This window comes from Toxoplasma gondii, chromosome X (genome assembly GCF_000006565.2).
Source record: "Toxoplasma gondii ME49 chromosome X, whole genome shotgun sequence".
Classification (NCBI taxonomy): Eukaryota; Apicomplexa; class Conoidasida; order Eucoccidiorida; family Sarcocystidae; genus Toxoplasma; species Toxoplasma gondii.
Window position 1 is genome coordinate 7,163,654 of NC_031478.1, and position 67,066 is coordinate 7,230,719.

At 51.2% G+C, this 67,066-nt stretch overlaps 11 protein-coding genes and 1 non-coding gene across 12 annotated transcripts in view; 4 read left to right on the forward strand and 8 right to left on the reverse strand.

Moving 5' to 3' along the window:
• Positions 1-1,629: 1,629 nt before the first annotated feature.
• On the reverse strand, positions 1,630-7,677 carry TGME49_275310 (hypothetical protein). The gene is made up of 4 exons (XM_002371886.2): positions 5,960-7,677; positions 5,299-5,513; positions 4,731-4,819; positions 1,630-4,455 (listed from the first exon to the last, which is right to left on the reverse strand). Exons 1-4 carry the CDS (start codon positions 6,827-6,829, stop codon positions 3,974-3,976), a joined length of 1,656 nt encoding a protein of 551 aa, XP_002371927.1. The 5' UTR covers positions 6,830-7,677; the 3' UTR covers positions 1,630-3,973.
• TGME49_275320 (penicillin amidase) lies at positions 7,670-21,044 on the forward strand. Its single transcript, XM_018781721.1, has 22 exons — positions 7,670-7,941; positions 9,152-9,267; positions 9,613-9,738; positions 10,087-10,159; positions 10,364-10,407; positions 10,620-10,744; positions 11,387-11,472; positions 11,804-11,997; positions 12,301-12,672; positions 13,051-13,144; positions 13,503-13,846; positions 14,317-14,443; positions 14,815-14,888; positions 15,335-15,490; positions 16,032-16,153; positions 16,306-16,387; positions 16,742-16,989; positions 17,404-17,549; positions 17,840-17,926; positions 18,251-18,499; positions 18,850-18,917; positions 19,414-21,044. The coding sequence occupies exons 2-22, from the start codon at positions 9,175-9,177 to the stop codon at positions 19,951-19,953; spliced, it is 3,450 nt and encodes a 1,149-aa protein (XP_018635681.1). The 5' UTR covers positions 7,670-7,941; positions 9,152-9,174; the 3' UTR covers positions 19,954-21,044.
• A 206-nt stretch (positions 21,045-21,250) lies between these two features.
• On the reverse strand, positions 21,251-27,611 carry RPL29 (ribosomal protein RPL29). Its single transcript, XM_018781722.1, has 2 exons — positions 25,157-27,611; positions 21,251-24,582 (listed from the first exon to the last, which is right to left on the reverse strand). Exons 1-2 carry the CDS (start codon positions 26,477-26,479, stop codon positions 23,272-23,274), a joined length of 2,634 nt encoding a protein of 877 aa, XP_018635680.1. The 5' UTR covers positions 26,480-27,611; the 3' UTR covers positions 21,251-23,271.
• A 147-nt stretch (positions 27,612-27,758) lies between these two features.
• TGME49_275350 (TBC domain-containing protein) lies at positions 27,759-35,845 on the forward strand. Its single transcript, XM_002371889.2, has 3 exons — positions 27,759-32,486; positions 32,955-33,077; positions 33,323-35,845. Exons 1-3 carry the CDS (start codon positions 30,454-30,456, stop codon positions 33,996-33,998), a joined length of 2,832 nt encoding a protein of 943 aa, XP_002371930.1. The 5' UTR covers positions 27,759-30,453; the 3' UTR covers positions 33,999-35,845.
• Positions 28,151-28,232, reverse strand: TGME49_275340. The gene has a single exon. It is a non-coding gene; the product is annotated as a tRNA-Ser (tRNA).
• Positions 35,846-36,577: 732 nt separating the features above from the next.
• Positions 36,578-38,207, reverse strand: SRS47A (SAG-related sequence SRS47A; the record flags this gene model as incomplete). Its single annotated transcript, XM_018781723.1, has 1 exon — positions 36,578-38,207. Exon 1 carries the CDS (start codon positions 37,133-37,135, stop codon positions 36,578-36,580), a length of 558 nt encoding a protein of 185 aa, XP_018635679.1. The 5' UTR covers positions 37,136-38,207.
• Positions 38,208-42,915: 4,708 nt separating this feature from the next.
• Positions 42,916-45,017, reverse strand: SRS47B (SAG-related sequence SRS47B; the record flags this gene model as incomplete). The annotated part of the gene is made up of 2 exons (XM_002371890.1): positions 44,168-45,017; positions 42,916-43,493 (listed from the first exon to the last, which is right to left on the reverse strand). Exons 1-2 carry the CDS (start codon positions 44,736-44,738, stop codon positions 42,916-42,918), a joined length of 1,149 nt encoding a protein of 382 aa, XP_002371931.1. The 5' UTR covers positions 44,739-45,017.
• Positions 45,018-46,625: 1,608 nt separating this feature from the next.
• On the reverse strand, positions 46,626-48,773 carry SRS47C (SAG-related sequence SRS47C). The gene is made up of 2 exons (XM_002371891.1): positions 48,024-48,773; positions 46,626-47,439 (listed from the first exon to the last, which is right to left on the reverse strand). Exons 1-2 carry the CDS (start codon positions 48,202-48,204, stop codon positions 46,925-46,927), a joined length of 696 nt encoding a protein of 231 aa, XP_002371932.1. The 5' UTR covers positions 48,205-48,773; the 3' UTR covers positions 46,626-46,924.
• A 1,751-nt stretch (positions 48,774-50,524) lies between these two features.
• Positions 50,525-52,200, reverse strand: SRS47D (SAG-related sequence SRS47D; the record flags this gene model as incomplete). Its single annotated transcript, XM_002371892.1, has 2 exons — positions 50,525-51,063; positions 51,609-52,200. 2 exons carry the CDS (start codon positions 52,198-52,200, stop codon positions 50,525-50,527), a joined length of 1,131 nt encoding a protein of 376 aa, XP_002371933.1.
• Positions 52,201-57,324: 5,124 nt separating this feature from the next.
• Positions 57,325-57,633, reverse strand: TGME49_275390 (hypothetical protein; the record flags this gene model as incomplete). The annotated part of the gene is made up of 1 exon (XM_002371893.1): positions 57,325-57,633. The coding sequence occupies one exon, from the start codon at positions 57,631-57,633 to the stop codon at positions 57,325-57,327; it is 309 nt and encodes a 102-aa protein (XP_002371934.1).
• A 195-nt stretch (positions 57,634-57,828) lies between these two features.
• Positions 57,829-61,509, forward strand: TGME49_275400 (hypothetical protein; the record flags this gene model as incomplete). The annotated part of the gene is made up of 2 exons (XM_002371894.2): positions 57,829-60,912; positions 61,489-61,509. 2 exons carry the CDS (start codon positions 57,829-57,831, stop codon positions 61,507-61,509), a joined length of 3,105 nt encoding a protein of 1,034 aa, XP_002371935.2.
• Positions 61,510-61,586: 77 nt separating this feature from the next.
• Positions 61,587-67,066, forward strand: part of TGME49_275410 (Proteasome/cyclosome repeat-containing protein) — a gene marked incomplete at both ends in the record, with an annotated part of 11,295 nt that continues 5,815 nt past the window's right edge. Inside the window, one exon of the mRNA XM_002371895.1 lies at positions 61,587-67,066. This exon is cut by the window's right edge and continues 174 nt beyond it. Coding sequence (XP_002371936.1) covers positions 61,587-67,066 — 5,480 coding nt within the window.

Here is a 67,066-nt window from a genome sequence, read left to right on the forward strand (position 1 = left end):
CCCTGTGATGCAACTACATGTAAACTAAGCCCAGCAAAGTGTGTGCTTCCACCAACAGAGAGACTGCCCCCTGAGAAGCTCCACACGCGTAAGACAATTTTCTCTTCACAGTTACTTTGAGAAGGCAGTATTTCTCAGCTGAGCTTATCCCCAGTGCGTTCCTGGTTTTTGAAGTCGCCTGATGAAGGACACTCGTAGCGCAGTGAAGAACCTGCAGACGAAGGTGTTCCGTCTTCACACCAGGGAGGTAGACTGGCTCGCTGAGCTCTCCGTAGCGTCTGTGCTGGATTTCCATGGCGCTATTGTGGAATCGACGAGAGACTTCATGGTTAACATGAGGGGCGCACTTCTCGTCCCCGTCGTCAAACCCATCTGTCTAATTTGCCGGTTCCAGTGTATTTCCACATTGAATCATAGAGGAGATTCTGCAGCGACGCTTGCTTCGTTGATGCCTGCTCCATTTGTGTAATCACGCCTGATTTCACGTCATTTCTTGTTCAGGTTGAGGCTGATTTTGTTCACTAGGCTTACCAGTGATTTGGTATTTTTTTCACTCTGTTACTACGGGCTCCGAAGGTTCCGCGCATCCACCAGGACTTCCTCGAATCGCTTCTGCGACCGCGCCTGTTGTAAAGTACTTTCTCCGCCTTGTTTAGGGATGCTCACCATGTACGTTTTGTTGTGCTGTCCCCTCCTGAACCAGTTCGGCCGTCGCAGAAGTGGTTGCTAGGGGTTCGTTCGTTTTTCTTCTTCGGTTCCACTCGTAAACTGATCACTAGCATTAGGCTTAGGCTTTCCTTCACCTCTCACCATATATGAACGTAGCGTGTTCACTGCTGGGTTCAAGCGGTATCTGAATTGGATTGCCATTGTCGGCCTCGCCACTTCGGGTGGCTGCTGTGGCGGCTTGGTTATATACAACTAAGCTCTGGGTTAATACGTCGACACATGCTGGCTCTGAGCCTAGAGAAGCGTCACCGCAGTGGCCGCAAGGCCACGAGAGGCCTACAGAGGAGGCAGGCAGAGCTTTGTTTTCAATGAGCGCCAGTTAACAGTGACAGAAACACCGACAGATAGTCGCCGCATCAGAAGAACCGAGCCATGATTCCTCAGCGTATCCCATTCACACGATCCAGCTGGACTGTGAAAACAGCGTTAAAGCCCTCACAGTTAGTCGAGAGTGATGGCAAGACACACACGACACGCGCACAACAGGAGAGCCTAAAAGAATGAAAACTGTAAACTGTTTCCTTTTCGTGAGTCGCCGCAAGAGGCATGCTTGTGGCAAATGGAACTAAGAAAGGAGTTTTAGTTTGACGCCGCTGCAGTAATAAGGTTGGCACCACGATACATCTACACATGGTGGGACGCTGAATTTCCTAGAATGATTCACTAGAGACTCCATAACGATCTTTTGGCATGAATTGCTATTTTGTTGTCTTTAACAAAGGCTTTCACGGCGAACTGAAGAGAAACTGACACAGAAAAGTTTAAAAGCCATGCTTCGTGTTACGAGGAAGTTTGTCCGTCTCATCGAACTCGGACCTAGGGGACACACGCCAGGTCGAGCGGACTTCGGACGGAGTAGTTGACCGGGTCACTCACTGAAGCGACGTGATTGCAGAAATTCCTCTTGCAACTGATGACGGTTTTTTTTCAACACGTTTCAGTCGATTGAAGAGACACCAACACCATCATCACCTTATCTTCTTCCAGAGACTCAGAGGACCGCATTATGCAACTATCTAGCATTTAATAGCCCCCTGAATTCTGTCGCACGATCCTTCCACTAATCGCGATTTTCCACGCTCTTGTGTTGGGTCCGATGTGACTGGGACTTGGTTCAGCATTTCCACCTAGGTAACACCACCGTCTTCCCGGACACGCAGCGGTTGAGGTACATACACGTCGTGCAGCTATAAAGTCTAAATTTTCCTCCTAGCTGCTTACAACAATTTTTTCCGGCTCGGAGCGTGTCCCGTATCACTGCAGGGGCCTGATGCTTACCTTTATCGCGCGTGTATCATTCGTATTCCCGTATTCCAGCAAGATGCGTCATCCTTGAGGCCCTAATCGTGCTTGAACTTCCGCCGAAAAAGTACAAATACGATAGTATAGTAGAGAAGGGAGGAAAAAAAAGCACGGCTGCAGTTGTTCAGACCGTACAAGGGTTGAGTATGTCCATCTGTACATCTACGTGAAGACTCGGCTACATATGGTTCACGCTTCCTATCCTATTCTTTTCCCTGGAAAAAACAATTTTCTTGCCTCAGGATTCGTGCAGCGATTGCGTCTTACCCTTTATGTTACGTTATTTCTTTCCATGTTCCTTCTCTACCCACCGCACCTTTTGCGTGCGATTCTGTCGATCGTCTGAGGCCAAAGTTCTTGACCGATGTGAACCGGTTTGATCCACGGTGTCAACGGAGCGCAGTGCCCCACACGGATTCTTACCGTGTAATGAAGAGACAAACTGGAAGTTCATCGTTTTGCTGTGTATTCTGTTTTAGTTTTTCGCTTCTTTCTCCCAAAAGCCTCGGATTTCGTGGGGTTCAGCTATCAATGAGCGCGGAATGTGTACCCGACTCCTTGGCCAGAGTACAGACAATTCTTCACCTACTTTGTTTTCAAATGACAAATCCGTCTCGCTCCCCTCTTATGCTCACGAGAAACAAACAGTTTTCCCCACTAACCACGGAGTGAACTCTGATCAGCGTCCAACAATGTCTGCATTTGTCACACGATGACACTAGGGATCCTGCACAGATGGACAGAGCCGCTCGCGTCATCGCCGTAGCGTCACAAAGAAAAAACGTGTGAGATGGTGGCGAGCAGAATTTTTGCCATTCGTTTGTTTCCAAGCAAGACGTCAAGCTCTCAGTGCTTATAACTATCCCGTCCCCGGCATTTTCACTCCTCGCTGAGAAATGGTGAGCCGTCTTTCCGTTTCACAACTACATCCGCAACAGCTCTAACATTTGTATCCACCCTTGGACCACGACGGAAAGTAACATGCAATTTCGTCTGAATCTCCTCTGATATCTCGCTGGACAGTGTCACATCCAGACGAGAAACAAGAATAAAACATCGAGTGCGCAACAAACCAGAAAGCAGAAGCCGACCGGGCTGACTCCTACACTGTGCACGTCAGGATCCACAGAGAAAAACCAGGAAGAGATGAGGAGAACCAGAGGCAGAGAATGAAACACTAGCGGTACGAGAGTCACGAGACAATACAGGCATCCGAAACACATAAAGCAGATGCGTGTGTAAGAAAAGAGGCAAAACATGCCGTCTGCTGCCCAGACAGTAGTGTCGAGGTCCACGTTTCCACTGACGGCTTGAGAAGTTTTCTAGGCGCGTGGCGTTTGCACAGAGCAGGACGTTCTTTGCTCTTTCTGCTCAACGATGTTTAACAAACAGAAGCTCATTCATCGAACAGAATGCCGACCGACTCTTGTGCAGAAATAGTGGCGTCTGCTTGCGCTACGCTGGAACGTGAGCACGACACGAATGCAGTAGACGGAAAACAGGTGACAGACACATTAGACTAACGACGTGAAAATTAGACAAGGGCAGCGGAGTAAGCAACACGCAAAAATGGAGGAAGCGTGACATGACGACACAGCGCTCGTGGCTGACGAGAAGGACTGGCACCCAACGTAAACCGCCCCATATGGTTGTCAGCAGCTTAATCTGAGACGCACACGGCAGACCGCCGGAGCGAAACACATCCGATCTCTGCATGGGCGAATCAGCCTCGAAAGACCGTAACTACGCGTTTGGAAAAGTTCACTCGAACACCAAACGTCAAAGCATATACATATAAATACCTATATCTCAAGTACGTCTACACGTATGTCGCTACGACAAATGCGTAAACACGTTTATAGCCGTCTCCCCAACCAGGACCACTCTGCGTTCCAGGAAACTCTCATTTCGCATGATTCCCTTTTTTCCGAAAAACAGGGGTTTAACTGCCCACGAATGACGACGGTAGGCCCATGGCCTTGAGCATTTTCTGTTCTTCGTCGTCCGATTCCTGATTAACACCTTCGGCTGGCGCAGCGCCACCTCCAGCTTCCCCGTTTTTCACTACAGATTTCTCCGCCTCCTCGCTGGCGCCCTTCTTTTTCTTCAACTTCTTCCGCATCTTCCTCTCCTCCTCCTGTTTCTGCAGTTCTTCGAGTCGTCTCTTGATCCTATCGATGTCGTCGTAGTTTTCCTCAATCCCTCCAGGTGCACAGCCAGCGCTAGCTGCAGCTGCGCGGGTAACCGAGCCTCGCTGAGCCGCGCCCGGGGCGTCAAAACTCTGCTGGCTTTTCACGTCTCCTGAAAGAGACCCCGCCTCGCCTTCGTCGTCTCCTCCCAACTCAAGTTGCGACTGCCGCTGCATTTCTCTCAGCCGACTGATCACGCTGCTCGGGGCGGCTCTCTCTACGCGCATCGTCATGCCTGGGGAAGGAAAAGGCGACGAAAAAAAGTTCATATATACGAACATACACGACCTTGGTTGCCATCTTATAACTAGATGTGAAACCAGTTGTCGACGACTGGGATGCATGCTCACATGGTGCCTGCTGTAGGTCACAGCAGTTTACATGCACTGTGCATGGAGAGTCCTCGGACAAAATAGTGCGAAACAAACGATGCGAAAATATCCAGAACGACGACATAGCAACCAGACAGCTTCACTTCCCAGGAAATGATGAGATGTTTCTCTCCCTCACCGAGCATCCGGTTGTGGTTGCGACCGTTGATGTGGTCCATGTAGGCAGCTGAGTCCTTGATGAGGCACTCGCAGACATCACACCAAAACCTAGAGAAGAAGATAACACAAACATTATTGAGGCGTTGTTTCCATGTCAGAAATGCAGAGTCCAAATGCCGTGCGGGGACGGAACACACAAAAAAGCGATCACTCAGAGTCTGAAGCGCGCCACCAAAACCACGAAGGACGTTCTCTCTCATGGGTCTCCAAAAACAGATACGAAACTGGATAAAAGTTCGGCGGCCTTCTTTTTGAAGGAATTCAGGCCTGCTTTCGTCTTCGACGCTACTGGAAGCACTTCATATCCTGCCGCTCTTCGCGCAGCCGGTGGCTATTCTGCAGGCACCATAGTACCGCAGACACTTCGTATATATATATATATATATATATATATATATATATATATATATATATATATTTACTTGGAAGCATACGGCTGTATAGATAAATCTTGTAGGTATACTGTTTTCGAATAGAATAAAAATCCAGCATACTGCTTCTGTGTTTTTCCATTTTACGGTTCTTACCCTCCTTGTTGCATGCGAGGTGTTTGAAGGGTGACGATCTTCGTTTTGCCTAGCTCCTTGGTCAAATCAATGGCAAAGTCTCTTCTCTGCAACGCCTTCCGATGCTCCACTGGCGGTGCGACTTTCTTTTGTCTCGGCTGAGGCAGGTAGGAAAGGAAATCGTCTTCCTCCTCCTTTGCCTGAGCAAGGGACTGGTAGTACGCTTTGTCCCAGACCTGAAACAACCAAAGAAAATTCCCAACAGTACGCAGGATAAGGCATAGGGAGCCGACCGTGGAAACCCAGCACAACATGAGACGAAAAACGGAGCGAAACCGTCTCTGCACCGTGTCACCCCCTCCTATCAACCTACACAGAACCTCCTTGGAGCTAGTTGTCCTACAGCTCTTTCCCTTCAGTTTTTCCCCAGCTCATGTCTTCTTTGCTGCAAATGATGTTGTCGCGTATCTCAGTAGTTTCCCTAGAAACGCAGATGACTTCGCTCTCCCATGATTTTCTCGTACAGCGCTGCTTGCCTCGTGTAGACTCTGCGCGGTGACCTCGACCGCTATGCACTATCACAAACGTGGAGTTCCAAATCTTCTCCTCAAGGCCCCTCTGGAGCATCTCCCAACCACTGATCAGTCGTTTTCCCCTGATGCATTTATCACACAGAGCTCACCTTTCGCCCGAGTTCGTCTGTGCTGTTCACGGGCTCCACGTTCACTTCGGCAGGCTCCTGACGCCTCGATGCTGCGGCCCCGGATGCCGTCTTTTCTCTCTTGGTGGGGGCTGCGGCCGAAAGAACTTTGGCGGCACTGGAGACGCTCGAAGATGTCTCAGGGCGCGAGATATCCCTCACCGCAGTTCTGGATCCCAACGCACCTGCGGCAATCGCAGCAATCGAGGCGTGAGCATCTTGAGCTGCTGCGGCGTTGCTGAGGCTGCTTCCTCCCACAGGGGGCCGTCCCTCCTTTGCTCTCTCGCGCTGTGCAGCTGCCGCCGCCGCAAACACACTCGCCTGAATCTCTTCTTCTTCAGCTTCTTGCTGTTTTGCAGCAGCAGGAGGTTCCGGCGCGGGAGACGGAAATACAGGAGGCGCCGGGGAGAAGTTGGAGGGATGTCCAGGAGAAAAGTTCGAGGTAGGCGCTGAAGAGAAGTTAGAGAGAGGTCCCGAGGAAAAGTTAGACACACGAGGCTTCGAAGAAAAGTTAGATGGAGGTGCCGGAGAGAACTTAGAGTCTGGAGGAGGCGGCGGGGAAAAGTTAGAGGCGGGAGGAGGTGCTGGAGGGAAGGCAGACGAAGAAATCGCTGCAGAGAAGTTAAACGAAGAAGCTGCTGGAGAAAAGTTAGATGAAGAAGGAGTTGCAGAGCAGTTCGACCTCGGAGTAGGTTGAGAGGTTAGCCCTCCGGCAGATCGTGACGCAGCGGCTGTTGCCAAGGCAGCTTGGACAGCTGCAACTGCATGCGCGGGCGCGCTCTTGTCTCCAGGAGTGTCTCCACTCGAGGACAAAGCACCTGGTGGAGGATTCGGAGATGAAGAAAATGCCATTGTGTGTTTCTCGAGACAAAGCAAACAGAAAGAGACCCGTTTATACGTCGGGTGGTGGCGCACCCGTCCTACAACTGGGGACTGTAGGTCGGACAAGCAGAGGCCAACGGCGGAGAGGCAGCAAGAGAAAAAGGGATGGTGCCTTCGAATAAGGAAGCAAATGTGAACAAACGTTAAAGCTTTACGATGGTGCAGCGTCGCAGAGGGCTGGACAGCCAAAAGGTTTCGAAGACGAACTTCCCCATCACCGCAACTCCTCCCTCTACACGGTCGGTCCTTTCAAGTTGGATGCACAGTGAACCCACACCTTCCCCAGGAGAGTTTGTCGGACAAACGCTAAATTAGAGGGACGAATCTGATAAAGAAGGCGGGAAACAACGAAAGGCAAAACAGTAATGCGAGGTCCACAATCCGCGTCCGCGTTTGAGCGGGGCAACCTACCGAAGGGAGAGCGGACGACGCGAGGTATGCTCTCGCATTATTTATGGTGGAAGAAAAACTTGCTATCTCAAAAGGCTTTCATTGGAAGAAGCAAATGCAGTAACGATAGGAGATTTTCCTGTTTTCTTGAGAAAATCTTCTTCTCCACCTCCAGGAAGACGGCCGGGCGCTCCCCTACGGGCTGCAACCGGAAAGATGCAGGAAAAAGAAGGGAGGTAACTGCGGAAGAAGAAGTGGCGGAGGGGCAGCTTTCACGGGGAGCTTGCTCCAGTAAAAAATGATTTACTTTCTGAAGGACATTGGAATTGTATCTGATCTCTATGTCTCGACCCTGCACAGTCGTTTGTATTCGCTTCTTTGCATGCGCTGTCTGTCTCGAGGCGTTTCGTAGATGGCAATGTGCTGGCGAACGATCCTGTAACTCCAATCGACAATCGTTGTCTGCCTTCTTCATGTCTTGTTGCAGAGACCAGTTTCATCTAGTGACACGTCCTTTCCCTACCGTGTTCCCTCTCCGTTTATGGCACCTTTTAGTCTGTTCAACAACCATTCCAATACACGGCTAGAGTACTACAGGTTTCACAGAAAGGCACCAGACAAAACCTGCTCATAGGCTGTCGCACGTACTGGGACACGCGGCGTGAGAACAACAACGAGGGACGGGGGTCAAGGTACGCTCTCTTCTCCCTTTCCACCTGGTTTTTAGTGGTTTCTCCCACGTTCACCCCCTTCAATTTTGAGTTCTAGGCCAGCTGTCTGGGCACTTTGTCGACAAGATCTTTCCTTGGCTTCTGGCTCATTGAGCCTGAGCCCTGGAGCCATGTCTCGCCCTCGCCCCCACTGGCGCCCTCACACCGGAAGCCACATCGGCACGGACTTTTCAGCGTCAAAATTCGAGAGCGTGACCCGCTAACAATGAATGGTGCTGTCTCTCTGTTCGTTCTCGTTGGATGGAACCGCTTGCATTCTTCTTCGATTGACCGGAAGAACCGTTTCTCGCTTTCCGGCCGGCTCGCGCTAGTCTCGGTTTGAGACTGGTTAAGGTTGTTTGGTCTGTGCGAGACTGGACAAGATCTTGTGCATACACACTGTCGGCAGGAACCCCGGTACGGGAACGCCGGACCGCACGCGCCCTCGTCTCATGGGGTCCAGGTTTTTTCAACCGTTTTATCATCCGGGCATTTTCCACACACCTTCCTGTTGCAGCAAAGTAGGAGCCTTTCATGTCCTAGCCGCTTGAGAAGTCTGTCTAGGGCTCAGTTCAGTGGATCTTTCCACGGGTGGGGCGAAAGAGCGCGTAGCCTGGGGGCAGCGAACAGGTGAGCTGCCTCTTTCATCTCTCTAATCTCTACGGGCTTGTCTGTGTGTTTGTGTCTTCCTGTAGATGAACCTACGACGGGTCGCTCGAAAGTGTGTGGGGCTTATAGAAAGAACCGAGAGGGGATGTAGGTGAGGAAAGGCAAGACGCGGGGCGGACTGTTGACGCCTTCGCGAAAAATGTAGCGGCGTCCAGTAACAACACGCAATTGTCAATTGCGGAGATATTCATGTGCTGCCTAGCTGGCATGTGTGTCCTTCGCTTCGGTTGGAAGGTATCGCAGTCCGGATCGTGCGAGTGGAGAGGTTAACGAGACCCCATTTTTAAACTTGAACAAGAAGTCGATCGCATTCCTTCATTCAGGACGTTTCGCGCTTTCGCTGCCCTTACCCACCAGGTGTGTGTGTGTGTGTTTATGCGTGTGTGTGTGTGTGTTCTCCACACATTCTCGAATGGCAGCCGTCTTGCAGGCAGTCCGACAACACGACTCTCGATTGACAGGAGCTTTCCAGGAAATTCGCTCACGGTGGCAGAGTGTGCCGTTTTTGCTGCTTCAGCTTCAGAACCTCTTAGAACCTCCGTCGCCATGGCTCGAAGTGGCGGGCACATGATCCTCGCGAGTAGCGCCTTGAGCATCTTGGTGTTCGCCGCCCTCGTGCAATATTACGTCCACACCCAAGTGAGGCGACGCCTTTCGCGATAAGAAGAAAGAACAGTTCAGTTTTTGATGCTCTGCCCGCTTCCAATGAAGCTAGGCATGCCAAGGAAGTCACTGTTAGCGACAGAAAATGCCGACAAGCGTCTTGTTCAGTTTGCACCGCAGCCATCGACCCCTCGTGCTGGCAAAAACTTATATTTGGGATCAAGTTTTCACGGTACTTTTGACAGACATTACTTTTCATTTGAAGGACCCCGTCGTGGGGTCGCGAAGCAAGGCCTAAGCTTCTGTTATGTTTAGTCGTTTTTTATCCCTAATTTGTGTGGTCCACGCGTCGGCTTTGTCCTTTTCTCTCTTCGCATGTAGTTCCCTGTACACAGGCCAGGAAGCAAGGTGATCGACTTTCTCTCGTATCTCCTCTCGTTCGTCACTCTCCCTGTCATCCGGCAGTTCTTCACCATCAACGAAGCGTACTGGGATAGCGACCACGAGGTAACGCTTTGAATTCTGTTCAACGTGTGCCTCTATGGAAATCCGTTGTGATTTTCTCCTTTCGTTGCTTCTCCTCTGCCCATGTTCCTTGCTCTCTTCTTCGGTGATTCAGCTCTCTCCTCCATTCGCCACCTCTTTTTTCGTAGCTCCCGCATCTTCCCATTGCGCCCGCCGTCACACGTGCCTTCTTCCAGAGGGTTGGAGCCCCTCCTGTTGATGATTAACGAAGTGCTGTACTCCGTTTTTCTCTGTTCTCAAGTGAAAAGTGTATTTTCTCTTTGCAGCAGTTCCTTTGTAGAAGGAAAGTACTGCAGTTCTGCAGAGTCGCCGGTGCTTCGTTATTTTCAGTTGCAAGGGATCAAAACGGGTGTGGATGTCTACCGCGATGACCATGGTATTCCGTATGTCTTCGGTCACAATGGTAAGATCCTCTCTCCTCTGCCCGCCTGGTAACCGTTCCCCTGCTTCGAAGCATAGTAGCTCAGCCACCCCAAACAAGGACATGCAGGGTCTTGCCCTCCGGCGGAGACGCGCACAGGCATGCCGGTGAATAGTGCAGTGAGCAAGGAAGCTCCATGCATGCTGTATCCATGGGGTCAATACAGCAGATCTCTTTGATTCGCAGATATTCCCTCTGTCGGTGACCTCCCGTGGAAAATAAATCGACGAGTAAGCGACAGCGGCGCCTCGTCGCCGAGACCTTCGGTCCCTTTGCTTGAAATATGCCAGGTGGCAACGATCGTATCAGACGATCCATTCCGATTTTTTTGTGTAGCAACTATTCTGTTTTTATCTGTTCCTCGTTCACAGATTTTGTTTGTATGGCTGGAGATGTCGTCATCGAAACGCATCCTCTATTTTGTGGCTGTGTTCGTTTTCAGCGGACGATGTCGGCTACGTTCAAGCATTTATCGAATATACAGGTAACAGGCGTCGTGTCCAACTTATGGAAGTATCTCACAGAAGGAAGCAGCGGTAGAGAGCGCAAGGTTCTTCGCATGAATGGGTACGAACTTCGGAACTGCCCACCCTCTTCTCTCGAGGAAATACGGGGGAAAACAGCTGATAGAAGCGTATCATCAACTTACTGAAATGTCTGTCTCCGCCTAGACACAACTTGTCTTTACAAGCTGTTCTACAGACATTCGAATCTACAATGCACCGTCAGACATTCTCCATTAAACGTTGCATGCGTATCCGAATTTATGTATGTATATTTAATACGCGCGTGCGTGGTCTCGCCGGGCTGCTAGTGGTTCTACAGGAGTCAGCAGATGCCAGAAAGCCGTTCGACGTCTCTTGGTCTGAACTGTTTCACAACCACTCACAGAACGACCCTTCCAACTCGAGTTTTTAAGGCGCTTGTGCGCGGGGACTCTTGCGGCGACGCTAGGCGAAGACCTCCTGGACACCGATCATGTTTCCAGGTGAAGAAAGAAGGCGAGATCCAAGAATGTGAATGTGTTACGCCTCTTGCGTCTGCTGTTTCGCATGATGGGGCTCATTCATGGCGTCCATACTGAGAATGGAGTGGTTCTCCCCCCGATTTTCCATGTGTTTCTGCTCCAGCGCCAAAAGGTCACAGCCCCTTCCGCTCACCCATTGCTTTCTGCGCTTTGATTTTTTTTCTCGAATATATCTCTTTCAGGCTCCTGATCGACAGCAAAACTATCGAAAAGAAACTCGCAGTGCTCCCACCAGATGGCCTGTACAAGCTCCGTCGTGTGGCCCAAGGTGATAAAGCGTCTGAGATGGCTTGGAATGAACAAAGGTGGTAGCGAGTTTGATGACGGGGGACACACAGTCTGTTCCGTCTACTTCAAGTTCTCGTCGGTTTGCGTCTATGCGATCAGCTCTGTCACCATGTCGTGCATTAGCTCCACGTGCCTGCCATTTAACTGTTTCATTCCGCTGTCTGGTGATTTCCAAAGTAATCTCGTTGAAGAATGGTTTGCCTCCAGGGAAGTGTGCGCCGTTCTGATTGTTTTGCTTCTCATTTCCTCATGGTCTACTGGTAACTACCTTGGCAAGCGGTTTTGGTCGCGTTTGGTGTTCGTGTTATCAGCCTGGAGCGAAGCCGCTGCGAAGCTTCCAGCGAGGCCTATCGAATTTGCATTGCTCGACTGGGAGCCGTCCACAGATTGGACGCCTAAGGAAGTTATTCAAATTTCCTTGGCCTTCTCTCTTTTCCTCAATCGAGGACTCACAATCGATTTCTGCCGGGTGCTTCTGAAGAAGGAATTGGGGCGCTACTGGAAGGTACACAACGGCTCATGGGTCGACAGTGTTCTATTCAGCTGTATGCGTTAGAGAGATTGCTCTCTTTCCTCAGCCCGTCTCAGCCATAGCCCAAGCGGTCTGTCACGTCACCCTTTACATGAATGTTCGAATAATATTTCATTCGTACATATGCGCGAGTGGGTTTTTCCATTAGTTTTCCGGGTATCGCGCCTGCCCCGTATTGGGATTTCTCTGGCGTGTGCCCTGTCGTTCGTTTGTACTTCCACTGTTTGCACCCATTTCTCCCTCCCCCGTTTGTTTCCCCTGTTCATCGGCCTCCAGACCTTTGACATTCGCCTGTCAGACCCGCGCATCCCCTTCGTGAATTCAGAGGGAATGTTTCCTTCTCTCTTCGACCAAAATGGCTTACGCATTTCTCTCTCTCCTGCAAAGGAGAAAATGGACGACGCTTGGGCCCGGCACCGACCGGGAGATGTGCACGGCCCCCAGAAGGGATTTGGTGAATCGCGTTCTGTCACATCTGCGAGGAACGCAGAATCCCGCATGCAGCAGAATGACGGAAAGAATTCTACCGGGGAAGACGAAAAGAGACACAAATTAGAGCATGAGGGAGAAACGGCAGGAAAGCCAGGGCGTGGTAGAAGCAACCCGAAAGGCGGCGTGAACAACCCTTCAGTTACATGGGGAGGATGGGTAAGACGCACAGAAATGCGGCACTGGAAAAAATGAGTCAAATCCTTTAGGGTCATATAAACAAAAGAGTGGAGCTGCCGAACATTCTAAGGCATATGCATGTAAAAGAACGTGGTGATTTATGCAACGAGGGCGATGTCGCTCGGATTCCCTGAACCAAAAAGAGGAACGTGCGGGGCGAACCGAAACGTATGGAACAGTTTCTCGTGGTGCTCCCCAACACTTAGCCGCTCACGGTTCTCCATGTATTTATTTATAAATATATGTACATCTCTGAATGCGTACGCGCTGAAAGGCTCGCAGGGAGGTCGTTGTTTTGTTAGTCACCTGACTGAGCATTTTCCGTGCTTTGCGTTGCTCTCGTTTCCTTCATTTCAGGGAGGTAGCAACAGCTGGGCAGTGTCAGGGAAGTATACAGCGTCCGGCTTTCCGATTCTAGCTGGCGACCCTCATCTCGAGGCTCATGCTCCGGGTAAGCTCCGATGCTTAGACTTGGCACTGGAGTGCAAACACCAGCCAGGAATAAGCACTCATATCCGTAATTGTGCGTATATAAATAAGAGTATATGTGCGTCTATGTCCAGATGCAGATGCACTATGTGTACGCGCTAATATGAGCGTATGAAATTATGCACACAACGTTCTACTTTTGTTGCTGCATGATTACACACGTATGCGGCTCTACGTCGTGGCGCTTCTTTTCCATTCGTCTGTCTGCCTTCATGTGGTATGTGAAGCGGTTCACCGTGACGTGTTGCTTCTCCTCCGACTGGCCGCTTTCCCTGGGATTTTACCGTCCCCAGATTGTCTCTCTGTCGCGCACTTCCCAGGATTTTGGTTGCCGATTTTCCGTTCTGTCGGGCCGTCTTCTCTCCTGACGACTGACTCCGATGCTTCCCGAACATGGGCAGGGAGGGAAAACCATGGAGTCGACGGTGGTGAAGGACATGCAGCGGGCACAAACGAAGAACCGTCACGGGTCGTCGGCGCAGCGTTTGTTGGGAGTGCGACAATTTTCGTCGGACACAATGGCAACTCTGCGTGGAGCCAGACAATTGCGCACACAGACATTGAAGATCTTTTTCTTGTCAAGTTGGACCGCTCCGGCAAGAACTATTTGTACGATGGACAGTGGATTCCTCTGCACACGCGCGTTGAAGAAATCTTCGTTAAGGTAACAGAAAATGGAGACACACGAACGAAAGGCGATGACGGGGACGATCGGGCAAGCCCCACTCGGCGGAGGTGGGTCTTGGTCTTTGATATACTTGCCGCACCCAACAAAGTGGAGATTGGCGCCTACACAGAACAACCTTTCTAATGAAAAGACAAATGTGTATGTTTGTGCACATCTATGCATATGCGTGCATATCTAGAGCCGGGGAAGAAGACAGATCTTCCTCGATACACTGACGTACGTAGGTACGCAAATCAGGAAGATCAATCTTACAAAGAAACGTTTCCAACGTTTTGGCTCGGTGTGGGATCGAGGTATTAATGTTGCACAAGCATATACAGTGCTGCTGAGGAGTAAACCTGCATGAATATATTTTGTGTGTGCAAGCGTATAGAAGGTTTCGCTAGGAAAAATGTGTTTGATTGCTGCCCTTCTAGGGCCAAAGTCATCACGATTTGTGTATACAGGGAGTTGCGAATCCTATCAAACGCCTGCTTCGTTTCACGCACCACGGGCCGCTCATCAGTGACGTGTACAAAGAGCTGCGTGCGCTCGTGAAAGATGATGAGGCACTCGCCTTCGCTTCTGTTGCAGGTGAGTTTCTTTCATTATTCGAATGCGATATACGAGTCCAACATTGCCTCGTCCACGTTTTTCCTCACCAATTTATCAGTGCTCGTCTTTGTTCCACCTTTCATGTGGTTCTTTCGTCCCCCGGGGTGCACGTCTCCCCATCTTCGCTCTTTAGCCTCTTTCTCTTTGTGAGTGTTCCAGTATTTCGTTCCTATTTGTTCATTTCTGTTTGCTCATGTATCGACCGGTTTTACTTCGTCTCGGTACATCAGCATACTCGTTCGTTATGGCGAGTTTTCTGTCGCTATACTTGTGGGTCACTGCCGCTGCCTTTTTATCTCTTGTTCTCCCTCTGAGGCTGATTGTCCCCGTGGCGTTTCGCTTCCTCTCAGCCCGTGCGCACCCCGCCATCAACTTCGGAGACAAGTTGAACTCTGCGAAGGACTGGAGAGACTTGGTGGCGCTGGTAAGTCTATAACGACAGAGAGGAGGGGGAGCCACGAAGAAGGAGGATCCGGGATGAGAATAAAAATGGGGCCTGCACCAGAGGAAAAAGAACAGTAGGAGGGCAGAGTTCTCGCAGCCACAGACGAGGCGAGAGTCAGTTCAGTGGTGCAGCCTGCCGCCGTTACCGGAAGATAAGCATCCCCCAATGGAGAGGCATCCCTCGCAGAGGAGCGAGGAGAGAGGAAGATACAAATGAGACAAGGAAGAAAGAGGACGAGACCGAAGGAGAAGAGCAAGTAGATCAAATCACAGATGCAGATGAGGAGGAGATGAACCCAGAAGATGCCACGGAGGTGAGTAGAGAACCACAGAGATAACGCACGCAACGCCGCGGTAAAACACTCCTGTGTTGCTAAACTGTCACCCATTTGGTTCCTCAAATATATGCCTCCTGTATGTGTCTAGGGTCGTGAAAATGAACAGATCGAGTTCGTCACGATATGGGCAACACGCGAAGGAGACATTGGTGCCTCTCTGACGGGAGGCGTACCAGCACGGTCCCTACCACCAGACGGAGGCGGTGATTTCCGTGATGGATCGAAGTCTTCTGCGGATTGGAATGTGAGGCATGGATACACAACTGTACATACAGATACGTCGAAATGCGTCCATATCTTTGGTCGTGCGTAAGGAGACGGACAAATTCATTATCCTATGGATGTCTCAGTTTGCGTCTGCTTACGCAGGTGAATGTCGCTATTTGTATCCCTTTCGGCAAAGTTGTTGGGTAGACGATGACGCGTTGCTGTGGTGAACCGAAACCCTCACCTGCTACGATAATACGGGGCAGAGAAAGTTCTGTCTGGACATAGCTAAGCTTCTGACAGTCCCGTTAAGGTCCCCGTCCCCGGTAGATTCTTGCGCAATCATCAGCATCTCTCTCCTGTGTTCCTCCTCGCCTTCCCACACACTCTTGTTTCTTCCCAGGTGTGTCGTCTGCTCGGTGTCTGAGCGACCGCCATACACACCGGGAGGGGCGCCGCTCACGTGTGAATCTCTCAGCGCCGTTTTTGCTTCACTGGTAGACCCGCCTTGTCTGGATTGTTTTTCGTCTGCGTGTCCAACGCGTCTGCGTGCACCTCTTTTCTTCGACTTTCTCCAGGGTGTCGTGCCAACCGAAGCTTTGCCTCATGTCATGAACCCGCCTCAAGGATTCATCGCAACGGCAAACTGCCAGCTGGCACCCGACGAGAAAGACATCCTCGGCCAGGCATACGTTCCAGGGTAAGGCATCGTCGGGGGGGGCCTTGTCTTTTTCGGAAGTCCTGACAGTCCATGAGGAGGTTTCAGGGGACTCCGGGCTTTTCCAAAGATCCACCCGAACAGAATCTGTGAATCATATGGTTTTGATGTTTGCGTGGCACTGTGCACAGCAGTCGAATCAGGAGAATCCATGAGAGGCTCAACGCGCTCGTCAAAGAAAAGAAGATCACCGTCCAGGACATGATGGACGTGCAAGTGAGTCGTGGACGCTACAGAGGAGAAATAGCAGGGAGACGGTGAAAAGGGGAACAAAAGAAGAGAGGGAAAACAGAGAGGTAGGGGATTCTCTTTCTACGTTTTGAAAAAGAGGAAGATGGAAGGGAGTTATAGTTCGTATGAAAGGTGCAATGAGATGCGGATCTGGAGCGAGCATTGTGGGAGGAAGGTGGCGAAGCACGTAAAAATGGTTGTTGCGTATCTCTCCTCTGCAACCTCTAGACCAGAGGAATCTAGAGGGTCAGGCGTAGCCTGTCTCTCGTCGACGCCTTCCCCACTTCGGCTGTGGTTGGTCGGCTTCCTTTTCGTGGTCTGTCTCCTTTGTCTCATCAGCTTGATATTGAAAGCGTTAACGGTCGCGAATTTCGTGAGTACGTTCTCCGGACCGTCCTTTTTGCCTTCGACTCGTCCGCTCTAGGAGACCCTGAGAAGAGCGGAGAGAAGCCAAGAAAAGTTAACGAGGCGGAACAGTCCACAAAACAAGGCAACGAAAACGATGGTTCTTCCTACATTAGCCCTGACGAACAAAGAGTACGAGAGATATGCGCCAAAGAGGGTGTAAACCAACACGACGGAGAGCTGTAAGTCTTTGCGATGAGATTTGAAGATGGTACAAACTACGAAAAGGTCCGTCACTAGCGACGCGTATGTCGACACAGGCATTTCCAGTGACTGAGTTCGCCAGGAAAAGAAGCACATCGCTGCCTAACGCTCGAGTCTCGGGCGCTCTTCCAAGGCGGTAACGAAAGGCTCAGTGTGGACTTTCGTTGATCTCTGCTCTCTTTGCGACATGAGTCTTCCAGATATGCAGGTGCGTCTGTAAGAGTGTTTTGGTCTGCAGTTCCTCCTCCAATGTAGAGGGAGTGAAACCCACGCAGGACCGGCGTTCGCCGTGCCTGTGAGTGGATGCGTGTATGGGGATGTATGTACCGATTCGCGATGACATTTGAGCCTGTTCAAGGATTTTCGTTTGTATCTTCGGTTTTCTCCGCCAGCCTGGCAGACATTCTCCGCACGTGGGACGGGAGGATGAATGTCGAGTCGGTCGGGGCGACAGTCTACGAGGTGTGGATGCAGTGGATGCTCCAGGACCTCTTCAAGCTTCACAAATTCTCTGACCACGCTCTCTTTGTCGTTGCAGGTAAGTCGTAATCTCGAGTTTTCGTCTTGCACAAAGAAGATTCCAAGATTCTGATAGTCCGACCCTGCCTCTGTGTTCTGTCGGTATACATATATGTGTGGGCACATGCGTAGATATATACCCACTCGTGCAGATACGAGCGCCCTCAATTTTGCTGAATTGTACCGCCGTCGTATGGATCTGTGGTATTTGCGTGGGTGGCGTCGGCATCACTTGATTTCTTTGCAAGCAGAAGCTGCGCTGGTTTCCTTACAGTCTCGCTCGATGTTTGCTTTCTATTTCTGGGTCAGGAGGCGGGTTTCATGCGCTCTGGCTGCCTCGCACAGAAATGCTTAATCACTGGCGGAACAACCTCCTACGTGCTCTGGAGAACAACGGTAGGTCTTTTAAATGACAGAAAGCAAATAAGTGATTCCCATTTGTCATTTGTCTCGCATTTCGCCTTCATCTAATACACTCAACCCTTCTGACCGTAAACTCTCTTGTCTGCGGTGCGGTGTCGCGTTGCACCACCGGGGCTTCGTTTCTCGTCGCTGTCGCCTTCCAGTCACGAAAGACACCTTTCGAAAGACAGCAGAACAGCATGCGTCCTCGTCTTCTATATGACACGGCGATAGCAGGCGTTGATCCGTCCCTTTCTCATCAGCGCTGTTGGTACTGTACGTTTCCGGCATCTTGAATGCCCATCTTTCTTTTTCTAGACAATTTGATTTCCGATGTCACAACGCCGGTCTCACTTCTCTGTAAGAGTGCCTCCTCGGCTTTACGGTGGCTAAGGGCGCGCTACGGAGAAGCTGGCCCTCTCTGGTATTGGGGCTCCGTTCGTGCTCGATTCTTCACGCATACGATGGGGGAGGCAGTTCCCCTGCTTCGGCACACAGCCTCCATTGGCCCTTGGAGGTGGGGCGGGAATTTCGGGACGATCCGCGCTCACCACAGTGAACCCCACGGTAAGGAGACGGCAGATGCTTTCAAGAGAAAAGCACCCGGAAGAATCCGTCCAGGAAAGTGCGTACGGTGTCAGAAGGCGGGGCTCGGGGAAGAGGAGACAGGGGTGAGGAAGGAAGATAGACGGCGAACGGAAAAGGCCAACTGGAGAGAAGGTTTAGGGGCAATCCGGAACCACCCAGACGGAGGCGCGCGGAAAGCAGGTCATGACAGGGACATGACGCACGACTCAAATACAAATGCGTGCTGCAGAGACGTCTGCTTCTTGGGAGTCGTAGAGGTCTTAAAATAAGTATCCTTGCGCGTGTTTACGAGTATGCCGAAGTGGGTGCTTCCTTTTCACTGTCTGCAGTCCTAAGTCACGAGATGCCCCAGAATAGTCAATTCACGAAAGGCCTAGATACTCCAACGTTTCGCATGGTGAGGGAAGCGAAGGCGTAGTAAGCTGCACAACTCGACTGACGAAAAGAGGAGCAAATTTCTGCCTGTTCGTGTTACGTTCTGAGTAGCGAGATAGAGAGGTGGCCAGAAGCGTATAAATATGTAGACAGGTCTGCCAACGTCTTGCAAGTTCTTGGATACAAGCCGATTCACGTTGAATCCATTTCATGAGGATGGGCAAATGTAAACGGCATTGCTTGGGACGAGTCGTCTAACTCGACTGTATTTCTGGGCGCAGTCTTTCAGGGCCCCCCCAGAAAAAGTGGCATACCTGGTTCAGGCGTGCTTGTCTTGTTCTGCGTAGAACTGTAGGTGCAGAGAAACATGGGCGTTTGCATGTATATATGTATATGATCGTGATGCGTTAAACGTTGCAGTGGTGACGTTCCACTGGGAGGCCAAACCAGCTAGGTTGGTGTGCTGATTGAACGATGTGTGCGAAGAGGAATGACGTTTAAGTCCAATGTTTTTTCAGGTTGTCGATACGGGAGACTTCAAGAACAGCTACTGGTCTTTTGCACCAGGCGTCTCCGGGTGGATTGGCAGTCGCCACTACGAAGACATGGCGCATTCGATGGCTGAAGGTTCAGGTGCGAAACAAAAAAACACACGGATGACACTTCCCATTCGTCATTCCGAGTCGAGTCCTGTTTCTCGTCGTGTTTTGCGTCTTCATGTTTTTCCATTTCCCCGTGTCGTAATTCTCGCTTCACTTCTTTTCTCTGTCTCGGCGCATGTTCTTCAGAAGTCATGCTTCCCATGTTGTGGACAGACGAGCAGGTCGCCGCTGCTGCCGTCACGCACTCTCGGTTTCTTCCTGTGGGCTTTAAGGCACCCAGGCACAGAGGAGGTGGAAGCCGAAAGGAAACTGAGTTTTAGGATCGGATTGTTGCTGGCCAGTCACCTTGCTAGAAACTGGACGAAGTGTTTTTGCGCCTGGTATGTATGTACAGTACTCGACTCTCCTATGGTTTGGCCGCTGCTGGTGGGACTGTGTATTATGTGCTTACGGTAGTACCGTGAAGCGTCTTCCGAATTTGGCATAGAAGCGGACAAGGACACAACGGTTGCGAAAGGAAACAATTTTAGTGAAGAAAGAGAAGAGGGATGGAGAGGCAGGATCGAAAAGGAACGACGGGGTGGACCGGGGAAATTGGTAGATGCACTGGGAAGAGACATGGACGCAGCGTAGAGATGTTGATATAGCCTGATCACTGACCTATCGTTCTCAACCAATGCAGTGACCTCCGTAGGAGAAACAAATTGCCCTAGCACAGTGCGGCCCCCCACGGGATGTCCAGTTCAAAGTTTCTGGACCTCGATGTCTTTGATATTAGCTCACCTGCCTGAAAGTCTGAACAACACATTGGAAATTTTTCAAGTCTCTGATCACTCTCCGACGGGATTTATTTGGTTTTTTGCCTCTCTAGATCGCGTGCGTCTTCCGCACCCATCCATTCAACTGTACCTTTCTCACCACACACCACACTTATAAACCGTAGGAGAATCAGTTGTTCGCGATACTGACAGAGAGCATCCTTATTTTCAGTTTGTTACAAATAGAGTTGTGCCACCACCATGCTCCAGCGACCGCAGCTTTTCTGATTTTCTGATTTTTCGAGAAGACAAACAGGAAGCTGAAGTCTACTTTGCGCGACATAAATTGTGTCTCTACCTGGTGTAAAAAAGGGGCATTGTCGTCGTCTCCAGTCCACTTCGCATGTGATGTTTCTCTCGTGCGTTCTTCGAGACAACAAAAAAGTTCACCTGCGTTTGTTTTCCGCTCGGGCTCTGTGGCTCAATCTGCTAATTCGCAGTTGTTTTCTGCATGTCTGTTGAATAGCATGTCTTTGCGAGGGATGACTGTTTGTCCATGAAAACATGCCGAAAAATCAAATTCATTCTTTCCTGTATCGAGGGCGCACACTCGCTTTACATTTCAGACTTTCACCATAACTGAAATTATGTTCATAATTTCTCTCTTGCCTTCGTGGGTATCGGACAATTCCATGAAGCCTGGGAGGTACGGCGAATCTGTTCCGTCTCAAAGGTACATGGTCATATAAATATGTGCACATAAGCCTATATGACCAGGTGTAGATCGGTTGTTGTTAAAAACTTGTGGCACAAGCAATTGTGCTGAGTGCAAATGTATATATATATATATATATATGTATATATATATATGAGTACAAAGCAGGTTCTAGTTGCAAATAGAGTGTGTGTCTCATGTATATGTACCATTAGTCACGAGAGATACTGGTATCTTTTTATGTGCGTAACACACGGATAAGCACGCATGTTCTGCGTCGGGGTACTAGTGCCCGAACCCGTATTTCCCCACGTGCTACAACAGATATAAGTTTCTTTCCTTCTCGTATCAAGAGGAACTCTGAGTTGTTTTGTAGCCGACAGAACTCCGTCGGGCGCGACCAAGGAACGAAACGCCCCTCGGTCGTCCTCCACCAAAGCACCTTTTTCGTCCTCGAACCGGGAGAGTGAAGGCTGTGCCCGAGAAAGAAAACGTGAAAGTGAGTTCGACTGACCGCACAAAAGAGCCAGTAGCCGGGGAGAACTCATACGCCGGGAAGAATTAGGGGAAACACGCTCTAAAAAACCGAAAAGAGGCACCGCTTGAAAGCGGGAGATCGGAGGCGCCCCCCGTTATGGGTAAACACTTAGGCCGCCAAACCTCCTCGTTCCCCCCTCTCTTCCCACTGCGTTTCAGTAAATTGTCGTCTTTATTCTTCACAGTGTCAGTCTATCCACTAATTAAAATCGGGCTGGTCTCACATCGTCCTTCGGCCCTTCACCTGCACGGCATCGGCTAAAAAGAAGGAAACCACTGTTCTACGCTGAGGGCGGATCTCGTCCATTGACGCGCGTGAAAGACACCAGAACTCTCGCATTCAGCGCATTTTCGCTGAAAAGTCAAGATGTTTTCTAGTTCCCTCCAAGCACACTGTTGCCCTCCTCCGCTGTTAACCAGAATTGGCAAAAAGAAGACCTGACACTCTTTTATTTCGACCACCTGCGGCAGCAGAAGCGTTGACGTGAATTCCTTGCTTCGGAGTCCCTCGTGTGCCCCCGTGCTGCTTTCAGAAAAAGACACCTCAGCCTGGAGAACATCTCCTTCTTTTCTTGACATGTGCCTCGCATTCTCTGTGGTCTACAAGCGAGACAGAAAAGGAAATCCTATCACAACTCAGTTTGACTCCATGCTTGTCCACGTGTACGCGCCGTCACCGCGGCAGCTCTCTTCTTAATCACACACGCTCACATCTCAGAAAAGAATGCGCATGGTAGGCACCTGTTCATACCTCGCAGTGTGTGCTGTCAAGCAAACAACTTAGATACCTTTACAGAGGAAAAAGAGAACATGCCCGGAAGGTGTCGATTTCCTTTTTTCTTGATTACAAATAGATTCTCTTGCTTTTGTCGGAAAACATGAAAGGAGACTGTCGCTCTTCCGCAAGCTTTCACCCTTCCTTCAGTGTCTGTCCCTAGCCCCTCAGGTTCACTGATCTATCACCGAACTTCAAAGGGAGAGACACCAGACCTCCAGGCTTCGTCTCAAGAGGGCGATGCATCCTCTCTGCAGCCCACCCTCTTCCACTTCATATGCATCTTTGCACACTAGGTAGCAACATCATCCATGCTTACGACTTTTGCCCAGCCAGTTCCACTCTCTACACCCTGTTTCCTCCCTTGTCAAAACTTCTTTACCTTTCCCCTTCTCTCCGTCTCGTCGAAGATTTCACCTTTCTCATGGCAATACACTGATATATACATACATGTACGGCGAAGCAAGGCATATGTCTATATATACATGCATGTGGGAGTGGAAAGGGACCAATTTACACGTGAGTGTGGATTTGCCTGTCCGGGAACTTCACACAAAGTACAAGTCTGGATAATTCATCCTCTGTCCCTGCTCTTCAGTTGCAGGAGTGAGCGCCACAATGCATCGGGTCTTGGCAATTGTTCTTGTTCTCCATTAGAACGGTTTCGCAGACGTGAAGAGTCTCCGAACGTCGTCCTAGGTCTTGAAAAGAAGGGATAGAAGTGGCCGCAGAAGGGCCGACAGAAGAAAAGGCAACAGCATAAGACGCGAGAGAAGAAAGGCGAAAGACGCAGAGAGACTCCTAGGAAAGAAACAAACAGACCAAGGCCGACGAGAATCCGAAGCGGCGCATGGGCACGAAGACACGAATATAGATGAGAGATTACGAGATAGAATGGCTTCCGAGCCTTCATCGTAGTTCGACACAAAGAAATTAGGGACCTGAAGAAGAAATGAAGAGAAATGGTTGAAAGGAGGAGCCTGCAGGGCTCACGCTCGTGGCTTTCCGCTCTTCTTCGTCAGACCAGCAGACGTAGCTTCTCGTGATTGAACAGAAGACACTTCGAGTCGGATGGCTGTCTTCTCCCCTGGTCTCGCACTTCCGTGGGTGCTCTCGAATTTCTCGTGCTTCGTTTCTGTCTCGCTCGTCTTAGCTTTCTGAGACTTCCCCTTCTCTTTCCCGACGTCTTTCCTTGTCTCTTTTCCGGTGTCTTTCCTTGTCTTTGAATCACGTTTCTCATGTTGGGCAGTGGATGCTTCCACCCGTGTTCTCTCTTCTTTCCCGGTTTTCTTGCTGACTTGTTCTCGCCCATGCTTTTCTTCGTGTGCCTCCGCTCTCTGTTCTCCTTCCGCTTGGTTCTTCCACGAAGATCTATCGGAGCCAGGTAGACGAGATGCTGTCGCAGGAGAAGAAGAAAGAGAAGAGGACGAAGAACGAGAAGAGGTCTTTGGCTTCGAGATTGCTACTTCCTCGTCTGTGTCGGTGTTCTCTGCATTCTCAGAACTCTTCTCCACTCTCGACTGTACCCCGCGTTTCTCGTTGCTGGCCCACTCCGCCTTCGGCTGCTCCGAGGAGCGAATTGATTCCTCTGGGTGTTTCTTGCTCTTCTTCCCCTCAGGAGTCGTTTTGTCAGGCCTTTGCTTCGCCCCCCCGTCCGCTGTCTCCGATCCTCGCGCTTCTCTTCTCTCCTGCCTGCTTATCTCCCTTCCCACCTCCTGCTGAGAAGAAGACACACTGCGTAGCTTCGAGTGCGACTCCTTCTTCGCAGACAGTCCGTCGGAAGAAGAACGATCGCCCTCAGCTGGGGAAGCAGAAAGAGAAGAGGAAGATGGGGCTGAAGACGAGGCTGAAGATGATGTGAACGGCTCTTCACTAGCGGAAAGAGAAAGATGTTTTTTCGAGGCGGGTGCAGAAGAATTTGAAGAAGACGAGAGAGCTGAGGGAGCAGCTAGCCGTCGTGAATCGGAGGCGACAGACGAAGCAGAAGCCAAGGAAGAAGATGGGTTCCGCTTCTTATCGCTCCCGCTGTCCGGTCGACTCGACGACGAATCTGGACTTCTTGCCGGCTGAGGTGCTCCACTTGTCTCCACGCGTTGAAGCGTTTTATCGACAGGAAGAAGCAGGCCCTGCTGCCAAGGGTCGATGTCTTTGTGGAGCCCCAGGTGCCGCTCGTAGCGAATCGTCAGCAGCTGAGCAAGGTAGTGTCGCGCCTCTTTCAGCAAATGTGGCTTGTATTCGGTGCTGTACGCGCGTTTCAACAGTTCCAAGCGGGCAATCTCCTGCCGCGTCAAAAGAACCTCCTTATGGAGCCGTAAAGAAGAGAAAGCAAAGCGAAAGCTACATCAAGCGAACGGGCCAGAAGTGAAAAGAAAGTGCGTGACTTTCACATGCCTCTCTTTGCGGCTTAGGCGATCCTAAAGTCGGATCCTACGACACGCATAGCGAGAGATCAGACGAAATGTTCACTTGAGGGCGTCTCGCACAAACGGCAAATCACGAGTCGATTGGGAGAGAAGGCTAATTGTGCAATGCAAATGCTGAAACAGCATGGACGCTAGCAACTCACAATGCAGGTGATGCACATAGAGTTACAAATACAGATACATACATATATATATATATATATATATATAAATATCGGCTGATATGTACACGTTATTCAAATATGTATATGCATATATAGAACGATATATACCCAGACAGACAGCGTTCCCGCCCTTGTCTTTTCAGTTCATTTCTCTTTTGAACTCTCTCTGTTTCTGCTGTCTTATCGTCTCTCTCAAACCTGTCTTCTTCCTCACTTTCTGTGCTGCCACTGTGAGCAAGGTCGCTGTCGTGCCTCGCGAAACCCTTTGTCCCATTTGATACACTTACACGTTCAATTTCTGGAGTGGACAGCTCGCGTATTTCATTTCCTTTCCGCACTTTCATTTCAACTGAGCCGAGCCCTCTTCTTTTTCCTCTTGCCATGGAGGGGGCAGCCAGCCCAGTCCACTCTTCTTCGGACTGGTGGAGGATCCGCTGATTCCTTCGGTGTTCTTGCTCTCGATATCTCGCCCTAACCGTCTCGGGCGCAATCTGAAACTCCAATGAGAGCGAGGAAGTCTTTTCAGTCTCACTTTTGGCCTCTCCGCGCTCTCTCCCGTGCATCTTCAGACTCCTACCGTCTCCTAGAAGTGCGGTGTCAGGCACCTCACGGTCTCCCAGTCTTCGGCGCCTCTGGCAACCTCGTGCGACTGAAGAGAAAAACGAAGAGCAAGCGGCGGAGTGGTGTCGATGGTCGTAAGAAGCCAGCCGCCGAAGAAAGGAGGTTTTCCCACGGAAGAGTGGCAAAAAATCTACGTTCGTGTGTGTCTCCGACGCACTGCGCGGAACAGTTGCAGCGAACAACTCAGGCGCTGGCAACCGGGATGTTCTGGCCGAGGTGTATGTACAGCTGGTCACCGCACAGTGAGTTGGCGGCACCGCCTGTGGCGGGGTAGCCTTTTGAGGAAGGAAGAACCCCAACGGAGCTCGTGCGGTTCCTGTCCACACGCGCTCTTCAGAAAGTGGTGCATTCGCCTGTCGATGGGGACGAATTGGATTTGAATGCGCGGGCGCTTGGTGAAGGCTTGAACCTTTCTTGAGGCCATCCTCCAGCGCATCTGCTTGGGCCTCTCTCTGGGGCACCCGCTGTACACCTCGCGCGCCTTCTGCATCTCTCCCGCTGCCAGTCCCGCGCCAAAACGATCCTGACAGCTTCCTCACCGGGAAGAAGTAATTTCTGGATAGCGCGAGAGAAACGGAAGAGGTGAACGGTGAAGAGACGACAGATGCTTTCGCAGGTGGAGCAGCAGGGAGGCTCAGATGGCACAGTGCGTTTGGCGAAGAGAGAAGTGACGCGGAGGACGGGAAGAGCGCGTCACAAGACGAGGAGGTAAACCTGCAAAGGCGAAGGCTACTTCCGGAAGGCTTCACTGTCTCTTCACTTGTAGGACGGACGGTGTCAACAGAAGGCAGAGCGGGGGGAATCACGCACCGAGAAGCGGGGAGAGAATGTGCATCGACGCGAGAGAAGGAGAAGCATACAAGGAAAACTGCAAGACGAGAAAACGGGGACGACGCGACGAAGAGAGAAAGAAAAGAGAGAAGGCGGAAGGAGCACACAGAAGGCCGGCGCGCGGCCCTTCTGGTGCAGCGAGGGCGGGCAGTCGCCATTCAACTCTCGACACGCGCCTCTCTCCTGTCGCCACAGAGCAAGAGAGGAGAGATCCCCTTGCCTCGGGAGGAAAACTACATAAGGGTATGTTCTGTGCGAGCCGAAGAAGAAAGTCGGCATGGCCCAAGGGTCGAAAGACCAGAAGGACGCCTTGTCTGTGATTGGGGATCCCCGGGATGGAGAGCAAACACGTACCCGACGCTAACGAGCACTATTGAAATGATCAGGAAAGTCGAGAATGAACGAACTGAATAAAGAGATCGGCGGATCCTTCCTAGTTTAAACGGCAAAAAAGCTGCGGAGCCCGGTGTGCAGATGCAGAGAGTGCCACTGCACTGGGTGAGACAGAAGGACTGACGTTCGAGCGCGGGAGACGGCGCGAGGGGGAGAGACTCTCCCCATCGAAGTTTGCTTCAACAGAAGAAAAAACAATCAAGTACCTTATTTTGGCTTCACAGGAAGAAGGAGCGGCAACCCCGAACACGGCAACCGGAAAGACGGGAACCTGCCGGTGAATGAGGCTACGACGCACACGGAAATGCATCTGTGCCCGCAGTCAATTCACTGCGCTCCGGGAGCAATTCGCGAGAGAAAAGTCTTTCTCTGCTTTGTAAAGCAACGAGAAAAAGGCCACCTGGTCACTCTGCGTCAGTACGATTCGAATGAGGAAGGTACGAGCAAACGTCTGTTTGGTCACCCTCCATTTCGCGCGTCGTCTACTGACACTGTCGTATCCGTGGAAAGAGGGCGGACTCGCACACCTTTTGAAGTGACTAGGTGGTTTAGATGCAAATGGGTATCCTTTCTTTGTCTCGTCTATAACGTCAAATAGTTTTTTCGGCCGGCCAACTGGCCACCTCACTATTGAATTTCTGATTGTTCACATGTGTAGCGCCGTAGTGGTGTGTTGCTAAGCAAATCAACGGCCTCGATGCATCCGTCCTTGGTAGGCGACTTAACGTTTGCCGATGTTACCATCCATGTGCGTTTTCGTCCCACCCCCCACAAACAATTAGACGAAGGACAACAGAAGCTTGCTGTCCTTTCACCTACAAAAAGTCAAACGCCTGGTCTCGATCACTAGCTAAGCGTTTTCCGGCACGGACCAGATTCGCTCTTCTAGGTGTTCCGTGTCTCCGCGTGTCGAGAGAGGCGTCGCCAGTTGTGGCGACTGATAACGACCCAAGGCCCCATACTCGCAACCGAGAAAGAAAGGCAGTCAAAACTGAGACGGATAAAATCAAGGAAACAAAAATGCAGGGAAGGATGCGGAATTGTAGCCTTTTCAAGTTCGGGTACACTAGAGGGAACCATTTGGGAAGGTTGCGGCAATCCTTGAGCCATATCGCTGATCATCGTTCGGGAGAAACCCATCACACCGGCGCAGCTATCCCTCACAGTGCCCTTCAGTTTGTCTTGAACGAACAAGGAAGTGAAAGCAATAAGCAGCTTCCTCCTCCAGTATATTCAGTCACGACATCAGAGCGGTGGACCTAGAGCGCTGGCCTGCAGGGTGCTGTAGATCTCACGGCAGCGCGCGTATTTTGTTCCATGGGAACGAGTCACAAATATGCGAAGTGTCCAGGAAGAAAATCACGAAATGAAACTAGGGTACTTCTCGCCGGTTTCTTTTTTCGTAAATAGACACAAGACGCAAATTCTACCCAGGACGACGGCTGCAGGGTTCGAACCTGCGCGGGCAGAGCCCATTGGATTTCAAGTCCAACTCCTTAACCACTCGGACAAACCGCCGGGTGTCATGGCGTTATATCCGGGGGTTACTCTTCTAGGACGCCTTTCTGAGGAGATGCGCTGGACATAAAATTAACGGAATGGACACCGGGAATCGTGGGATGTTCCTTTGATACATTGGTACCTGTGGGAAGACGGTTCGAACCGATATGGCATCTCCTACCTTCGGATGCCCGATCCAGTTTTTCCGGCAGTAGTGCTATATATGTTGTGAGGTTGGACAAGCAACGCTGTCTTTCCCCTCGAAGTCAGTACAAACCACTCAGTTAGTGGGACATGAAAATCACTGCACTGATGCACAGCGTCGTATGAATTCCTCCGTGATTGCTATCCAGTTTTATCTAAGAGACATTAGAGACGACCTGTTTCTGACACGGTTGGCAGTACAGGAATTTCCCGCTGTGGTGAAAAAACGCCGTGCGTTCGTTTGCATCACACGCCATCAACCGCAGAGCACAGTTCTGGGTCCAATCTCAAACTGCTGTCGCGCGAAACAGCCTTGTGCTTTGGGAGAAGACTTCTGCTGAGGTGGCGATTTCCTATGCAGTTCATACAATTACTGGCTATGGTTCTATTTACTTTTTTTTCTACACCCGGGCTACCCGTGGTGCCAGCCATCAACAAAACGGATCCCCTGTATATCAGTGACCGAAACGAGAGAAATACGAGCGCGATGTGGCGGGCGAAACAAAGCGGAAAAGTCCGCTAATATGTATAACTGCGTTTTCCTCTCTAGCGGGTGCTTCGAATTCCGAGGTGTCGCTCTTTGGTTCAGCCAGGCTCGGACGGGGTACAGGGGACGAGCACCGCAACAGATTTCCTGGTTTGTGGTTCCAGAGCCCAGTATCGCCTAGAAAGGGATCTTTGGCACTAACTCCCTATCCACTATCTGCTGCATCACTCTTACCGTATCTTTACACGTACTAAACAAACTGGCAGCTACACTTCCCTTGAGCTGTCTCGCTTCGGTTTACTGTGAAATAGGACACGGTCTCTACCCCTGCGAGTCGCTCAGCGAAAACGAGGCAATTTTGATTGTGGACAGATGGAAAGAATGTCCTGGAATCTGGGACATTAACAGAAAAAGCAGACATGAAGTGTTCGGAGACTGGCGGCCTCCCACCAAGCCTCGAAAATAAGCCGTGAATTCCCTGCACCGTAGAGCCCTCGATGTTTCGGGTATAGGCATGTGTCTAGGCACGGAGAAAGACGAGCCATAGCTGGAAAGAAACATTCTGTGTTTTCAGTAGCATTCTCCTAAGATAAAACGATATATGAAAATGGTATGCTGGGAAGTATGTTCAATAGTGGAAGAGAAACGAACTCCCAGTGCAGTGTGCAGCAAGGAAGCAGCGCCCCCCTTGACGCCTCCTCTGTGGTGTTTCTGCCCCAAGGCACCCCTGCAGATGTAACTGGCTTGTCCGCTTGTTAAACGGTAACGTTTGTCCTTCCTCTCTATCCGGTCTTATGCACAGCTACAACTGTGGCTTTTTCATGTTTTATCCGGTTTTTTAAGTCTGTGGAAGGGCCTCTCTGTTGGTTACCGAACCTACAGCGGACGAAGAACCTGCCCAGGACGAGGAGCTAGCAGAACGCCGAAAATTCCGCATCCGTTGTTGTTCGAAATATACATGTCAGGTCATGCGGAAGTCGCACATCGTCGTGAGGCCGAGGTTGGTTTTACCGGCGCAAAACTGTCGCGAAGTCGTGGACTTTGTGTGAAGGGAGCCGGCCTTGTGGCACTTGACTGAGGAACTGTTTTGCTGTCGCTGCGAACGTTTCCTCGTGCGACCGCATGTGTCGATTCCTTCCGGCGGCAAATTTGGTGATTGTTTCCTCCCGTTGTTGCGTCGTTTCTCCTCCGTCTACTGCACCAAAAAGACTCTCTTCTCACACACTTTTCTGAGATAGCTTCGCCCTGTCAATGCCGTCTTCTCTCTGAAACCAGGCTCGAGCGTAGACACGAAACTGGATCGGAGAGAAGCAGAGTTCATTCCTCAAAACATTAACAGAGGGATAGCGTAATTTCACAGGCTCCCGTCTACTCGCTCTCGAGAGCAGGACTTAGGATCTGCTTCTGTAGGTACACCCCAAGGAAGACAGGGCTAGGGGCTAGGTGATCCGAAACCCGGTGGATTTGCGCAGTTCCTTCCTCGGCTCTTTCGAGGGTTTCGGTTTCGAGCACCTCCATCCGTCGTATTTTCCCTCCGTTTTTCTCGCCATGTCATCTCCGTCAATTTTTTCCGAAGGTGGGGCGAGTGCACAGAGCGGATTGGGGTCGTGTTCTGTAGATGGCGCCTTTCTCGACGACGACGACGGGCTGCCGCCGCTCACGGTCTCGGATATTTCCCGGTTGTTTGACTCCCACATATCCTCGCCCCTTGCCGAGCAAGCGAGAAGAGTGCTTGCGACAGGCCGCTTGGATGAGGCGCCGCCTGCTTCGGGCGTCTGCGCCGAGGAGTTCCCGGTGCCGTCCTCCCCGCTTCTTCGCCGCATCGTCTGGCAGCGATACCTCGGCCTCTTGGAAGGGGAGGAGGCATCGGAGTGGGCTGCCCAGGTCGAAGTGAACAGGAAAAAGTATTTCCAGTTGCGAGAGGAACAAAAGCTGAGCACCAAGAGGCTCACTGCGCTGGATCCGCAGAAGTTCCACCCTCTCGCGGCGACAGCGGACAATCCGTGGAGTCAGAAGCAGCAGAACGACAGCTTGATGGAGGAAATCTGGAAAGACGTCGAACGCACCTTTGCAGATCGTGCACTGTTCTGTCGAGACGCTACACGGAAGGCTCTCCAGCGCATCCTCTTCACCTGGAGCCGGCAGAATCCGGATGTGTCGTACAAGCAGGGAATGAATGAGCTCCTTGCGATCTTGTTTCTCATTTGCGTCAGAGAACAAGTGCCTGTTTTTTCTGCGGACACCCTCTCGGAAAATGTGGCGACACACGTTCGTGTCCTGCTTTCCGCGGAGCCCACAGACATCGAAGCCGACGCCTTCTCTCTCTTCAACGCCCTCATGAACGATTTCCTCATGCGCGCCGCCTATATCCCTCCCCCGACTCCGCCGAAACCTGTTGCATCTCCTATGGTAAACATTCTGGGCAAAGGACCGGGGGAGGCTCTAGGAGGGCTTGTGGGGGTAGCCTCTTCGGCCCCGCAGACGCAACAGTCCGCCGTTTTGTGGAGATGCAGTCACATCTTCCATTCGCTTCTGCGGAAGAGCGACACCGCGCTCTACGATCACCTCGTCGAGATGGACGTCCAGCCGCAGCTCTTCCTTCTGCGCTGGCTCCGACTCCTCTTCAGTCGAGAGTTCCACGTTCAAGACACGATCTTCATCTGGGATGCGATCTTTGCGGATGCCTACCTCCGCAACGGAATTGCTCCGTCCTCTTCGAACTCGAAGTCTTCCTTGAATTCCACTCCTTCCTCAACTGCTGTCCTTTCTGCTCCCTCTCCCAGTTGCTCTGGCGTTTCTCTCACACAAGGCACAGATCTCATGAGCAGCAGTCGCTTGTCGGCCGCCTGCGGCACTTCGCCGCTCGGCCAAGGGTCGTCCTCCAGCCCTTCGTATGTCCCTGAGAAACTGGGAGCTGCTGCTTCTTCACGTCTCCCGCTAACGGATTTCTTTGCTCTTGCCATGCTCATGTTTGTTCGAGAGAATCTCTTGGCCAGCGACGAGACGTCGTGTCTCCGTCGTCTGCTCAAGTTCCCCCCCATTGAGTCTCTGCAGTCTCTCATTCTCCTCGCCCTGTCCCTGCGCACCCCGCAGAAGCCCCGAGGGAATGCTCTCTCCAAGCGACATAGTGCTGCCTCTTCCTCCCGTCCAGCGTCTTTTCTTGAAGACGAGTCGCACAAGTCCCCACCGCAGCGCATCTCGCCTGCGTCCTTCGAGGAAGGAAGAGAGACACGCACACATGGAAGCGGACTGCAGAAGGGATCTCACAGTCTCCCTTCTCCTATACGCATTCGTCACTCACCGTCGTCAGAGGCTCCTCACTCCTTTTCTGCCTCCAGTCCTGTGCCTTCTTTCAACGCTCGTGCATTGCCCCCAGCTCGCGGGGACCTCTACCACGTTACGACCCCTCAAGTGGAAACTGCATGCCCTCCTCTGATAGCTGGCCACGGAGTCGTGCCTCACCACCTGCACCAGACTCAGGCGAAGCGACAGCCGAGCCCAGGACGCGAAGAAGGAGGGCGTTCAGAAAACAGTGCTCTCCCACGCGTCGCGGTCGCAGTAGGACAGAGAGCCGAAACAAAGTAAGACGGGGGGATAGGCAGGCAAATGCGGGCGGAGAAAAAGGGAGAGTTAGAGGGGATGAAAACACGAGGAATAAAGATGAGGCGACGCAGGAGAACGCGGACAGGTAGACAGTGTGGGCAGAGGTGACATTTGTGGGGAACGTGGAGAGACTAGGAGCGAAGCAGAGAGCCAAGTGTAGAGTCCGTGTGCGTCCTGTTTGTTCATGTGGGTGAGTAAGGGCAGAAACGCGTATTGAAGTGTCTCTAGGTCTACAGATGTGACTACTTTATAGATATAGACATGTACACGCACATTTCCATGTGCGTTGGTTGTAGAATTGTCAATGAAGTAGGAAGGACGTGGTCGGTCCTCTTTGCGTTCTTTCGCAACAGCGAGAGGGAAATGAAGGGTACGCTTTTCCCCACTTTAGTAACTTGGTGTGCTGCTGGGTGTTGCCTTTCTTCTCGTTGTTTTCTGTTCTCCAGCATCGGCGAAAATACCGTCGATGGACTGTCGCTCGGCCGCCATGTGGAGGATATTGTGGCAACGCTCAAGGCGGCAGCTCTCTCAGAGGCAGCCGTGGAAGCCGGTGGAATCCAGAGTGGACGGTGAGACTCAAGGATTCAGTCCATTTGTTGAACCACTTCTATATCATTTCCTCGCTTACTTTAAGCGATTTCTCTGCGTGTTCGTATTCCTGAGTGAATTGTGTTTCTGAGCATCTCAATATCTGCGGGGTCTGCTTCTCCCTGTCCCTTGTGCAACACGTCTGTGTCTCAGGGTTGTCTTTTCTGGACCTTCACACGCTGGCTTTTGTTTTCTGTTTCCTTCTGTTTCGTACTTGTGCATCCAGGCCCTCTTCGTCAGCTTCCTGCCCTTTGGGTTCTCGACCCTTCACCCAGCTTGCACTGTCTTCCGCAATCTCTCGCTTAAGCCTTCTGCAGCGAATGCTGGTCGGCGAGTTGCCGTACAGCCCGTCTCTGTTCATGGTAGAAGAGGAAGCGTTCACGTCTGCTTCTTCGCCTGTGAGGACGCTGGCAGCAACGGAGAGACCCTCACAGTTTTCTCGGGCCTCTCAGCTTCCTTCAGGGGCCACGTCTGGAAATACCCCGGATGGTTGCGTCTTTGATGAGGAAAGAAGGCTGCAGTATTCTGTGGCTCGCGCCGAAAGGCAGCATTCTGAAAAAAGAATAGACGCAGAACGAACAGACAGCGAGGAAATCAGAATCATGCATGATGAAGGTTTCTTTGGTGGCAGAGATGGAGGCCAAGAAGCTGAAGTCCGAATGTATGACAAGCATGGAATACGCGAGATTGACACCCGCGTAACGCGTGGGAGAAATGGACAGGAGGACAAAGAAAAAAAAGGCACATCTTTCTTCTCCCCTTCGTCTCTACCTGTCGTTGGAGACTCCAGTTTTGCACGTTCTAACCACCAGCACAACTTAGGCTATTCGCGAGACGATGGTGTGGAGGTAGGCTCACATGATGGACGAGGTTCCGGAGGTATGCGGGCAACTGTTCTATAGAACAGGGGCGAGAGGAAAGAAAAAAGACAGTGAGCGTCCGTAATGCTACGGCACACAAAACAGGAAGAGGGCGTATAACCGGATGTGCAACGACAGGAGCAGTCAAAAGAGGTGGTGGAGACACAGAGAGACTGGCAACGGCGAGCGGGGATGCCTAGCGATGCATCAGCATGATAAGGGGCTAGTATTTCAAGAAAAACTATAAAAAGACGGGTGGAAAGACGAGATTTGAAGTCGCAAAGTTCAAATGCCCTTGTATCTGTGCCACTCAGTCGTTTTCTTGAAACTATGTTCGACACGGCATTGTTTTGCGGAATTCTTCCTCTTTTACTTCCTATTCGCTTCTACGCCGTCTCCAGCTTGTGTCGTTCTATATGACGCGATTGTACGCTTGGCGCTTGTAAGCGGGATCTCTACTCACTCTCCGTCTACTACCTGTGAAGACTCTTGCCAGATACAGTAATTGCAGACTGTGGTGAAGCCCGTTGGCGGGACGAATCCAACAGGGACAGGCGATAATGATGAAAGCACGTCGTAAAAAACGGGTGTTTGTGGGTAAGGGTCAAGCTGCTTCACTGCCACCATCCTGGGGGCGACGTACGAAATCTAATTTTTCGACTCGTTGCTATTAGCCGAGAAAGGACGAGGGAACGGGAAACTGAAACATAAAACGCAGAAAAGAGAGTTTGCCCGTGGTCGGCAAGAATGGCTAGTCTGACATTCCAAGTTGTAGCTCCAGTGTACCGAAACGGACGCTCAGCGTTCTGGCGGTATATTATTTTTTAGATGTGCCACTCCAAAGCGAAAGAGAAATGAAGAAACACTACGGTTGAAAATACGAAAAGTCGGGCGTATGGTTATCCGTTTTCCACAAAAAGTGCAACAGGCGCGCTTGATGGTCTTTCCTTTGGAAGAGAATGAGGCTAGCACTGCCAGTGGTGTGAATATATTATCTGGAAGGCTAGAGTATGAATAGACTAGGAAGTTATAGCCGCATCAACCTATTTCTTCTAGAGGCAACAGCTCATCGATGTACTCGAAACAAGGCAGGACAGATGTGTGTGTATATCGATGGGATTTTTGTGGATGTTTACTGGGAAAACTACCTCCTACCCAACCGATGTGCATACTAGCCCCTCACCGCGATTCTAAGGTGGCGGTGACAGTCTGAGTCATGTTTTGAAGAGGCTGGGTGGAAAGAAGCAAATTAGCCGTGAAAAGAGTTGTCCCCTCTCGTTCTAACTTCACGACGAAAGGCACCTCGCGTGAAAGTCGCAGATGCACGCACTCTGAATTGCAGAACGACAAGATATGTGATCAACAGTGGGCAAAACGGAGCTGCTGCCTACCGCTTCAGTTCTCATTCGGTTTGTCTGTGGGGATGGCACCAGCCAGTCGAAAAATGCCAGGCACAATTGCTACGTGCCAATAAGAGAACTGGCTTGTAGCACACCTTATGAACGAGTGCAGCAGATCGGGAACGAGGAAGAGTCACAATTAATACACATATGCAGCCCAGGGACAAAAGGAAATCCCCAAGGCACGGCGAGGGCGCAAGGTTGGCGATGCTGACGTACGGAATCCGGATTGGGGTTGCGCTTTGATGCAGGTACAGGGGTCGAAAGAGTGGATCATTCCGACTAGTACTGTAAATATGAGCAACAACTTTTTCGGTCTTGCGTGAAAAGTGTCAGTGCTTGCGTCAGTCTGGACCCCTGTGGTCGCTTGGATGGTTTAGGCTGAAGAGGCCTGCCAAGAAAAATACACTCATATCGATGCTCCGATGTCGACTGTCCCGTCGTCATAGCTTGCTGGGACCCAGGGGCGGCCATCCGTTACAATGCAGCACATACAATACGAAAGTGGAGATCCTCTCAAGCAAGACAAGACTTGACCACCCGATGACGAACTCTGCGACTGAGGTGACGTGGCGGCACCTGTTTACCAGTACGATCTGCTGATCATACTAGCGTCTGAGTGGAAGTTTTCTACCGCTATTAATACGAAAGATACTAGTAATCCAAATATTAAGCTGTGTCTCGAAATGAGGACGACACACCCAGAGACGATGCGGCAATCAATGTGCACCTTGTTCAGAAACAAAAATAAGCGCTGCCTGAACGAAAGAGGGCATCTTTCAAGGTTTGGTTGCGATTTTGCAACAAACCTCAACCATTTTGTGGCATCAACGACTCAAAAAGAAGAACCCACCCCTGTCCGCCAGTTTCCTGCACTGGCCTTTTAGCCAAGTTAGATGTACAACCTCCCGACCGACGGAAGAACACATGCGCGCAGTTCCCCAGGTCAGGAAATGCAGAAGCCTCTTGCGGGCATTTATAGCCTGTAGCGAATTCCGAGAGGAGGGATCACACTGCACAATGATGGACAGGAAACGGAATGACGTTGTTTCTGCACGGGTGTGATACCACCAGGAGCAGCGATAAACGGCCGTCAACCTTGTTTACTGGCATGTATCTTGCTGCTTTTTTGCGCATTCGTACTCGCCCTTAGATAATGGGGAAGTGCAGACGAACTTAGGTCTTTTGGAGCAAGGACTGATACGCAAATTACCGCCCTTTTTAACCTGTTTGGTTGAGCGCCAGCACAGAGGAGAGGAGAAGGGCGCCAGCAATAACGAAGCTGTGGTTGGGATGGTCTGTCGCGCCGCTTGTAGACGGCCTCCCATTTTCTTCACTGTCAGTGTCAGGTTCCTCATTCCCTTCTTCTTTATCCTCTTGTTGGGGTTTTGGAGCCACACTGACTATGATTTTACACTCTTGCTTCGATGAATCTGAGATCATTTCCTTCTCATCAGAGGTCTGTGTGCATTTGTAACAGAGCATGACGTGTTCGGAACCAGTTGGAAACTTGGTGATCTGCAGAGCATAGGCGGGAACATTTTTGGCTTCCTCGGACGACTTCCCCTCTACAAGTTTCGCACCCAAATCAAGGCTTGCTAGACTAGCTGTTTGATTGCATGTTTCCGCACTGTACACCTTCTCGAAATTCGCAGGCGACAATGTCCAGTTTTCCGCGCAGCGAAACGTGACCTTCTTGGGCTCGGAATGTTGTGGCGGGACGACTTCTACCAAAGTCTGGCCATTCTTACACTCCTCTGACAGAACAGGGGGGTACATGAAAGTGTTTATTTTTCATTTCCGTGCAAGCAAACAATTTGATGAATTACCAGCCAGACCACAAACCGGAAACGGGCATCCAGGACCTAACTTTATTTTAGCAGCCCATTCTAGACAGAAAAGAAATGGTGGGGTATGTATGGGCGACACGGTGGTGTGGGCGAAATCGAGGAAGAGGAGACAAATTCTTCCAGAGCCGAAAACGAGTCCAGACACGAACAGAAAATAACCGTGGACAAACAGCTGATCCCACAGTCGTCTTTGTAAGGGGCGGGTCTTTACGGAGTCGTAACACGCAGTCACTTCCATTTATCATGGAAGTTACCAGGCCTAAATTTACAGAACGCTGTCAGTGAAAGCAGACTAATCTAACGTATCCGAAAAAGCAACAGTGTTCTCATATGTTTTGCGAATGGCTCAGGCTATCAAGCGTTCCATTAGCCTAGAAAAACGATGAGAATTCATTAAAACCGAACAAATAACTATGTGTTCTGACGTAGCTGAGACTCGCAAAACTCAAGTTCCTCAAGCTGTGGTGACAGTCACATTCGTTGAGACTCACTTGTTCATGCATCGGAGAGGGGACTTTTACCGTATATTGTAACTTGAAATGTACAAGCTATTTTGTTCGGCTCCGACGACGTTCCTGCACTTTGAGGTGAAACTGATGGAGGCTGTGTGACCTCTTCGTTCTTGCAGACGAAGTAGAGGACTTGTGATTCATCGGGCTGTGTCTTCACAGTGAGTTTGTACACATTGTTTCTCTCGTTTCCTGTGGAGAGTTCACCAGCTTTCCCAGCAACGTCTGGTTTAGCTGTTACCTTTTCAAGGTTCAATCCTTCCATTGAAGCGGCATTCTCTGCGCACGACGACTCCTGGCAATATTCTATGGGGGACACTCCCTTCACAACTGGAAATAGAAATGACTCATCAGGGCACTTGAAAAAGAGAGCAGATTCAAGTGACAGGGCAACGAAATTACCATTTTCCCGGCAGGTAAAAGGATTTCTCTCATTATTCTCTCCGTATGCCGACAAGCACAAAAACCCGACAATAATCGGGAGCCCGACTGAACTTCGGAGGCCTCTCAAGACCTGAAGATAAACAGCCCTCTTGACTGGCATCATCACAAACCAGAAGCCTCTTTGCGTAATGCGTTGATAAGGGAAACACAGCTCTCCTTTTAAAATCGTGTCCCCGGGCGATGTCTTGTGCCTATTGCCTCCCTTCTCAAACGAAAACATGAGACGCTCTCGAAAGATTTTTACCGTTGATTCAATGCGCTTCACATCCCTATCGCAAGACATAAGAATAATTCGTGTCGATGGTGCAGAAAACTCGAAATAATGTTTCTATGGTGTCACTGTAATATCTCCAAAGGTGATCAGTCAGAGAGCCGTACCCTCGGAGACTCGTGCAAGTTGAAGACGCCCATGACACGTGCAAATTCAAGACACGTGTGCCGGAGGGGGAGAAGAACACTGGGGTCTGTCACCCCGGGTCACTATTGTTGTGTCCATGGAGACACCCCTTTCGGTATGGGACACTACTGCAGTGCAAAAAATGTACTTAACAAGTAAGGCATACACGAACACGAATCACCTTTTAAATTGGGGATCACAGGGACAGAATTATTACAGAGGGGGGGGGCTCTGTAACCGAATGAAAGTTTCAAGACACTGAATCAGGCGAGGAAAATCTACGATGGTGACTTGCGGACAGAACGCCGGAGTCGCGCTTTGGATGCAGACCGGGGTGTTGACGGAGTGGCTCGCTCGGACTGGGAAATTACACATGAGGGTGGGACTTCATTCAGTCGCGCTTATAACGTGTTTTTGCATTTGTGGATCTGGATTTCTTTTGTTGTTCATGGTTTTGGGAGGCATATCCTGAAAAAATTGCACTCAGAACCATCTTGAGGTGCACGGGCTAGCTGATTGTTCCACGTGGCTGGAGCCAACTGACAGGGACCCCCCCCCAGAGGCACCACGCCTCATACGAGGGTGGACGTCTTTTCAAGCAAGAGCGTCGATAAGGGACTCTCGCGCAGTTTCATGGTCTACGAGTGGTGGTTTTTCGGTTAGATCGGGATCTCGAACATGTTTTAAAGCCACACCGGTTCACTTATTGTCACCAATCATGGATATCGCGGAACAGGCTTATGAGCTATCCGTCGAGCAACATCTCTACTCTGCAGTTATCCGTCGGCACACGCTCCGAGTCTTGCGACTGTTCTCCATTATCCAGTTGAGTCCGCCCCACTGACTCCTGTAGACCTTGACTTTGTTCACGACAACATAGCCAGTTGGTGCCGTGACTGTTAGTTTGTACTTATTATTGGCCGCCGTTTACTTCTCCACCCCCGCTCAACAAAGTAATACTAACTCCAGGGCGGAAGTGATATAGTTACTCTTCTTGCGTGTGTGCACCAACTGTCAAACTGTGGTACCGTGGATCCGCTTGGGGGATCGGGACTTCTGGAACAGGGAAAGCTTTGCTAGAACTTTGTGCGACCTAGCTGAGAACGTGTCGTGTACATGTAGGCGTCTATGTTCCGGCTCCCCGCCGTCGGAAGACACAATCCAGAAGGAACATTTACTTGACCGACTCTGAGATGGTTGCCCAGATGATATTTTTGTCGATCAAGAAACTTTGAGAGGAACGAACAGAAGGAGAATTTAAAAGCACTGCGGAAGTCCGCTGTTTCGTCTCAAAATCTGTTCGACACGCCGGGGGCCAACGTGACAGTTAGCGCATTTCTTGTTCAGAAGCCGATATGAGGACTGCCTGACGTAAGCAGGACACCTTGAATCGCGTAGCGGCTATTTTGTAACAGTTTTTACGACCACACCTTGGCTTCAATGATCAGCGGAAAGACGCTTACTCTCATCGCGTGCCCACCATTTCGCCTTCTCGGTCCGTCAACCAAGATTGAAACTGCAGCTCCCGCCTCACGAAGGAAAACGTGTCTCAGATTGCCAGGTTGAACTCAATGTATGTTGGCCGAGTGAAGGGACCGCAGAAGCCTCTTGCCGGCACCTGTAGAGTTATGGACCTTTCCCTGGTGGGATAAGATAACACAGGGATTGACGGAGAGTGGAATGGCTTCTCTTCTGCATAGAAGTGAACTCACTAGGAGCAGCGATAGTGAATGTCAGTCTGCTAGACAATCATCCACCACCCTACTTCTCAGCGCTCACATAAGAACTCTTAGGTAAAGAAAAAGTGCAGACGTAACTATGTTTGCAAGAACAAGGACTGGGACAGACACTACCGCTCCTTTTACAGAGTTTGTCTCAGGACAGCACAAAGGACAAGATGAGGGCAGCAACAATAGCAATGGTGTGCTTGGGATGGCCTCTCGCAACGCCTGTCCAGGGCTTTTCATTTGTTTCATCGCCGGGTGCGCTGTCGCCATGGTGCTCATATTCTCCTTTATCCCCTCTGGTTGTGTTTTCTCTGGTGCCACATTGACTTGGATGACGCATTCATCGTTAGACGAAACAAGCACAATATTATTTAATTCTCTCTTTTTTGTACGCTTGTAGAACAGCTGTACGACATTGTCCCTTGGAAACTGAGAGACCTCCAGAGCAGAGGCGGGACTCTGCTGCGCGTTGCCAGACGAGTTTCCCTCCACATGTTTCGTTGTCAGAAGAGGGTTGATAGACGAGCTTCTTTACTATATGCTTCTGTATCTCTTGGCTGACATTTTCAGAAACTGGAGAAACCTTGAAGCAATTGGGTCGCTCAGAGAGCGTTATTTTACTTTGAAAATGGATCCGGGGTGCTGTCTTGAGCCTAGCACCTCCTTTCTCAGAGAAAAACGTGAAAATACCTCTCACTGTTTGCAGCGGAGTTAATGTGAATCGAATCTCTATCGCACGAATCAAGAGACAAAGATAAAGCGATTTTAAAGGCGCTCAAAACATTAAAGCAATTTGTCAAGAATGTCTCCACAGATTCCCCCCCTGCTCGAGAGCTGTGTCCTCTGAGGCTCGTGCCAGTTGCAGACCAAAATAATGAGCAGAACTTCAAGACACGTGTGCCGGAGCGCAGACGGGAACCTGGGTCTCCCACACCCTGTCACGCTAAGAGTGTCGCTGGGGGATCGGGTAAACTCGTTTCCTAAGCAAATTTGAGAAGGGGAACCCTAACACAACACAGAACTGAGGTTAATAAGCGACCGGTCACACACGAAACACGGACTGAATTGGGAATCCGAGAGAGGCCGAAATAATACGAGTCGGGGAGCTCAGCGACTGAATGAAAGTTTCAAGTCGGTTAGTCGAGGGCAGATAGTTGATGTTTGTGACTTACAAAAATAGAGTCTATGTCGCGCTTGGATGCAGGAAAGTGGTTGACAGAATGGCTCATTCCCAGTGGTGTAATTGCGGTGATGGGTTTTTGGTACTTATTTCAGTTGTGTGCGGAAAGGGTCCGCTCTTGCTTGAGTAGTGGTTTCCGTGCTTTTTTGCGGATGGTCACGTGGAGGAGGATTACCGTGAGAATAGTGCTCGCTGATCCATACTGAGGTGTTTTGGTGTTGGGTTACCTCAAATCTCTAGCGTTGAATTTGGGAGGTCCGTCCTCAGACAGTATGGCCCGCACGAACGCGGAGGTATATCTAAGCAAGAACATCTACATGGGACTCTCACGCAAACTCCTAGGAGAGCTGTGTTCTGTTGGAAGACCTGGATCTCGAACAAGAACTAAGAGGCACACTATCCAAATCATTGTCACTGAACACGGATAGCTCGATACAGTCCTAAAGTGTGAGCTCTTTGTCGAGGAGCATCTCTACTTGACGAGTATGCCTCGACAGTCGTTCCGAATCTTGCGAGTGCTCTCCATTCTCTAGTTGGGTCCGCTAAGCTGACGCCTCTGGACCTTTTGTTTGGTTGGCAAGACATTTTCTGGATGTTCCCATCAAGACTGTATCTCCTATTGGCCCTCTGTTAGTTCGCCACTCTCGCTCACAATGGAATACAAACTCGGGGGCTGACATGACATCACAGCCTTTACTCGTATGCGGACGAAATATCACACTGTGGCGCCACGACCCGGCTGTCTGGGATGAGGCCTTTTCGGAGAAGGGCAAGACTTAGTAGAACTTTTCGCCGCCTAGCTAAAAACTTATTCAGAACTTATGGGTGTATATATTCCGTCAGGTCAAGTTCCCCCGCCGTCGTAAGACGCCACCCACGAGGATCACGCGTTTAAAAAAACAACTGTGCCTGTTCGCCAATGGACGTCGTTGTTGGTCAAGGCATAGTGACAAACATGAGACGGAGGATTTGCAAGCGCGGTCAAAAAAAGTTGCCGATGTGTCTGACCCATGCGTGGCCAATCGCGCAATAAGAACGTAACATGTTCAAGAAGTCAGCGCATGTACTGGAACAAAAGGATGAGGTCTCAATCGTTGCAGTTATGATGTTTCATCACGCTTCCCAACCGCTCTGTGACACGAATTAATAAATAGGAAAACGCATACACCCATACACTCACCACCCCTGCACATCATTTCACCGCCTTGGTCCTTTAACCAAGGTAAAAATGGCAGCTTCCGTCCCACGAAGGTACACATCCGCGCAGATTTCCGAATTGAACGCGTTGCGTACTGACCGAGTAAGGAAAACGCGGAAGCCTTTTGCGGGTACTTACTGACTGTATGGGATTTATTCTGCTTTTCTGCGCAGTTAAACTCGCTCTCAGTTAATGATGAAGCGCAGAGAACACCACCACTGCAGGAACAGCAAATGCAACAGACACTGCCCAACCTACGCTAGGATTGGCCTCAGGGCCAGGACAGAGGCCAGGAGAAGGGCACCAGAAATAAGAATGCTGTGCTTGAAATGGTCGCTTGCCCCGCTTGTAGAGGGCTTCTCATTTCCATCACCGTCTGTTGAGGGCTGTCCAGTTGATTCATCACCAGGTTTTTCGTCTCCCGCTGGCCCATCCTCTCCATGCTCTTCATCTGGTTGAGTTTTCTTAGGTGCCACATCAACTATGATTCTACACTCATCTTCAGACGGCTCCGATGTAATTTGTTTCTGATCAGACAGTCTTTTGCATTTAAAGCAGAGCTTCAGGTTGTTGGGACCAGCTGGAAAGTCGGTGATTTCCAAAGCGTAAGCAGGACTCTTTGCCGAGAGGGTGGTCGCTTTCCCTTCTACACGTTTCGCACCAAAACCGAGATCGGCAAGCGTGGCTTCGCTGTCATCGGCGCACGCTTCTCCCTTGTATGCTTTCTCGAAATTAGCTGGCGACAGTGTCCAGTTATCTGCGCATCGAAACGTGACCTTCTTCGGCTTGAAATCCGAGGCGACTTCCAAAGTCTGGCCTTCCTTACACTCCTCTGACAGGGAAGGGTGCCAGAGGAAAATTTCGCGTTGCATTTCCGACCAAGACAATAAATTCGTAAACTATAAGGGATACCATGAGCAGGAAACCTTACAATGCAACACTGTGCTAAAAGGGAGATCCGGTTGATAATAAAGAAATAGGGCCGCAAAAAAATGGCAGCATGCCACGAAGAACATGTTGTTGTGCAAGAACGAAAGGGGGAACATGAAATCAATCTTGCTGAAACAAACAACGGTTGAGGACGGAAGAAAACATCAGTGCATCGACAACTCCTCCCACTAATGCCATTCCATGAGAGCTACACATATCACATGGCTACACGAGAGAACATGCGAATTCGTAATATGTACATATCTGTATCTCTGTATGTAGATATATGTATATATAAATGTATTGGTATAGGCATTGATTTTCATGCATCGCAAAATTACCATGGCGCAAATCACAACATTCCTTGAGTGACTCCAGTAAGAGATTAGTGGATGGCACAGTGTTGGTATGTACCCTGCACGCGTCTCTGGATGTCAAAACATTCACTATTTTAAAAGAGGGATTAGAACATATTGCAGCTTAACAAGCAACTCGGTGGCCTGGTACCTTGCTGATTTTCGCAGCGATTGGTTTCCAAAGTTTGCCACTGCGGCGAAAACGTGACTCAAGTCTCACCTGCCGGTGGATCGGAGAGGGTGTGTTTACTGTACACGGGAAATTGAAATGTGCAAGTTGTCTTCGACGTTGGATGCGGGTCTCTCGCATCTTTGGCTGGCAGAGACTCATCCAGAGTACCGTCCGTGGACTTGCACAGGAAATAGAGAGTGTGCGCTTGTTCCGGCTGTGTCTCCACTGTGAGTTTGTACGCCTTTGCCTGTGCTGCAGTTGCGCGACCTTCGCTATGGGCGTCGTCGACGTCTGCATCTTGTACCTCTTGGAGCTTCAATCCGTCAATTAAAGCTGCTGTCTGTGAGCAGGACGCGTCCTTGCAATATTGTGTGGACGTGCCCTCTTTCTCATCTGGAAACAAGGACGATCCATCAGGACACTTGAACATCAGAGACGAGTTCTGCTCTGGGAGCGACAGCGAAACAAACTTTGGCGCTTCCTCACACGAAACAACAGTTTCCGAAACAGGCTTCGTTCCACATGCTGACAAGCAAACTAGCCCAGCAGCAATCGCGAACCCGACGACACATGGGCGGCGACCAAGGACCTGAAAGAATCTACTGTTCATGAACGACATCGTCGCAAACAGGGAAGCTTTAGAGCCAATTGGATAACTGGGGAGACGGTGGTCTAATTAAATAAACGGATCCGAGGGGGCTGTCTTCAGCCTTCCTCCTTCCTCGAGGAAAAATATGAGCAGATTCCTCACGGTTCGCGGTAGATCAATGCACTACAAATCCCTATCTCCTGCTTCAAGGGAACAAAGTAAAGCGATTTTAAAGGCGCTCAAAACATTAAAGCAATTTGTCAAGAATGTCTCCACAGATTCCCCCCCTGCTCGAGAGCTGTGTCCTCTGAGGCTCGTGCCAGTTGCAGACCAAAATAATGAGCAGAACTTCAAGACACGTGTGCCGGAGCGCAGACGGGAACCTGGGTCTCCCACACCCTGTCACGCTAAGAGTGTCGCTGGGGGATCGGGTAAACTCGTTTCCTAAGCAAATTTGAGAAGGGGAACCCTAACACAACACAGAACTGAGGTTAATAAGCGACCGGTCACACACGAAACACGGACTGAATTGGGAATCCGAGAGAGGCCGAAATAATACGAGTCGGGGAGCTCAGCGACTGAATGAAAGTTTCAAGTCGGTTAGTCGAGGGCAGATAGTTGATGTTTGTGACTTACAAAAATAGAGTCTATGTCGCGCTTAGATGCAGACAAGGGGGTTGACCGAGAGGCCGTTTCATATTACCAATTTGCACGTGGTGATGGGAGTTAATGCTGACTTGTGTGGAAGTCGTCCGTGCTTGTGGAAGAGGGCTCTCTGTGGTTGCTTGCTGGTGGTTGTGTTGGGAAGGCTCACCGTGAAAAAAAATGTGCTCACATTCATCGTGAAGTGTGCTCGCTGACCCAGAATCCTAAATCTGTGGCGCCGAGTGCCGAGAATATCTGCCAAGGCAGCACGCTCCGTACGACGGTGGAGCGCTTTTCAAGCAATTGCATCAATGCGGGACTTTCACACGCAGATTCGTGTGGCCCACAAGCGGTGTATTTTGTAGTCAAACGTGAATCTCAAACAATAACTAAGAGTCACAGTAGTTACCTCATTCCCGCCGAGCATGAACAGCGCGATACAGGCTTCGTGTGTGAGCTGTCCGTACATCACAACTCGACGCTTTTCCGTCCACCACCTTCGAATCTTGCTACTGTTCTCCATTAACTGCTCGGGTCCGATCCGTCGACGCCAGTAGGTCTTAACATGTTCAAGAGATGACTGCCGCACTACATCCTCGGCTTGCATTACTTAATGGCTTGCTGTTGGTTCGCCACTGTCGCACACAATGCAATACTAACTCTGGAGCTGAAATGATTTCACAGTACTCATCTTATATCCAGACCATATTTCAGACAGTGGCTGCAGGCATCGGTTGTTTGAAGTCGGGGTATATACACAGAGGCAAGACTCGGCAGAGTTTTGCGCTTGCTCGCTTAGACCGTATCCAGTACGTCTGTGGATCTATGTATCCTGACGCCCCGTAGTCCCCATCGAAAGGCACTACCCAACAGGAACATGTGGTTGCACAGTGGACAGTTTTTCCTCAAAAGAGACGATTGTTGGCCAAGAGGTGGTTACGGAAAAGACCTGATAGGGGTTTTTCAAGCGTCACTACGCAGACGCGCCGATGTCTCTCAAAATGAGTTTGACGCGTCAGAGGCCAGCGTGGCAATCAGCCCGTAACATGCTGAGAATCATCTGTGTACTCTGCCTGACCGACGGATGGTATTTCTCCCCGTGTTGTTGTTACTTTGCAACACGTCTCAAAACAATTTTGCAGCCTTAATACATATAAAGAAAGACACGAAATTTCAATCTGTGCCCGCCGCTTGTTTTCACGGTCCTTTCACCGAGATTGAAATGGCAGCTCCTGCCCCGCAGAAATTCAAATGCCCGCGTATTTTCAGGTTGAACGCGGTGTGTAGTGACCAGGTGAAAGAACCGCGGCAGCTTCATGTGGGAACTTGTGGGCTGTAGGGGTATTTGAGAAGAACTATTATATTTCTTAACGATGGCCTGAGAATGGAGTGACTTTTCTTCTCCATGAGTGCAGGACCACAAGGTGCCAGCGACAACGGCTGTCACTCTCCTAGATTATCATCTAAAAGGCCGCATTTCTGCGCACATGTAAGCCCTTTCAGGTAGTGAAGAAGTAGAGGCAAAACTATTTTTTCCAGAACAAGGGACGAGATTGACACTGTCGTTCCGTTTACAGGAATTGGCCTGCGGCCAGCACAGAGCACAGGAGAAAGGCACCCACAGTAACGAAGCTGGACTTGTGGTGATCTCTCGAATCGCTTGTAGATGGATGTTCAATCGGTTGCTCCTCTTCGTCATTCTCCCCTGTTGGTGACTTTTTTGGCGCCACATCGACGATGATGGTGCACTCATTGTCATTCTGATCCGACGTTCGTAAAGCTCCTTCAGAATTCTTTGTGCATTTGTAGCACAGTTTGACATGGTCTTTGCCAGTTGGAAACTCGGATATCTCCAAAGCATATGCTGGAACCTGAGAGCCTTCCTTGTACGATTTTCCCTCTACACGGTTTGCATCCAGATGAAGATCGGCAAGATCCTGTTCGGTGGTGCATTGTTCTCCATCAAGTGTTTTCTCGAAATTCACGGGCGACAGTGTCCACTGGTCTGCACATCGAAACTTGACGACCTTCTTGGGCCCGGAATCCGGAATGACTTCCACCAGAGTCCGGCCATTCGTACACTCCGCTGACAGAACAGAGGATAAACGGGAAATCCGTTTTGCATTCCCGACCAGGGAATAAAGCACGTGAAGTGTCAGGGAGGAGAAAAGCTAGAAATCGTGCAACTTAAGTTACAACACGACGATCTAAAGAGGACGAGAGAGGAACGAAGCCACAACCAAAGTGACATCATTTGACGCGGAGTACGGACGCGGAAGGAAACACTCAGTTCCACCACGACCAACAATCTCAGTAAATCGACAACACACCCGCTGGCATGAATCAAAGAGAACTATCGGCGCTGCGTCATAGACATTTTTCTTCGTCTATCCTGAAATCAACCATGCCACAATCCACAAAACACCGTGAGTCAAGGTAGACAACACTACAATACTTGGATTTCCTTAAACACTACCTACAATGCTGACAGACAAAATTCAGGTAAGAAAACACGTGGATCACTGGGTGTCTCAGTGTTGTGCGAGCGTCTCAGAATGCCTGAACCGAGATTCGCTTCATCTGACCCGACAACTACTTTGTCAGGCTTAGCTGAGTAGCGCAAGGCTTGGTTGTCAGACCGCGGCGAGAGCCACGTGACTCAAAACTCACTTTCTGAGTTTCCATCGGAGAATGACTCTGAACCGTGAACAGCCACCTGAATTATGCAAGTTGTTTTCGTGGATCCCGACGTGGCTCGCGAGGACCGTGTCCTCTCCGCCTCGTCCTGTTGAGCCTCCGGAGCCCTGCAATTAAAATATAACGTTTCTGACTTCTCCGGCTGGCTCGTCATTGAGAGTGTATAGGTTTTTGAGGCCACACGCCCCGGAACGCGCCCAGAAGGCACAGGCACATCTCCTGACTCCAGCTTGTAGATGCCGCGCAAAGGGACTGGATTTTTGCACGACGAGTCCTCACAGAATTTGCTCGCTTCGCTCGAGGATAAATCCGGATAGAGGGTCCAGCTCTCCTCACAGTTGAACTTGATCAACTTTGTTGTCTCCTTCAACGCGAGTGAAACAATGCCGTCTTGTTTTTTGCACGTAACAACTGTAGCATCGGCCGCTGTTCCACGTACCGGTAAACAGACGAGCACACCGAAAACCACAACGCCAATTGCATATCCCAAGCCCCTCGAGGCCTGAAAACTGCTACCTGCTTTACCCGACACGCTGACAATCCAGAGAAATCGTTCGGTATTCAGTTAATTTCGCGAAACGGTGAATTACTATTCTTCAGAGTGGACGGCCTGTGTTGGTGTCTTGTCACCACCAGCCACCTTCAAACATCATAGGATCCAACAGAGCATCTAACGCATTTAACGGTCTTCAAGTCCACCCCCGACAGAACAAACCGAATCTTGTTGCTCCATAGTGGGGCTATAACGTCACTATGTTCGGCAGGACAGAACGGCAGCTCTGCTGTGATCCATTGTGAAAAGAGTGCGACACGGTAGAAGCCCCCTTCACAGGTGGTGTCCAGCTTTTCTTTCGCGTCACCTGCCGCGGAGAAATACATCCAACCAGACGTTGCGCAAAATCGAATGTGTTACGAAACCATGATTTCAAGACACGATGGAATTAGAAGGAAGAAAACGTAGGACCTACCGTAACTGGGCGTATTAGATGTTGACTGGGAATTCGAGAGATGGGACGGATTATCGGGGACTCCCCCACGGAGTTAAAGAAAGCCCCCCGGGGCGTCGAACCAGGGTCAATGGCAGCCGATAGTGACCCTGCGGTTTCGTTTCCCGGAAAAAAAACACAAAGAGAGAAAGACGAAATCAACTGTGTTGAGGGATAAATGTCCAAAAGAGTCTTCAGCGCTCCATGCCTCGTGAAACTCGGCTTTCACAGCGTGTGCACTTTCCTGATCATATCAAGAGACTCACAGAAAACACAGATGCCGATTAACCCTGAAAGGAGTGTTCTTTCTTAAACCATATCTATTGCACCTGTGAACCGTGATGAGTTCACGAGGCTAACACGATCCGGTTTTACTGAATGTTGCTCAATACCAACAGAGCAAGCAGCCGACATGGATGTGCCGATGCAATGAGAAAACTAGAACTCGCAGTATTATCTGGTCTGTTATCCCCGGCGCATGCTACGACCGTTATATCATTTAGAGATACAGTTTAACATGGATCATTATTCCCACTGCTCCGACAGATAATGGAAACAGTACTGTATTTGGTTCAGAAAAGTTCTCGTGTAGTGTCCCTTTGCGCTGACTCAAAGTTACTTGTAAATGTGCGACTCGAGAGCTATATATACCTTGTTAAAAGAATCCCAGGACAGCACCGACAGCAGGACTGAAACAATCAACTGTAAAGATACGTAGAGCAGTACGAACTCCTTCATCGTTAATAGGTAAATGGACCTAAGTATTACGTACGTACCAACACTACAGTGCAGGCCTCTAAACTGAATTCCATGAAAATACTTTTGCAGCTTGTATAAAACCGTCGATTTTTCAAGTATACACTGTACACCTCTACTGCAGGACACATTGCAGCTTCTCAACTAAAAAACTGACAAGCGCAAGACCAGATAAATTGGAAACGGTGGAGCCGTCTCTGTTATTGTTAGGAGACAAAACTTCCGGCAAAGGACAAAATCTGGCGAGACCTCGTGCGGCCTAGCTGCAAACGGTTGGAGGTCTACGCTCGGTGCTGGCAAATATGTGTCGCTGCCGTAGGCATTATCCACTCAATAGTGTGTCTGAGCAACCCGACTGAGCTGGATCGCGAAAAAAAACTACGTTGGCAATATATTCCCAGACATGGCGGGGCACAGAATTTCCAGGCCCTGCCAAAAGGCGCTGGTGTGTCACAATGTGAGTTCAACACTCCTGAAGACAACGGGGCAATCAACGCGTACCTTGTTCAGAAACAAAAATGAACACTGCCTGAACGAAAGAGGAAACGGAACGACGTCGCTTCTGCATGGGTGTGATACCACCAGGAGCAGCGATAAACGGCCGTCAACCTGGTAGACTGGTATGTATCATGCTGCTTTTTTGCGCATTCGTACATTCCCTTAGATAATGGGGAAGTGCAGACGAACTTAGGTCTTTTGGAGCAAGGACTGAGACGCAAATTACCGCCCTTTTTAACCTGTTTGGTTGAGCAGCAGCACAGAGGAGAGGAGAAGGGCGCCAGCGATATCGAAGCTGTGCGTGGGATGGTCTTGAGCCTCGCTTGCCGACGGCTTCTGGTTTTCTTGTTCACCAGGTTTCACGTCCTCGGTTCCCTCTTCCTCTTGTTCCGGCTCTGTTTTCGGGTTTGGCACCACATTGACTATGATCGTACACACCTCCTTGTTTGACGGGACAGAAGGAGATTTCTGTGTAGCGGACGGCTTTCCACATTTGTAACACAGCTTGACGTGTTTCGAGTCAGTTGGAAACTTGGAGACCTCCAGCGCATAGGCGGGAACCGTTGCTTCTGTTATGGATGAATTCCCCTCTACAAGCTTCGCACCCAAGTCGAGTCCAGAGAAACTCGTTTCGTCGTGACATTTTTCTCCATCGAGCGTTTTCTCGAAATTTGCAGGCGACAGGACTCCGCCCGTTCCACACCGAAACGTGACTTTGTTTGCCCCGGATTTGAGGGTGACTTCCGGCAAAGTCTGGCCGAACGTGCACTCCTCTGACAGAACAAGGAAAGAAAGGAAGGTTCGATCTGCATTTCCAAGCCGAAAAATAAATTAATGGAGCGTCCGGGAGAACACAAACAGGCACATGGCAAGCATGCCATACACTGACGCACTCTATTCTAAAGAGGAAGTCAGTGGATGAGAAAGAGACGGAGCCAAAACAGAAAATATGAAGATGGTGAGGTGAGCGACTGTAAGATGAAGGAACAATTCACTATCGCTGCCTGAAATGACTTCAAACATGGAAGAAGTATCCGTGGATCGACAGCTCCTCCCGCTAAGGTCATTCCACGGGAGCTCTTTGAGAAGAGTCGTAACGCTTATTTATTTTTAGCACAGCACTCTGCTAGTGAAGGATGGCTATACTACGAGAACACGGGAACCCACGGCGGTTGTGTTTGTCCGGCAAGAGTCCCAGGATATCTAAATGTTCATTTTGTTCTAAATTAGGTTTTATTCCATCACATCTGAACAGACAACTGATCACTCAAGCGTAGCTACGTTTCACAAGGCAGCGGTCACGTGACTCCGGACTCACTTTCTGATTCATTGGAGAAGAGTTGTGAGCCGTGGACAGCAAGTTGAAACGTGCAAGTTGTTGTCGGCTGGGCAGACGGCGTTTCTGTGCCTGTTTTGAACGTTGATTCAGGCTGTGACACCTCTATGGACCTGCACTGGAGATAGAGGGTTTGTGATTGACTCGGTTGTTTGTTCACTGTGAACGTGTACACCTTCTCTTTGCCGCCCTCTTCCTGGCGGAGTTCTGCAGTTTCTGCAGCCTCTTCTTTCTGTGGATCACTTTTTTCTTCAAGCGTCCATCCTTCAATTGAGGCGAGGATTTTTGTGCAGGTCGAGTCCTCGCAATACTGTGCGGAGGAGGCGTCCCCTTTCACCTTCGGAAACAAAGCCGAACCAGCCGGACACTTGATCAACTGAGAAAGCTTATCCTTTGAGAGAGATAGTGGAACAAATCTGGGTTCTGTGTCGCCACAGGAAACTGCAGCTTCCTCAGCGGGGATCTGTACATCCAACTCGGCTCCACATGCTGACAAGCAAACAAGCCCGACCGCAATCGTGGCGCATTGGAGGCGTCTCAAGCCCTGAAAACATCTAGCTATCTTGACCGACATTGTCGGAAAAGGGGAAACTCTTGCGGAAATTTGTTGATAGGGGAGACACTGCTCTCCTGAAGAAAACGGGTCCCAGGCTGGTGTCTTGACTATCCATGAAATGACCTTCTACACTGCTTGCAAGGGATTCGGCACAATTCAAAACCCCATCACACGAATCAAGAGAAAAAACAAAATTGACTCAAAGAAGCATAAATGAAATGGGACTTTGACGTGAATACTTCTGCATAAAGTCCCACCTGCCCTAGAGGCGTGTCCTCCAAGACTCGTGCGAGTTGCAGACCCGAACAATGGGCAGAACTTCAAGATGTGTGCCGAAGCGCAGAAGGAAACCTGGGTCTCTCACCCCTGGTAACGTCAAGCGCGTAGCTGGCAGGTGGGTGCTCACTCTTGTACCAATATCAAGTTCGGGAAGAGGCATTTGATGAAGATAATCTTCGTGCAAAACGGCAAATGCCAAAGTGAAAAGGAAACCTGGCAAAAATGAGTCCTCTCTGTGACGAACTGCTCCAGCTGCAGGGGGCTGTGTCGCGGGTCGGGGGTACTGACTGCCAGCATTCACGCAAAGAAGCAAGTGAGCGCATTTCGAATTGGGATGAAGAGCAAGGGAATTATTCGGATTGAGAAGAGCACAAAGAGAAGTAGGATTAACTGGACTGCGTGCGGAGGAGGACAAGGTCGTAAAAGGGGTGTCTGCTCATGGTCAGTTGATGACGGCGTTCAATCGGAAACAATAACACTGTCAGAACCCCCGACACAACCGAACTACTTGTTTGAGGCGGACACCCTTTGGACTGCTTTGTCGGATTGAAGTGAACCCTTTCACATCCGCATCAGGCGACCTTGAGGTCAACGACGAAGGCTGTTCCACTCGTGCTCTAACACTGAGGAGAAGACATCTACCACCGTCATGGATTCAATCGGCTCTGACTACACGGAATAAGCGTGTGGCGTTCGAATGCGGAACACGTCGCTGTTGCCCCGATGTAGACAAATTGATACACAAAAAACATGCTCCTCTCACTGCAACAGATGTATGAAGCACGCTGTGGTTAAGATTTGCAAGTAATGCATTGGTGTGGAAGCTGGAACGCAGCACACGGCAGGACAACTCCGCAAGGGGACGGGAACCCGACACGGACGAGGACGTCGCCTTCGACGACTGTTGAAAAAGGTGTTCCACAGAGGTGAAATGGTCTGTGCCACAAAGTCACGCTCTTTTTCCTTGGTCGCCCTCCAAACTGAGGATGGAAGGGGGTATTCTGTGTGCCTAGTTGTTTCCGGATTAGAAGGAAACGTCGCCGTACGTGCGAACCGGTCTTTCAGATCCTTGAGAGACGTATCCGATGCAACTGAAATAGATGCTCGGGTGTATATGCATCCAACGACACTCCTTTCCTTACGGCAGCTAAAATCGAGGGATAGAGCCTGATGTAACGAGGTTGCCGTAGCATGCAAATCTGGTTCCCTTGTCTTCTAGCAGGAACCGCCACGAAACCCCTCACGACTAGAAAGTAAACTCTGCGGCACACGAGCACATCGTTGAGCAGCCGGTGAATAGTCTGTTGTCAGTGACCAGTGTCTAGCGTAGACTGCTCACAGAAATGCGCCTGTGATATGATTTGAAGAGTTCGTGTCTATAGTGAAAAGCCACCGCATGAGGCTAGGAAAATCACAGTCAGATCCATGCGTCAATTCATCGCGTCAGCAACCAAGCTTTCTACAAACGGATTCTGTCTTTCTGAAGATCCACGCACTGCTGAAGGGTAAACTGGTAACCGTGTACCAGAAGGGCTGGCACCGACAGTTGGCCTCATATCAAAACAGTCACAGAAGATCACCAAGAGGACTGTCTGCATTGGAAACGCGGGCAAATGTGTGCGCAACTTGGACACACCTCTAGCCTCGGAAGACAACACAAAACAGGGGCAAGCAGCACATACGCCAACCTCTTACAGCAGCATTATTTCGAAGAAGACGCTTGATAGTACTGCCGTAACCCAAGCAAGGACAAGGCGTAGGCTTGCAGTGTACACGGCGAATGCAGAGCAGTTGCCCATTCGTGAGTGCGAACTACGAACTATCAAAGGAACAAACTTAGTCGGACGCTTTGGGTCGTTGCCAGAGTTCAATCAACGTATCACAAATTTGAGGAGCCTGAGAATCCATGGCGAAATTTGCCGAAACTCATGTGAGATGCCGTCTGCCGGTGGAGGCTATTTTCGGAAAAGGACATATCGATTGGACGACCAGTGAGCCGCGCGGAGACGCGCATAGCAATCATCCAACGGATTTGGTAATGGTCTATTTATACTTAGTGTTATGCAGTTCAGTCATGTTATTGTCGGAGCTATATTGGGTTTCTGTTCCCTATCTATCATTTAACATTGTGTAAATCCATACAGTAGAACTGCGATGTTCACGCTCATGGATTCAGTGCCCAGGACTATCTGGCGCTTAATAACGATTCCGTCTTCCAGCTTCCAAATAAACTACATATTAAAATGAGCGCATGTAATCTAGTCTAAAACACCACTCGTCACGTAACAAAAAGACGTTTTCAGATCGGTTGGTACAGGATATTAAACCTAATACTATTTAACCGAGTTAAATAAGACAGATTACTGAATGTGACTCCAGTTATGAGATACAGACAACCATGTTCTTTATGATTGCTGTACACCACCACCCCACTGAACTGCTTAAGACAGCTAAGAGTGTTGGAGTCCGGTATCCTACCGGTATTCATGTTTGCTTGGAAGCTGTAGTCGTTAAAACTGTTGGTTTTTTACTGGAATCATATTCAGTATCCTAGGTACTATAATGTCTCTGTTTACTCGATATGAGTTATACCAATGTGGACACATAAGATCATTGAATATAACGGTATGCTCCTGAATGTAACGGTACAAGCTGTAAACAAAGGACTCCTTAACTTAAACTGAGAGGTCAATTAGGCCCTTGTGGTTTGAGCACTTGGTTGCATGCTGACAACTGTCAAACCAACTTGTCTTTGATCCACGTTGAAGAACAATTAGCGTGAATTTTTCGAGGGTAAACTTTCTGGGACAGGGAGGCGTTCGGACTGATGAAAGGGTCGATTGCTTCTGCTGACTGTGCCAGCTGACACAGTGAAGATTTTGTACCGTGCTTGTTTATTTGGGATGATTACCATACCATAATGCCTTGTGATATTGAAATCCAACAATTTCAACTGTCTCAAACCCTCCAGGGGAGTTTTCATACAACAATCAAAAAGAACTTGGTTTTATGTATCACATACCTGAAGTCATACTCAGTATCCTAGGCGCTTTTAGCACCACAAAACATGCTAGAAAATACCATTCAGATACGATCTAAAAAGATAGATGTAATATTAAGGAGTGGTGCCTGGATCCTCTCCACGCTGCTGCCGCATTTCAAGACTTCTCCCGTATCTGTCTTGGCGGGGTCCTTTGACAGCAACGAGTAATTGTTGCCAGTGGCACATCGTTGGCCTTCATCAACGGAGTGTCCTAGCACCTACAGAACCTCGTTTTCTTCAAACAAAAAACGGTAAAACTCTCGGTGCTGCACACAGCAGCGCACACCTATCTAAAAACAGCATGCTCTGCTGTGTCCCTATCCCGCCCTTCAGTTTGCTTTTCGTCTCCGTATTCTCAAACATGCATGCGCTTGTTTTCCGGTTTATGCCTTTGGAGAGCACCAGCTGATTTCCAGGAACCGTGATTGACGAAATTGGAGTGAGCAGAATAGAGCAGAAGCAAACAGTTTGGAAAAGGAGTCTGTGAGTGCATGCGTAAACAAGTGTGCCTCACCGCCATCGTTGTGAAAGAGGCAGCAGAGCGTTTCGAGACTTCACCGTACGTGGATTCTTGCATCGACTCCATTAGAACTCTGCATTTTCGATATTTAGCATTCTTCTCCATCAGACGTGAGACAAAGAGACGACAAATGCCAACGGCTCGCAGAAGGAAAGCAGTTCCAACGTGTTCTCGTCCCTTAGGTGAAATCAAGGTCGACACACTCTACACGTCCTTCAACTAGACAAAGACACAGACACTGAATCAGTGAAAGGGAGAGGCAGCAGGTGACAGCCGGCAAGGAGAAAGCGTTTCTTGTGCTCCCTCCACATCATCGCGTTGCTGCAGTATCGGAGGAATAGCGAACTGGAAAGCAAGAAATCCACGCAGACGAGTAGAAGCGCCGCAAAACCCCATTCTTTCAGGACACGACAGGCTGTCTAAGGCGAGTCCCTCGTCCTCTCTTCTTTCGCACCATCTTTGTTTTTTCCTTGCTTCTTTTTCCTTCGTAGTTCTTTTATTGCGACGACCTTCTCTTTCGTTGAGAAAAGAAGGCCGGCGCAACGAGGAGCCTACGCCTGGTGGTGCTTGGTTTACTGCGGCTCCTCAGCTCATCTCTTCCCCCTTTTTTTAGTGATTCACACTTCACCTGAACGACCGAAGATTTCTGTATTGAAATGAGACAGGAGATAGAATAATCTTTCTCCAGTCGAAGAAGAGAGCTTGTGAACAAGGGAACGACCACCGTGGCACATTTTGCGCGACTGCATGCTCAGGTGTGAAGTTCTGCCAGATGCAGCAGAGGAGGGCACAAAAAAGCCAGCGCGCACACAAGACAAGACTGGCGGATGAAAAATGAGTCCAATTCCTTTTTTTTACCGGCAGCTTTCGATCTCTCTTCATCTCTTCTGTTTTCACCTCGTTTGTATTACTTTTTTCTCGACGCTCTTCCAACACTTTCACCAAGCGTAAAAAAGGGCGGTATTCTCGCTGACGCAGTCGTCGCATGTGTCTCCTCTTGTTTCAGCGCAGCTCTGTCCCTTTTTCAAACACCCACTTCTTCTGTCGTTTCTTCTTTTGTATCGTCTCTCCAAGAGTTCGTTTCTCCCCAGATTCTTAATCGTTCCAGCGTGCGAAGAGAAGACACACCTCGATTTCCTTCTTCCTCGCCGTCCACGCTCTTCTACTCTTGCTTTTCGTCTGGGTTGCGTTTTTCTGTGGACGACTTGCTTCGTTTCTTGACCAGTTCCCTCGACTCGCCCTTCTTATCCCTGAAGGCCGCGCCTGTGTCGAGACGGACGAGCGTCTCCCCTCTGTCTCCTCATCCGAAGCTTGCCTTGGCACTTTGCATCCTTTCGTTTTGCCTCGCCTGGACACAAACGCTGTCCTCAGGAGAAGAATGACGATACGTCTTCGGGACACATAGGCCAGTCCCCTGACTTCTTCTTCTTCTTCTTCTTCTTCTTCTTCTTCTTCTTCTTCTTCTTCTTCTTCTTCTTCTTCTTCTTCTTCTTCTTCTTCTTCTTCTTCTTCTTCTTCTTCTTCTTCTTCTTCTTCTTCTTCTTCTTCTTCTTCTTCTTCTTCTTCTCTCTGTTTTTTCCCCCTTTTCTACAAGTTTTTTCTCTCTCATCTCTCGGGGAACCTTTTCGAAGATCCGCTAGACTCCACCACGGGAGAGGCCTCGCTGGGCGGCCTCTCTCGGGTTCTCCGAGATGGCCCACCCGCGCGTGACCTCGCGGCTACGAAAAGGACAACTCGCTTTTGTGTCCTTCCCTCTCAGGACAGTCTAACGGTAAATGGGGATCTTCAAGTCTCCCCTAGCACCATGACGGGTCTCCATCCTCCCCCGCAAGCGGTCTTCAGTCAGCCGCGACACGAAGCGGCTTCTTTTCCTCCGTCTGTCTCCTCTTCTTTTCCTTCTTCTCTCTCGTATCCCGGCTCTTCGTTTTCGTTCGAAGAAATAAGCTTTCCTTGCTGGGTTGTCTCTGACGGTGTTTTTCGTCCCTTCGGCGCGGAGAAGCGCGCCTCCCCTGGACGATGGGAGACAGATGGAGAGAGCGAGAGCGATTGTGAGGTCGCGCCTGCTCTTTGCTCTTCTCCCAGGGATACGGAAATAGACGTCGCTCTTTCTGATCCTCGGTGTCTGTTCCAGATTCTTCGACAGCGGGCGCGAATTCCTTATTCTCTCCTCTCTCGTCTGACTCGACCCCTCGCCCTTTGCTTCTCTTGCTCTTCTCCCGTGATCCCTTCCTTTCCTCTGCATGCGAGAGAAAGAGAAGATCACGAACGTGCTCAAGCGCATGTACACACGGAGACGCGGCAGGGAAAATCAGCCCTGTATCTCTCAGAGACGAGGTTGCCAAGAAGCGGGGAAGGAGGCGAGGAAGGCAGAAGTGTGTCGACCTTCTTTCAAACGAACAGACGAACAATTGCGCTTTCAGTGTCACCGAAGGAGCTCCAGCGTATGCAGCTTCTCCTTCTCTCTCTGTATGAGTCACCTTCCAACCGACTGCCTTTCGGTGTCTCCTCGTCACGAGCGGCTCGAGGGGACGTGAGGAGACACCTCGCCGCGTTGATTGCGAGCAGAGCGGAGAAATCGCGTCCTTCCATCCTCGCGCTCTTTGACCAGAAATGCAGAAACGGCCTCTCGGTCGACGCAGAACTCCTGGTGGATGTACACCGGAAGTGCGTCTTCGTCTCTTCGTCGCCTGTCTGCTTGGCTCGAACTCTCCGAACGCGGGCCCGATCTATCCACGCCGCCTTCCTCGTTCTGAACGGGCCGCCGACTTCTTGTCGCTTTTCTCTTGGTGGCAGCGAAAGTCAAGACGTCAACCGGACACCCGGCGAAGGAGAGACAGTGGTCGCCGTCTTACAGGAGGAAAACAGACATGCACCTCACGGCGTCCTCGAGTTCTTTCCATGTCAGATGCAAAGATCACCCGACACTGCTGCCGAAACGCTAGGCAAGCGCCTCACACTCCCCGTCCCGTACTTCCCCAAAACTTTCTGGGGCGTATATACACCTCAAGGCGAATGCGGGGCTGTCGTTCTCGCGGAACGACCCCAGGACGGACGCCACATGAATGCTCACATTTTTCCTCACGGACTATCCTTCCCAGCCTCCTCCTCTTCTTCTTTTGTGGCATTTAGTGTGACGTCGCCGGCAGGCCACTTCGAGCCTCGGCCTCTGCTTTTCACATGCTGCCGCTGCTGTGTCATGTCTCTGTCTGGGGAGAAGGCCTCGCCGCGAGGGCAAGACGCAGAGCAGCAGCGTGTCTCCGGTGTGAGATGCAAGCAGTCTCTGGCGGTCGCTTGGCCCCGAGAGAGCCGGCGGGTGAGTTCCTGCCCCAAAGAAGAGAAAATCGAAGGAGAGTGCGAGGACATGGAGGAGGAAGCCGAGGGAGAAAGGTTTGACAGCGCGGGAAGATCGGAAGAAGACAGGGAGTGTAACTTCTCCCAGCGGGTCTCCGAGATGCGGTGCGAAAACCTGCAACGCGCGGATGAGAAATGCGATGATGGCTGGCTTTCCTTCCTCAATTTGCCTCCAACTGGTCACTGGAACTCCCCTCCAACACAAGCGCCGTCGCCCAGTCTACAAGTCCTGTGGGTCTGCGAACGTCCGGGCTTCTCTCTCTGTCTCGCGTACGCAGTGGAGACCCACCGGTGCGTGGTGTGTCTCCTTTTCGGGCGCGACTCTGGAGCCATACGCGGAGGTCACTGGGCCCTCCAAAGGGCCGCCGGGGTCGGCGACTGTCGGCCCTCGCCGGCTCGCCCCCACGCGACGTCGCCGTTCCACGAACAGCTGGAGATGCGGCTCGTTTTCTCGTCGCCTGCTCTGCAGGCCTTGCAGCTTCTGTCGTTTTGCCTCCCTGGCGACGACCCAGCACCCGAGGGGGGTGGTTCCCCGAGGCGGCGCGAAACCCCCGCCCACGCGAGCGAGAGGAATCAGGAAGGAGAAAGAGACACTCCGAGAGGCCTGCTGCCGACTTTCCTGTCTGCGCCGCCTCCGCAGCTGCTTCTGCTCCCCACAGTCTCCGTCCGGCGCACCTCGCGCGGCCACAAAAGGGAGAAGAAAGGCGAGAGCAGATGTAGGACAAGAGAAGGCCAACTTGACAGGGAGACGAGACAGAGGGGCGAGGAGGCGTGGAGACCTGCAAACGGAACCAGGAGCCTCTTGCCGCGTTCTTTGCCCCAGACGCATGGGGAGAGAAGGCGCGTGACGCACTCAGGTCAAGAGAGACTAAGACTCGCCCTCCTCGATGAGAGAACCGACACACTTGTTCTTGTCCCGCTTCCTTCTCCTTCCTCGTTCCCCTCTGATTCGTCTGCTGTCCCCCGTACCTCTCCTTCTTTCCATTTGGATTGTCGCGACACCGAACGCATTGCCGACGTCGTCGGCTTCGTCGCGCTCGCACCCGACCAGGCGGGCCTCGTTGAAGACGGTACCCCGTCTCATTATGTCTTCCGTCTCCTTCACATCCTCCGCCAATCTTCTCCAGAGAAGAGGTCTCTGCGTTTCTGCTTCGCCCTTCCGCCTCCTTCGCCTGCGAGTTCGCTCAGGTGCTCACTCGCTCTCCCAGGCGCGTCGGCGCTTCCTTCTTACCTCCTGGTGCTGCATCGAGGTGGGCTGCTAGCGCTCTACGCCGGGGCCTCTTTGCTCGCTCTGCTGCGTCTTCCCTCTTCGTTTTCCCTTTCGGCGGCGCCACCACCTCCTGGCCAGCGAGGTCGGCAAGACGGCATGCGCACCGCGCCGCGCGCCGGCTCGGCGTTCAGAACATCAAGGGCCGCCTCTGGAGACTGGAAAGAAGGAACAAGCGAGACAGAAAAGCGACCCACGAAGGAGACACCTTGTGCAGCGTTGCCTCTCGCGCTCAGCAACGCTGTTGGAAATCGATTCAACCTCACTGTTGTAAGGCGAAAAGCTCAGAAACCGTTTGCCTCAAAGCAGCGAGCCCCTGGGCCGTACGCTTAACACCGAAGGCTGCTTACGCATGAGACGACCCAAAATGCCCTTTGAGTCCACTGCGCGTTTAGCTCAAAATGCCAGCTCGTGCGATGCGTCTCTGGAACACCCAGTTCACGAGAGAAAAGGCGACACTGAAGCAAGCGTTCCCACACATGTCTCTCTGCATGTCGGATTGAGAGGCCGTACGATTTATTGCCCTTTTGGGGGGCCCTGCTTTGGGTTCCCGGTGTTCTGTTGTCGCTGCGTATCTCGCTGTAAACGATAGTTCTGCCACCTTCGTCGATGCTCATCCATCCTTTTCGAGTTGCACTCCAGTCTGAAATTCTCCGTGAATCTACTGTTCATGTCTCTCCTACGTTTTCATTTCTTTCTCCTGTCTTACCTTGCTGCAGCTTCATCACGCACAAACCCGCATCCGTCAGGGAGCTGAAGGCGCGTCTTCGGTTGCTTCCTCGGGTGCTTCTTCTCTTTCGTCTCCTCTCTATCCTTCTGTCTCTTCTCCGTGTTCAAAGTCTTCAGTTGCAGCCCCTTTGCATTTGAGTTCTTCTGGAGTCGAAACAGTTCGTTGTGCCTTGCAGCTGTCTCCTTCTGACCCTCTGCTTAGTCTTGCCACGTCGATGCTTCTGTCTCGTCTGCCGCCTCGCGGCGGTTTGCGGCTTCTGCGCGCGCTCTTTCTATGGTGTATAAATCCAGCTGTCCTGGCTTCTCTGGAGGAGGAAGAAGGCGAAGAAACTGCGAGTTTCTGTCCAGAATACTCGACTCTCCCTTGTCTCTCTCCTGAGGTATCTTCCCCAGCTTCTGCTGTTCCACCTCTCTTGAGGCAGATCGCAAAGGCGCTTCCGGCTGCCAGCGCCTCTGGAGGGTCGGGCGCCGGGCTCGAGTGGAGAGCCTTCTGCCTGCTTCTCCTCGCAGAGTCGCTGAGGCCCACACGGCACGCTCCGCCTTCTCTCCCGTCTTCTTCGTCTGACGCGCGTCTCCATGCGTCTTCTTCCGTCTCCCCTCAGGACATAGACTTTGCGTACCTCGTTTCGCATGGCGACGCTGCGTTGGCAGCCGCGCGCGCTGTCGCACAGCCGCTGCCAGACCCCGAGGGAGAACCAGAAGGAGAACAAGAGAGGGACGAAGAAAGAGAGGAAGGTGCAGAAGGAGAAACTGCAGAAAAGGAAGGAGAAGGACTGCGGGAAGGCACTTTGAGACAGAGGGGAAAGAGAGAAGCGAGGCAGGAGATGTATGAAACGCTCAAGCAGTCAGGAGAGCAGAAAATTGCAGAGCACGACTCAAACCTGCCAGGAACGAGAAGACGATCTGACTCAGCTGGTCCACCTGGCGAGACTGCTGGGGCTTGCAAGGGACGCCGCGGCGGAGAAATAGGGCGAGAGTCAGGAAGGAGAGGCCGTTTTTTTAAGACTGGCGCGTCTCTGACTGAACAAGGCGAGAAGAGCTGTGACTGCGAACAGGCGAAGGAGAATCATAAGAACTTGAGAGAGGGACAATTTAGCGAAATGCATGGTCTAGAAAGAATGGAAGAAGACACGCACTTTTTCTCGCCTTCTGTTTTCTCCTCGTCCTCCTACAGCAGGCGGCAGTGTGTGAGGGAAGCGGCTAGCATGCTGCTAAGAGAAGTGACGGGAGAGAGCAGAAGAGAAGAGAGAGAACGGGCAGTCCAGACACAGAGAGAAGGAGGTGAAGACAGGTGTATTGACAGAGAGACCGAGAGTGAAGAGAGGAAGAAAAAACGAAGAATCGAAGTGGGTATGCGAGACACTGTCCATCGCTTTGCATGCGACCCTTTCCTCGGGCCTCTGGTCGAGGACCTTCTAGACGAAGGAGATCGAAGCACACCCGCCGTGTCTCCTTCTTCTCGCCATCGACATAGGTCTCCCTCGAGGTCACCGCTTTTTTCTTCTCTGGACGTGCCCGCTTTTCAGCTCGCTCCATTTCTGCCTCAGATTTTTTCGATTCTGCACCAACTTCTTCAGGACTTGTCCCTTTTGCAGAAAACCGGAGAGCTGCAGCGCTCGCTCGCCTCTCTGCTTCTTCTCCTATCCCGCACTCTTCTTCTCCCTGCCTTCTGCTCCTTCTACGCCACCTACTACCTTCCTGTCGAGGAGACGCGGAGACTCGAGGCACTCCTCCGCCCTCTCTGGCGCCTGAGAGGCTCACCCGAAGAGACACACAGAGAGGCAGTTGGGCGGCTGGAGAGAGAGACGGCGACGGGGGGATGGCGAGAGGAAGAGATGGCGCCGGCGCAAGAGGCGGGAGTGGGGGAGACGGGAGAAGAAACCGAAGAGGTCTACATGGCGAGCGTCGCACGAATTGAGGAAGAGACGGAAGCAAAAGCAAATTTCAGTGAACTTGAGGGAGAACAAGATGGAGAAGACGAGGACGAAGATGAGAGAGAAGGTGGAAAGGAAGATGAGATGGAAGGCGCTGCTTTGCTGGAGGAAATGAGAAGGGAGACGAAAGTCGTCTCCGTCCACACTGCCTTCGAATCTCTCTTTGCCTCTCCTTTGGACATTGACATTTTTGGCAAGGAAACACAGACGACAAAACGGGACGCTTGTTCATCTTCTCCTTCGTCTCCTTCGTATTCTTCGTCTTCTTCTGCATTGCCTTTTTCTTCTCCGTCTCCCTGCCACTCCGCTCTCTCTTCCTGCCCTGAGGCGCGTGACTGTTCGCTCTTCACTCCTGGGCGTCGGCTGGCTGCGGCCCTCGCCCGGCTTGAGCGCGAGCGTCTGAAGGACAGTGTCTCCAAGGATGCAGCCGTTTCCACCAACGCCGGTGGTGGGGTGCTTGGCGGAGAGACAGCGGGGAAGCAGCCCCCTGCAGATCTGATCACCTCACGAGCTTCTTTAGCTTCTCCGTTCTCGGGGGAAGAAGAACCCATTGAGGTGAAGCAAAGACGACGCGCGCATAACTACGTTTTCTTCCTGCAAAATACCAAACTTGACAAAGGTAGAGACAACACACAGATCCACCGAAACCTGTTTCACCATTGTCGCTCTTTCGCGTCATCCACTCCCGGCTCTGCAATGTCTTCTGTCTCCTTCCCTTCATCTGCGGGTCCTTCTCCCTGCTCTTCTCCGCCTGCCTCTCTGCCGTCTCCCTTTGCTTCCTCGTCTCCTCAAGGCGCCCATGCAGCCAGTATCGGCGTCGATCTGCGCGCGTTTGAGGGATCCCTGTCCGGCACCTTTCTTTCGCTCTTTCAAGATCTCAGGAGAGCGCGGGCGAGACAACGGAGACTTATCGCTTCTTCCCCAGACCTAGATCTCTCTGCCGAAGATCGAAGTCGAGAAAAGATCGAAGAAACAAAGCGAACTCTGCGGAAGTCTCTCTCGAAATCTTCCCGCACTAGGAAAGACCCATCACGTCTTCAGGTGCCTAACGTACCCCACTCTTCTTCTGCTTCTGTGCCTTTCTCGTTCTCCTTGTCGTCTCCGCCGTCTGCAGCTCTTCCTTCTCCATCACCAGCAGCTTTTCATCCCAGGGCCAAGCGAGTGGAGGCGACGAGGTTGTCTCCGTCGAGGGCGGAAGAAAGACGAGGAGAGAGAGAGAAGACGAGAGCGGCCTGGCGCCTCATCAGGCGCCTTTTGCAGGCTCGGATGGACGGCGCAGCGCTTTCGCAGCTGGCGCCGAGTCTCCAGCTTATGTTTTCTTGGATTTTCGACTTCCTGTTTTCCTCCACTGCCGACCTTCTCGACGCACGCGAGATGCTCGTCGCGAAGAGCCCGAGAAGCCGAAAAGCAAAAGTGAAGAAGGCAGGGGCAGGGCCCCATCCAGGCTGTGACTCGAGTGTCCGCAGCCTCGCCCTTCCTTGGGAAGAAGACGAAGAAGACCGAGAAGACAGCGAAGAGGAGTTCTTTCTAAAAGCAGCGATGCTTGTGAGGCGCGCTGACCTTGCCGCGAACGCTCTGCTCCTCCTACCTGGCGTCTCTTCGTCTCATGCTCCTTTCAGAAAAACGCAGGGTCCCCCACCAAACGAGGCCTCGACAGGCGTCTCCAGCTTCCGCAGCGTAGTCACCACCCGCATGTGTTCTCCTCAGGCTTCTTCAGTTTCTTCTTCCGTCTCTGCGTCTGTGCAAGATATGCTCGAGCTGCTGCACCTGGAGGCCTCAGGCCAGTCGGCAGGGAGGTCTCGATTTTCTGTGGCGCCTCGCGAAGTCGAGTGGGATTCAGTTCCTTCGACATCGGGGGAGAGGGGCGTCCTGAGTCGCTGGGGCGGCGTAGCGCCTCACCTGGAGACCTGGTTAGGTGCGCGCAGCGAGCTGAGGCCGCAGCTGTCTCTGGTCGCCGCGGCGCTCGACAGTTCGTCTCTGCGCCTGATTGAGGCTCGTCTCTCTGCCCAGGGTGCAGAGGTTTTAGAGACTCTCAGGGAGATTCAAGTTCTCGCGCTGTCTTCGCCGCTGTCGAGCTCGGGTCTTGCGTCCACGGCCGCGTCGCCGCTGCGGGATCCTGCGGCGTCGGCCCTCCGCGCCTTTCCCTCGCTAGCCCGCGGAGTTGGTGCCGCACCAGCTGGAGGCCGACGAGCCGGTGTGGAGGTCGCCGACGAGGAGGCGCGCCCCGCCGTCCCGCTTCTCGTGCAGAAACTGTCTCCTCTCGATGCTGCTCTCGCCCTCGCCAGCCGCGACCGCGGCGTGGCGCTTCAGCAGGCTCTGGCTGTGGGGCGCGGCGCCCTGACTCTCGGCGCGCTAGGCCGGTGGAAAGTCGGAGGCAGTGGAGACAGGCAGCGAGAGATTCTCCCGCTGTCGCTGTTGGATGTCCCTCCCCTCGAGTTGCGTGTCGTTCTCGCGCCCTACGCGCTCGTGGCGACGGACGACGCCTTGCAGGAAGAGACACAAGAGACAGGAACCCGCAGACGAGACGAAGAGCGGGGCAGAAGACGAGGAGAGAGGAGACTCGCGTGGGCTGCGTCGGAAGATGAGTCTTTGTCTGACGGAGCAGGAGGGGATAACGCTCACAGGCTGTTCTCGCGAGGGTCAGATCGAGACTCCGAGTCGCCCTCAGCTTCGTCACATGTCCCTTCCTTCTCAAGCGCGCCCCTCACTCCACCGACCAGTCTGTTCGCTTCCGCGGCCTCGGAGCCCCATACACAAGCCAGACAAAAAGCACGGACGCATGCATCGCCTGCCTGCGTCTTTCTCCCCGCCCAGCTCATCAGCAGAGACCCCCAGAGACAACCTCCAGAGAGAGACGCATGGGCGCAGTTTCACAATGGCTGCTCCTCCGGACTGACTCTCTTTCCTGTTGGTGGGAAGCCGATAACTTCCGACATTCTTCCTCTCTCTTCCTCTTCGCTGTCTTCGGGTCCGTTTTCTTCTTCGTTTCATGTGTCTTCCACGAGTGAAAGTCGGTCTCGGCTTTCGCAGTTCCCCGCCTCAGGGAACGTGGCGCGCACTGGGGGGCTCCGCCGGGTCGGAAGTCGCCACCCCACAGGGGCCACTGGAGACACGGAGACAGGCGAGAAGAGAGCTGAGGCTGAGAGAGGGCCTACGAGGCAGACCAAGCGTTCCACTCAGGCGCCTGCAGTCTCTGCACGAGTTGCAGGAAACAGAGAGCAGCTCCAAGATCGTGGAAATTCCAGAAACGAGCGCGGAAAGAGACAGCGAGGAGAACGACCGGACCTTGCTGGAACTGTCGCCTCGCCCCTGTTTCCTCCGACTGCATCTCGTCATACCCTGAAGCCCATGAGAGACTCGCTTTCTTGCCAAGAACAGCTCGAGACCTTCCTGAGGCGCCACGGCGAAGCCTATGGGCCCCATGAGTTCGGTGGGCTTCTCCTCGCACTGGGTTTGGCCGGTTTCTTTCGCCCTCAGGGCGCCAGCAGAAAGGAAGACATGAGAAACCTTTCGCTGCGGCTCTTATGGAATGCATTCGACCGCGAGACTGTTCAGACGGGGCTTCTCCTCGGCCTGGCAAGCAGTGCTGTGGGGTCGCGGTCTTCCTCGTTGCTCCAGCTCTGCGTAGCACACCTCCCGTATACGCTGTCGGGGAAATTCATCGAAATTGAGATGAAGCCGGCGCCCCAGTGCGCGGCCCTTCTCTCCCTCGGCCTCGTGTTCGCCGGCAGCCAAAGCACATGCATTTCCATGCTGCTCCT

Excerpts from the sequence above, each read along its gene's own strand:
- TGME49_275310 (XM_002371886.2), bottom strand. The coding sequence starts at position 6,829 with ATGGCATTTTCTTCATCTCCGAATCCTCCACCAGGTGCTTTGTCCTCG. Across the intron at positions 4,820-5,298 it reads CCTCGCATGCAACAAGGAGG|GTTTTGGTGTGATGTCTGCG; the intron begins GTAAGAACCGTA and ends CTTCTTCTCTAG. Across the intron at positions 4,456-4,730 it reads CAACCACAACCGGATGCTCG|GCATGACGATGCGCGTAGAG; the intron begins GTGAGGGAGAGA and ends TTCCTTCCCCAG.
- TGME49_275320 (XM_018781721.1), top strand. The coding sequence starts at position 9,175 with ATGGCTCGAAGTGGCGGGCACATGATCCTCGCGAGTAGCGCCTTGAGC. Across the intron at positions 14,444-14,814 it reads CGCCTTCGCTTCTGTTGCAG|CCCGTGCGCACCCCGCCATC; the intron begins GTGAGTTTCTTT and ends GCTTCCTCTCAG. Across the intron at positions 14,889-15,334 it reads GGAGAGACTTGGTGGCGCTG|GGTCGTGAAAATGAACAGAT; the intron begins GTAAGTCTATAA and ends GTATGTGTCTAG.
- RPL29 (XM_018781722.1), bottom strand. The coding sequence starts at position 26,479 with ATGGCGACTGCCCGCCCTCGCTGCACCAGAAGGGCCGCGCGCCGGCCT. Across the intron at positions 24,583-25,156 it reads CCACTCCAGAAATTGAACGT|GAGGTTCTTTTGACGCGGCA; the intron begins GTAAGTGTATCA and ends CGGCTCCATAAG.
- TGME49_275350 (XM_002371889.2), top strand. The coding sequence starts at position 30,454 with ATGTCATCTCCGTCAATTTTTTCCGAAGGTGGGGCGAGTGCACAGAGC. Across the intron at positions 32,487-32,954 it reads GGACAGAGAGCCGAAACAAA|CATCGGCGAAAATACCGTCG; the intron begins GTAAGACGGGGG and ends TCTGTTCTCCAG. Across the intron at positions 33,078-33,322 it reads GGTGGAATCCAGAGTGGACG|GCCCTCTTCGTCAGCTTCCT; the intron begins GTGAGACTCAAG and ends TTGTGCATCCAG.
- SRS47C (XM_002371891.1), bottom strand. The coding sequence starts at position 48,204 with ATGACGAGCCAGCCGGAGAAGTCAGAAACGTTATATTTTAATTGCAGG. Across the intron at positions 47,440-48,023 it reads CTCCGATGGAAACTCAGAAA|CGGAGTGTACGAATGGCCGG; the intron begins GTGAGTTTTGAG and ends CTGTTCTGTCAG.